The sequence below is a fragment of the Castor canadensis genome, chromosome 11 (genome assembly GCF_047511655.1).
Source record: "Castor canadensis chromosome 11, mCasCan1.hap1v2, whole genome shotgun sequence".
Taxonomy (NCBI): domain Eukaryota; kingdom Metazoa; phylum Chordata; class Mammalia; order Rodentia; family Castoridae; genus Castor; species Castor canadensis.
This window is the reverse complement of record NC_133396.1, coordinates 89,323,240-89,395,328: the sequence shown is the minus strand read 5'-3', so window position 1 is coordinate 89,395,328 and position 72,089 is coordinate 89,323,240.

Genomic DNA, 72,089 nt, shown 5'->3' with positions numbered 1-72,089 from the left:
CAGATAAAGGTTATTAATTTGTGAATCTCATAGCAGAGGAAATAGAGGGCAATCTCAAAGTCAAATAACAGGAATATGCTGACAACAGGAAAACTTCTATGGGAAACAGCAATCATGCAAGTAGGATCAAAGCCACATTTGTATGGGCTTGATTTTTTTCATTGTAAATATTTCATTGAGGAACTCAGAATGCAATAGTGATAAGAGAAGAGGCTAAAATGGGATTTAGGAATAGCATAATAATTAGGTTAATTATTCTCTTTGGTGATTTACCAAAACTAATTGATTGAGGTCACCCTGACCGAAAATTTTAAATCACTTGTTCTATTAGGGATAAATAATATTATTATGGTTTAGTAAATTAAAGCTCCATGGGATCTTCTCGTTTTATTATTTTATCCCTGCTTCTTCAGAGGGAGGTCAATTTCACTACTCAAAAGCAAAAGACAGGTAAGCCCTCGTCAAGCCATTCATACAAGCCCTATTAAAGGAACGAATGATTGTGCTACCTTTGTAGAGTCATTATACTGTGACTCTCTAACACTTGTCACTGACCAACAGTGCCTCTGATACTGATTATGCTAGAGGTGATGTTTTTAGTAAACAGACAGGCTTTTCATTTGCTGAGTTATTTTTACTCTTTTTAGTCTTTCTTTATTGCACTCCTGTGTTGGGCAAACAGTTTAATAATGTTCTTGTATAAAAGTTAAGTTTACAGAATTGTTAATTATCAGAAAAGTATCTGATATGATACAAGCTTGTGCTAAGAGAAACAATTTCTTGTTACTTATGTTAACAGTATTTCATGTATAAAATAATAGATTTGCTCAGTTGTTAATAAATAGGAGGTTATATATTAATTACGGAGTTAAGGAACATTTACTGTTGAGCTTGAATATATTCTCAATTGATGACTGCTTCTAGGCTAATCATGGAGCTATATATGTAATTATTTACATATTAATAATTATATAATCTATCATATTATACATGTAATTATACATATAACTTTACTCTTTATTTAAGGTTGGATCCATATCTAAAGAGCTGTCCTTCTTTGGATTATCAGTTAAATTTACATTTTAAATTATTGGTTCTTATGGTAAATTTAAAGTAGAACTAAAATTCTGTTCTAAGTAACCAGCTATCATCAGACTCAGTAGGCTTTTTACATCTCCCTAAAAATCATCTCATTATTTTGCTACAGAAGGTAAGTTTGTCCTTAAAACTGTTCTTAGGTAGCTCATCTGATTTCAGAGTATTTAACTAAATTCTCTCTGTTAGGTTTATTATAATTTATTCATTATGTAAAAGGTAGAAGTTTAAATCTTTGCTTCTTTATTCTTTAAATTTTTCTTTCATCTTTCCCTTATGGTACGATCTCTATTGCTCCATTAGGGGTATATTTTTATTATCTACACTAAATGATTTAATTTACATGTAAATATAATTTTGTTAATTCTTTATGGGCTAGTTTTTGTTCAAAGTGTTCATTTATGTGAAATCTTCCAGGTGTAGGCCAACCAGATGCTTTGTAGTTAAAATACACTTTGATTAATGCAAGCACACTTTACAGTATGTGTACCTTGTTGCAACTTATCTCCTCTTAATTTTAATTCTTATTCATTATTTATAAATATATATGTGGGAGTAAAATATTGAGGAGGGTGGCTGGCTGTCAGTGTGTCCATGCTTCATTGCTCAGTTCAATTAAGTTGTCTATATTTAACCTACTACTAAATCCTCCTTATCCTCTTAGGTTTCCTAAGATTTTCTGTAGAATTATCTTGAAAAGTAAATGTAGCCCATTGCTTCCCATATCATAGTCTACACCTTGACATAACATTTTTATGGTTTATGTTTGTGCTTACTATAGCTCTTTTGTAGGGTTTGCTGATGATGGTGGTATATAGGCTGAATTGGCAAGAGATGGCGAAGTAAATCCAGATTTATCAACTATGGAACAGGCTCCTTTAAAGAAATATGAAGCACCCCCAAGTCCTTTGAGTTTTAAGTTATTTCTAGCAGTACTCTGGTGAATATTTTTGTTAAGAAAATATGTTTATAAGGGGATTGGACTTTGAGCACATGATAAAAGCTAGAGCACACAAGAGAGGTGTGAGGATAGGTAAGACACCTAAAAAATTAGCTAGCATTTGTTGCCCTTAACACAGAGAAACTAAAGAAGATACCTTAAAAGCAACTGAGGCCAATAGGAAAAGGGAACCAGGAACTAGAGAAAAGGTTAGATCAAAAAGAATTAACCTAGAAGGTAACATACACACACAGGAAATTAATGTGAGTCAACTCCCTGTATAGCTATCCTTATCTCAACCAGCAAAAACACTTGCTCCTTCCTATTATTGCTTATACTCTCTCTACAACAAAATTAGAGATAAGGGCAAAATAGTTTCTGCTGGGTATTGAGGGGGTGGGAGGGAGAGGGAGGGGGCAGAGTGGGTGATAAGGGAGGGGGTGGGGGCAGAGGGGAGAAATGACCCAAGCCTTGTATGCACATATGAATAATAAAACAATAAAAATAAATAAATAAATAAATAAATAAGAAAGTATGTTTATGGCTAAGTGTAGTAGGGTATCTAATTCCAGTTTGGGTTTTAGCTGTTGTGTTTTCAGATTAGGTAAGACTACTTTCGTTATTTATTTTTACTTTATCTTAAATTTTAACAACTTAGCTAAAGTTTACTCTGACTTTTTTTTACCTTAAACCCACTTTACATCAAACTTTATTAATTTGGGTTAGTTCGTATGTCCATGGTGGCTGGCATGAAACTTACCAATCTTTATATCAGTATAATTTAATCAGACTTTCCTATATTGCTTAATTTTTGTCATTGCTATATTACATGTGGGTGTGGTTAAGCAAGGCATTTTGAGCTACAATGTGTGCTTGATGTGTGCTCCTTTTGGTCTTTTAGATTTAGAGGGCTTATTCACTGTATTAATATTTGCATGTATAATCACTTATAATTAATAAAAAGTCTAGGACCAAACCTATAATTGTTTATGGGACTGTCTGACCCATCTAGGCATTTTCATTGCCTTGCTTTAGATATAAGCTGTATTAACATTTGGTGTAAGTTAATTACTAATAGGTAATCAAGAAAATCTGGTTGAACTCTCTAAACAAGGGGGCCTAATCAAACTACCTTACTAGTGTGTCAATAATTTGATAACCTAATAGGAGTGGAAAATACCTTTAATTTATATACCATAAATTTTTTGCTAGAAAACTATTTTAAATTTGTTTTGAGAGATTGGCTAAAAATGCTTCTATTTGTAGTTCTTATTAATAGATTATGACTCTTACTTAAATTATGTATATTATATGTTTCTTGTTCTGGGGATTTGGCAAGAGTAAACATGTACATACATATATACATATATATATATATATATATACATATATATATATACACACACACACACACATATATATATAGTTCTTCTGGTAAGCAGAAGATTTATAGTAAAGGGCAGGGGAGTTTGATAAGAAAATCTATAATTGATACGCATATATGTGTTAAATTTATTTATGTCTTCCGTGCATGAAAAATTAGCACCTCACAAATTTTCAGTATAATTTAGATTATCATCTCGAAACAAATTGACAGCACTACAATTTTAAATTTTTAACAGATTACTCTGATAGTTAAAATAAAATAGAGGTTAAAAGATAGAACTTTGTGCCTTATACACATAAAACTTCAAGGCAAAGGGTGTTATTTACTTCAGTGTCTATAATTTCTTAACATAGATCTCAACAAATATTTTTTGGAAGACAGAGAAAGAGACATAGAATGAGATCTAAGTTTTCTAAGAAAAAATGCTCATTGAGAGACTAAATTCACTAGGGATCCTACCAAGAAGAATTTTTTTCATCATATAACTAGGAAAACTAAAATTATGCATAGGTTGTCTGACAGGAGTTCTCAAAGTGTGGTCCCTATATCAAAACCATTCATGTCAACTGGTAATTTGTTAGATGTACAAATTATGGGGCTTTACCTAAGACCCACTGAGTCAGAAACTCTAGGGAAGGGCCTAAGCAACCTTGCCTGAGTTCTGTAGGTGATCTGATGTACCCTCAGGTTTGGAAACCTTTGAAAAGGAAAACACAAAGTGGGTCCAAAGTGGGTTTACAGAACCATGGAGTGCCTCAAATAGCAAAAGCTAGGCAAGTGTATGGAACAGGCCAAAATACAAGCAGGTTTGGTCCCAGAATTCTACATTCACTCGGCGCACTTCACATGATTTAAGTATGGCTCCATAAAGGCAGCTGAGTTTCCACTTGCTCATTGCCCAACAAAGAGATCTGAAGAGAAATTTGTTAAAGAACAAAAAGGGGATTAATTAATCAATGAACTCCTTAAGGGCAGAGGTTGTTCTTATTCCTTATTAAGTGTCCATTTTCTATGAGAGTACCTGGATGAAATAGCACTGATATTCAAAACCTATTTGTTGAATGAATGGGGATATTGCACACATGAGAAGGGCTCACCTGGGCTGTCCTTCAAGATGATATGAATGGAGTGATAAAAAGAACTGGTTTGAGTTGCAGCTCCAGCCATTGCAGGTATGTGACCTCATTAAAGTATGCAATGAGGATGATAACAGTGTCTATGCCATAGATTTATTTTGAGGATTAAAAGAGAAAATATATGTAAAGGGAAATAGCAGAGTGCCTAGGATATAATTTTTGTTGCTATTACAACAGTACTGTTCAGGGGGAAGCAGTGCTTAGGACTAAGGCCCTGTATCATTCAATTTACATTATACAGACTTAAGCCTACCCCCTTGGCAACCTGCTTTCCCCAAAAAGAACCTGTCCTTCATTAAAATTCATTCTTGAGGCAAAGAATTACAATCAAAGAATAATGTAAGTTCCTATTACTTGTGTAGTTCTTGAGTTTAAGGCAGGTTTTAGACAGCTAACAAGGTCAAATGTTTTATGCTTATAGAGGTAGCTCTGCCAAAATACTGCCTCTTCTACTCTTTGTGATAGTCCTTAACTCTCATGATAGAAAGGAGAATTGTAAGGAAGGTATGACAGGAAAAAAAATCTTCCTGAAATTCTTACCTTAAAAGATTAAAGTCCATTTTAATAAGTATGTTAGAGGATTCCAAGATGGCGGCTAGAGGGAGGAAGCAGAAAGTGTGCCTCCTACAGTAAAATCTTGGAGAAATGCTGGAGACATACCTTGCAGGCAAGGCCACCAAGAAGCAGCAAAACTTTGACCCCTCCACACCTCCAGCCTGCACAGAGAATCTCCACTTCACGTTAAATGGAGAAACAAGGAGGGCCCCTGGGCCACCAGTCGCCTGCACCCAGACAGCTTGGGAAGACAGGGACAAGGTGAGCTAAGCGGTACGCAGTATTTCCGCAGACAACCCTGGGCCAGATCAGCATAGCCCCTGGACAAACCAACCCCCACTCGGGGAAAAAAGAGAAACTGAGTAATAAGCAATAAGAACAATAAAGACACATAGCAAAGAGGGTGAGGCACCCTGAGCTCCGAAGTGAGAGAGGAGAATCCTTCCCAGAACTGTAAATAAACAAGTCAGACCTGGCCAGAGAGGCTCCAGCAGGAGCAGGGGTGCGCACCCAGCAACCAGGAGTGGGAAAGCTTGTGAGAGTGGCGGAGGGAGGAAAACCCCACAGGAGAGGGGGGAAGATCCACCTCCCACTGAGCTGTAAACAAACACACCGGCAGGCAGAAGCAGCAGCACTGCCCAGTAATCAGGAGCAGGAAAGTTTGTAAAAGCAGCGGTGGGAGGAAAACTCAACAGGAGAGAGGGGAAGACCCACTTCCCACGTGAACTGTAAATAAACACACCGGCCTGAGAAAGTGGGTGCAGTGTCACCTCCCCCAGTGTGCTTGGAAAGTGGAAAGCTTGTAGTAGCAGCTTGTGCACAGAAGAACTCTGAGTAAACAAAGCCTGTGGGGCCAGGTGAGTGCTAAGCTCACTCCTGAGATCTGCATAAATAAAGCCTCCAGCAACAGCAGGCTGACAGCAGCGGGCAGGCAAGCCACAGCCTCAGATAGCCATTCACAGACCTGTCTCCAGACTCATTTTTTTCTCTCTTCCCTACCTTTGATGACGAAACAACTGAACTACACCTGCATGCTGAAAAACTTCCTGAAACTGTATTGCATTTGAAATTGGGACACTTGTGGGCTTTTTATGTCTGTGTGTGTTCTACTTTATGTCTCCCCTTTGATGAGACAACTACAGAACAACATCTGAGGCACCATTGCCAGGATTGCAGGCTGAGGGACGAACACCAAAATTATTAAGACTGAAATTTCATTGCATTTGAACTTGGAGGTTTTTATTTTTCATTTTTTATTTTATTTTATTTTATATATTTTTTTCTTTCATTTACTTATTTTTTATTTTTATTCTTCTCTTTACTGTTTTTATTTTTTAATTTCAATCCTCTCTCTGTCTCTCTAATGCCTTTTCAGCTTACTGTTGATTAGTACACTGTCTCTCCCTGTTTATATCTTTGAAACTTTTTTGTTTGTTTCTTTGTTTTGTTTTTTTCTTCTACTTGATTGTTTGTTTTTCCTTTTCCCTTTAATTTCTTTGCTTTCCATCCCCTCTCACGCTTCCATTCTAAATATCACTAGTGCTATTGTTACAAGCCAGAAAATACTTAATTGCACACAGTACAGGGACAATAACAATATCAAGGGCAATGATGGGAAGACAGAAAAAACAGGGAAACCAGTTTCCCCACAGCAAAAAAAATTAGTACAGGACCAGAGGGAAATGAAGAAAACAGATACTCAGATCCAGACTCCAACAAAATGAAGATAAACTATGCCAAAGAACCCAATGAAGCCCACAAGAAAATTTAAAAGAAGACATAGTAGAGGTACTCAATGAGAATTTTATAGAGCTGATACTGGATAGGGTCAAGCAAAATGTACAGGAGACACTCAAGAAATTCCAAGACAACAAAAATAGAGAATTTGAAAAAGCAAAAGAAAAAATAAAGGAAACCATAGAAGCACTGTATAAACACCAAAGTGAAACAGAGAACATGATAAATAAAGAGATAAGTGAACTCAGGACAAAACGACAACATTAAAGAGGAAACCACCCAGGATATGGAAAACCTCAGAAAAAAGAACGAAACAGAATTGTAAAACAAAACAGAAGGCCAATCCAGCAGAATAGAACAAACAGAAGACAGAATCTCAGAACTCAAAGATGAAATGGTAATTAAAGGAAAAACCGAAAAACTATTAATTAAACAACTCAAGACCTGTGAAAAGAAAATGCAAGAACTCACCGACTCCATCAAAAGACCAAACTTGAGAAACATGGGCATCAAAGAAGAAGAAAAGGTGCAAGCAAAGGGAATGCGCAATATATTCAGCAAAATAATAACAGAAAATTTCCCAAATCTACAGAAAGATATTCCCATACAGATGCAAGAGGCCTCCAGAACACCAAACAGACCAGATCAAAATAGAACTACCCCATGACGTATCATCATTAAAACAACAAGTACAGAAACTAGGGAGAGAATATTGAAGGCTGTAAGAAAGAAAAAACAAATAACATACAAAGGTAAACACATCAAAATCACAGCAGACTTCTCAACAGAAACATTAAAAGCAAGAAGAGTGTGGAGTGAGATCTTCCAGGCACTGAATGAAAATAACTTCAACCCTAGGATACTCTACCCAGCAAAACTATCATTCAAAATAGATGGAGCAATAAAAGTCTTCCACGATAAGCAGAAACTAAAACAATATGTGACCACAAAGCCACCACTACAAAAGATTCTTCAAGGGATTCTGCACACAGAAAGTGAAACCCAACATAACCATGAAAGGACAGGCAGCACCAAACTACAGGAAAAGAAAAAGCAAGAAAGTAGAGAGTAACCTCAACTTAGGTACACAAAATCAAACCTTCAAACAACTAAGACAACTAAATGGCGGGAATCACCACATAACTATCAGTACTAACACTTAATGTTAATGGACTTAATTCCCCCATCAAAAAGCACCATTTGACAAACTGGGTTAAAAAGGAAGATCCAACAATTTGTTGCTTACAGGAGACCCATCTCACTGACAGAAATAAGCATAGGCTTAAGATGAAAGGCTGGAAGAAGATTTACCAAGCTAATGGCCCCCGAAAACAGGCACGAGTAGCAATACTTATCTCTGACAAAGTAGACTTCAAACCTACATTGATCAAACGAGATAAAGAAGGACATTCCATACTAATAAAAGGGGATATTTCCTTTTCCTTTTATTTTCCAAAAGGAAATAATAATCATCAATCTGTATGCACCCAATGTCAACGCACCCAATTTCATCAAACATACCCTGAAAGATCTAAAAGCATATATTAACTCCAACACAGTGGTTGTGGGAGACTTTAACACCCCATTATCACTAATAGGTCATCCAAACAAAAATCAATAAAGAAATCCAATATCTAAAATATACAATAGATCAAATGGGCCTACTTGATGTCTACAGAACATTTCATCCAACTTCTATACACTATACATTCTTCTCAGCAGCCCATGGAACCTTCTCCAAAATAGATCATATCCTAGGGCACAAAGCAAGCCTCAGCAAATATAAGAAAATAGAAATTATACCGTGCATACTCTCTGATCACAATGCAACAAAACTAGAACTGAACAACAAAAGTAAAGACAAAAAACTTGCAAACAGCTGGAAACTAAACTCATTACTTAATGAACAATGGGTCCTTGATGAAATAAAAGAGGAAATTAAAAAGTTCCTGGAAGTCAATGAAAATGAAAACACAACCTACCAGAACCTATGGGACACAGCTAAGGCAGTCCTGAGAGGAAAGTTTATAGCCATGAGTGCATATATTAAAAAGTCTGAAAGATACCAAATCAATGACCTAATGATACATCTCAAACTCCAAGAAAAACAAGAACAAGCAAATCCCAAAACAAATAGAAGGAAAGAAATAATAAAAATAAGAGCTGAAATCAATGATATAGAAGGCAAAAAACCATACAAAGAATTAATGAAACAAAAAGTTGGTTCTTTGAAAAAATAAACAAGATCGATAGACCCCTGGCAAACCTGACTAAAATGAGGAGAGAAAAAACCCAAATTAGTAGAATCAGGAATGCTAAAGGGGAGATAACAACAACCACCTCGAAGACCAGGAAATCATCAGAGACTACTTCGAGAACCTATATTCAAATAAATTCGAAAATCTTAAAGAAATGGACAGATTTCTAGACAAATATGATCATCCAAAACTGAACCAAGAGGAAATTAATCACCTGAATAGATCTATAACACAAAATGAAATGAAGCAGCAATCAAGTCTCCCCAAAAAGAAAAGTCCAGGACCTGATGGATTCTCTGCTGAATTCTATCAGACCTTTAAAGAAGAACTGATACCAACCCTCCTTAAACTGTTCCATGAAATAGAAAGGGAAGGAAAACTGCCTAACACATTTTATGAAGCCAGTATTATACTTATCCCAAAACCAGGCAAAGACACCTCCAAAAAGGAGAAGTATAGAACAATCTCCTTAATGAACATTGATGTAAAAATCCTCAACAAAATAATGGCAAACCGAATTCAACAACACATCAAAAAGATTATTCACCACGACCAAGTAGGCTTCATCCCAGGGATGCAGGGGTGGTTCAACATATGAAAATCAATAAATGTAATAAACCACATTAACAGAAGCAAAGACAAAAACCACTTGATCATCTCAACAGATGCAGAAAAAGCCTTTGATAAGATCCAACATCATTTCATGATAAAAGCTCGATGAAAACTAGGAATAGAAGGAATGTACCTCAACATTATAAAAGGTATATATGACAAACCTACAGCCAGCATTATACATAATGGAGAAAAACTGAAACCATTCCCTCTAAAATCAGGAACTAGACAAGGATGCCCACTATCTCCACTCCTATTCAACATAGTACTGGAATTCCTAGCCAGAGCAATTAGTCAAGAAGAAGGAATAAAAGGAATACAAATAGGTAAAGAAACTGTCAAAATATCCCTATTTGCAGATGACATGATCCTATACCTTAAAGACCCAAAAAACTCTACTCAGAAGCTTCTAGACATCATCAATAGCTACAGCAAGGTAGCAGGATATAAAATCAACATAGAAAAATCCTTAGCATTTCTATACACTAATAATGAACAAACTGAAAAAGAATACATGAAAACAATTCCATTTACAATAGCCTCAAAAAAAATCAAATGCCTAGGTGTAAACCTAACAAAAGATGTGAACGACCTCTACAAGGAAAACTATAAACTTTTGAAGAAAGAGATTGAGGAAGACTATAGAAAGTGGAGAGATCTCCCATGCTCATGGATTGGTAGAATCAACATAGTAAAAATGTCTACACTCCCAAAAGTAATCTACATTTAATGCAATTCCCGTCAAAATTCCAATGACATTCATTAAAGATATTGAATAATTTATATGGAAACAGAAGAGACCACAAATTTATAAATTGAAAATTTATATGGAAACAGAAGAGACCACAAATAGCCAAGTAGCCAAGGCAATACTCAGTCAAAAGAAAATGCTGGAGGTATCACGATACCTGACTTCAAACTATATTATAAAACAATAACAATAAAAACAGCATGGTACTGGCACAAAAACAGACATGAAGACCAGTGGAACAGAATAGAGGACCCAGATATGAAGCCACACAACTATAACCAACTTGTCTTTGACAAAGGTGCTAAAAATATACGATGGAGAAATAGCAGCCTCTTCAACAAAAACTGCTGGGAAAACTGGTTAGCAGTCTGCAAAAAACTGAAACTGGATCCATGTATATCACCCTATACCAATATTAAGTCAAAATGGATCAATGATCTTAATATCAGAGCACAAACTCTAAAGTTGATACAGGAAAGAGTAGGAAATATTCTGGAATTAGTAGGTATAGATAAGAACTTTCTCAATGGAACCCCAGCAGCACAGCAACTAAGAGATAGCATAGATAAATGGGACTTCATAAAACTAAAAAATCTTCTGGTCATCAAAAGAAATGGTCTCTAAACTGAAGGGAACACCCACAGAGTGGGAGAAAATATTTGCCAGCTACATATCAGACAAAGGACTGATAACCAGAATATATAGGGAACTTAAAAAACTAAATTCTCCTAGAACTAATGAACCAATAAAGAAATGGGCAAGTGAACTAAACAGAACTTTCTCCAAAGAAGAAATTCAAATGGCCAGAAAACACATGAAAAAATGCTCACCATCTCTAGCAATAAAGGAAAACCACACTAAGATTCTACCTCACCCCTGTTAGAATAGCCATCATTAGCAACAGCACCACCAACAGGTGTTGGCGAGGATGCGGGGAAAAAGGAACCCTCTTACACTGTTGGTGGGAATGTAAACTAGTACAACCACTCCAAAAAAATTTGGAGGCTACTTAAAAAGCTAAACATTGATCTACCATTTGATCCAGCAATACAATTCTTGGGGATATACCCAAAAGACTGTGACACAGGTTACTCAAGAGGCACCTGCACACCCATGTTTATTGCAGCGCTATTCACAATAGCCAAGTTATGGAAACAGCTAAGTTGCCCCACTAACGAATGGATCAAGAAAATGTGGTATCTATACACAATGGAATTTTATGCAGCCATGAAGAAGAACGAAATGTTATCATTCTCTGGTAAATGGATGGAATTGGAGAACATCATTCTGAGTGAGGTTGCCCTGGCCCAAAAGACCAAAAATCATATGTTCTCCCTCATATGTGGACATTAGATCAAGGTCAAACACAAGGGGATTGGACTTTGAGCACATGAGAAAAGCGAGAGCACAGAAGGGAGGTGTGAGGATAGGTAAGACACCTAAAAAATTAGCTAGCATTTGTTGCCCTTAACAAAGAGAAACTAAAGCAGATACCTTAAAAGCAACTGAGGCCAATTGGAGAAGGGGACCAGGAACTAGAGAAAAGGTTAGATCAAAAAGAATTAACCTAGAAGGTAACACACACGCACAGGAAATCAATGTGAGTCAACTCCCTGTATAGCTATTCTTATCTCAACTAGTAAAAACCCTTGTTCCTTCCTATTATTGCTTATACTCTCTCTACAACAAAATTAGAGATAAGGGCAAAATAGTTTCTGCTGGGTATCCAAGGGGTGGGTGGGAGAGGGAGGGGTGGAGTGGGTGGTAAGGGAGGGGGTGGGGGCAGGGGGAAGAAATGACCCAAGCATTTTATGCACATATGAATAATAAAACAATAAAATTTTTTAAAAAATAAGTATGTTAGAGGAATGGTGGACTAAGATTTGAACAGCTTGATTTTGGAGCTCTTGATAAATTTTCATCTAGACCTTATGCAAATCTAGTCACGAAGCTCTAATTTTTGAAATTACTGAAATACATAATTATTCATTGAAATTAAATGTAGGTAATTAAGGAGCTCTTCCACCATTGAACTCATTTTTCTCTCCTTTAGGATACTGTCTATACAATATTAGGTATTAAACGGTTAAATACTCACTAGGCCTGAGTCTAGGTAGGAGGAATGATTATTTGTTTTGCCTAGGAAGCTTCTCAGCTTCTGTTTTCTAACTGCTGCCGGATGGTTAGGAAGTAGCTCTTTCAACCAGAATAGGATGTCTCCTTTAGCATTGTAAGCAGTCACACAGACTGACAGAAAGCAGAAACATTAAGAGAAAGTACTGATCAGGAGTGAGACAAATGAGTTTTACTGGGTTAACAAGAAACTTTAGCAGGTTGGGATTGGGGTGTGGCTTACTGATAGAACTCTTGCCTAGCATGTACAAAGCCCTGGGTCTGAACCCCAACACTGCCAAAAATAAAAACAAACACAACTACAGCATATATTTTACAGAACCTCCTGGAGGTAGCAAACCTATGCAGATGTTTTTGATGAAAGTTCTCTTTACAGGTTGACAGAATGGCTCGAGTGGTAGAGCACCTACCTAGCAAGCATGAGACCTGAGTTCAAACTCCAGTACCAGCAAAAAAGGGGGCCTCTATTTATATATTTATAATTCTAGAAGTTGTAGATGACATGATTACAAGCTTCCAGAAGGAGTTTCAGAACATTCCTGAAGTCTTCCTTTCATTCCTTCTTTCCACTGCTTCTTCCATAGGCAGCTGTAAAAGACTCCCATCCTCTGTGCTTCCTTGCACTTACTATCTAGATCGTCAAAGTTTCTCCAGGACTCTTTAGTCATGGGTAAACGTTAGTTGTAGAAGGTGAGTGTGGTAGACAAGAAGGCCTTATGCAACCAGGATCTATCTGCCCAGATCTTCTGAAAGACATCCCAGAATGACAGATACAGAACTAGAGACATTGAGGTTCTAGATATAGTACTGAGTTTAGGGTTATGGTGGGATGACTTTCTGCATAAAATCTAAAACTGTTGAAGAATCAAATTCTAAATGGAACAATTTTAACAAATCAATGCAATGCAAAGGCAGCCCTAGGACAAAGTGTGATGAATGCAAGAAAATCATTGACTCAGACTCTTTGCATGAGGCCTTGTGCCTGAATGGAGATTGTTCATTACCTTTGTCAAAGACAGAATTTCAACAAGTTTACTTATAGATCTAATTGGCTTTTCCGTGTGATTGAGGAATCAATCAGGGTTGCATCTATCCTACAAAATAGAATGAGCAGTCCCACTAAGCAATGGCAGAACAGAAGCTCTCGTAAGGTAGAAACAATGAAACAGGAGAATAGGAAATAAGCTGATTAGTTAACATCAACTTACTTCATGTCACTTTTTTTTTGTAAGGTTAAAACAGAGGAGACTTCCTTAATAAGGCTAACTCAAGTAGACTGGAATCTTCTGCTTTCAAGGAAAAAATGGTCTGGTTGAGGATCTACCTGCTTCTTCAAACTTTCATTATGATTATATGGCATTTAGTCTGTGACTCAGTTTGGGTTTGATCTGATCTGTTGGGGCCTACTGCAGGAGATCAGTCCAAAACAGTAACCTTGCATAATTTTTGTTTTACCCTTATTTCTAATAAACAAGATTGGTGCTTCTGGGGGAGTAGAAATTTCTAGATAAGGATGATGGTCAAACCTAGAATACCTCAGGTTTATGTGCAGTGTAGTGGCATCTATTGAGCAAAGGTTGAAAGGAAGTTGTGAAGAAGAAAATAAGATAGACAAAATTAAAATATAATGGATATCAAAAGAGGAATTGCCTGAAACAAAATGGACCCATAGCAAAGCAAATTGTAATATATAAAAGAAAAATACACATCTCATGAGGAAGAAAGTAGATTTGAAGTCTTTTGCCCTAGTGCACTGGTTCTTAAGCTTGGCTGCACATTAAAGTCACCTGACAAATTTTCAAAAATACTGATACCTAGCTCCCATCCTCAGAGATCCTGACTTAATTGGTCTAAGGGTAAAAGTAGCCTTTCTCTTTTTCATGCAACCTTTTCATGAAGTTGCAAATCAAGATGAGTAGGACTTGGACACCCCAGTCTATACCAGGATGCTTTTAACAAGGGTCAAAAAGAATGGATATACAGTTATAGTAGGTCTTATACCAACTCAGGCCCTGTGCCTTATTTATGCTTTCTTTCTATTTTTAATTACTTTTATGCTCCCCAAAGTTGTCAAAATATTTTGGCAGGATAACTGTTATACGAAAGATTTATATAAGAAAATAAAAGTTTATAATTTAGAACCTAATTTATGGAAATGTTGCTGCTGACCTCTAGGGGGAGCTCAAGTCTCCTTCTGCCCACCTCCCCTCTTTCCAGTCCCCTTGGAGAAGTGTTTTAAGTTTAGGACTGTACTGGTGATTCCTACTAGACACAATATGGACGTGGCCTGTTTGGGATTCCTTTCTTAAGAAACAAAGTAGGAAAAAAAGGGTAAGACCGTATATGGACTTTTGTTTGGGAGAGAAGTAGACAGTTTATACTGTTGGCTAATTAGGCACATATTAGCATAGCAACAAGTTCTTCACAGGATCTGTTGAGACTTCTTAGAGTTCTAAATTAGGCTTAGGTACTAACCTTATAACTGAGGAATATTTTTCTCTTTGCTTTATTTTGTCTTGTATCATCTTCATCATCAGCCAAGTTTTTTTTTTCCCTCACCCAGCATCCCCTCCCCCAAACCCAAGTCAAAGGCTCCAAAGAACCTCCATTGAGGGCATGATGTAGGTCATGATTTAGGAAGTATTCTAACAAAATGCACCATTTCTGCATGGGTGTTACTAAAAGAAATAGGGAAAAGTGGAAATATAAAAGAGAGAGTACTTCTCACAATTTGACCTTGAAAAGATGAAGGAAGTTAAGCCAAAAACTTCTTGTCTGAATAGTAGAAAGATATAACAGTGCCTGGTTTTACCCCATTTGTCCATCAACATTTCTGTGAAGACTGAAAGAAGTACACTATAGGAACAGAAAAGGAGGTGATCCCTTTTCTGCATATCATTATGGATAAAGTCTAACATACAACAACAAAGACAGGTTAAAAAGAGAAAAACATAACAAACTTATTTGATCATAGTTTTGCTTGACATAGTGACCTTCAAGTTGAAGACTCACAGAACCAGGGTGAACTATCCATTTCTATGCTGAGGTTCAATGAAGCATGGGCAGCCATGTCCATGATTGGACAAAAAGAATAAATCTGATAGTGATAAACTGAAGGGAAAACTCAGGAAGGCCTGTCCAGATTCTTCTTAGCCTCAGTGCACAGCATTTCTTTCTTCCAGGTATGGGGGTAGAACCTTTTCTGGAATGTGAGTTTTATGACCAACAATCAAACAAGGTAGGTCAGAGAATTTCTTTATGGTCAACTCTTACAAGAAAGGCAGGAGTCAGTCTTTGGCTGACTTTGGGGGGAAAATGATTCTGGTTTCTATATCCTGCCTTGGGGAAGAATACTAATTTCTCTAGCTTCTCTGGTGGAATGAGGATTAAGAGACAGAAGGACAGGAGAAGTTCAGAGAGAAACTTTGTTTCTGACAACTTTACTTTGGAGTATCATTTTCTTGGCTTCAACAAAACAAACTAATATGACAACATGAAATATAAAAAGTTCACCAGAGTCTGAGCAAAATTACCATTAACCATTGTCTAAATATGCTTGAACATCTATAACAAAATACCATGGACCAAGTGACTTAAAGACCTGAAATTCTCACTGTTCTGAAGACTGGGAAGCCCAAGATCAAATTGCCAGCCAATTTGGTTCCTAGGCTCTCTTCCTGACTTACAGGTGACTGCCTTCTTGTTGTGTTCTAATGTGACAAAGTTCTGATGTCTAATACACTAATTCCACCAAAAGGACCCCACCTTCATGACTTCTTTAGAACTAATTATCTCCTAAAATCCTCTTCTCAAAATATTCAAGGTCCCCAGTACATTGGTAGTTAGGACTTCAACACAAGTTCAGTCCATACCAAACAAAGAAGAGAGAGAAACAAATTGGGAAACTTCCATAGCTTGATCTAAATTCTGGCCTTGGAAACAAAAATAAACTTGGATAAAATGAAGGTAGGATTAGATTTCCACTGATCTCTTATGTATTATTCTACCTATTACTCTACCTTGGAAGCATGACTTGCAATGGCCAAAAATCAGATACTTTATCAATTAAAGTATCAATTGTATAAGACCATTTGAGGCAACCAGGTCTCTTCTCCTGCTCTATTTTTAGCTATACAATTACCTCTAAAGGGCACAGAAATATTTGAACACTTTTGAGTTCATAACTCCTAAGAGTTTCAATATGGTTTAAATATAAATTGATTCTAAAGACAAAAATGGATCACATTGAGACTGGTGGTGGTTGAGCAGGGTGGTTGAGCAAAGGGATTAAAACAGTCTTGGATATCTGTTATTCTTTACATCACTTCTCACTATTAAACTCATTGGCCATGTGGCTGGTGTGATTTGATAAGTTCAGATTTTCCTGTCACCTGGGAAGAGGCACAATCTAACACCTCTACTTTAAAAACCTCAGAAAGAAACCCCGATCTCTCAAGGGTTATTCCAGTCTATTTTAAATAATTCCTTTGCACTGATATCTGCACTTTAATTTCAATATAAGTAATTCCACAAAACACTGTATGGTAGCATTCTGATGTTAATCTAGACCCTCTTTATTAACTTGCATTCTTAGCATCATTGTGGCTTTACACATATAACATCTGCACAGAAAGGAATAAGACATATTTCAAAGCATATTATTAATAATGCTGAAACAGAACTAATTGAAGAAGAATGGACATTGCAAAGATTTTTTATACCAATTACCTAGAATTAGGCCAAACTTCACCTGTTAAGGGTACAGGACTGCCTTCATTTCAGACATCAGCTACAAATGAAGGGGTCCCCAGGCCATCCTTTGGAGGTTCCCAATACTCCTTCAGTTTTCATAATTTACTATAACAATTCACAGAACTCAGAAAAGCACATTTATTACTATTATAGTTTTATTGCAGCAAAAGGGAGAGGTGCATAGGGCAAGGTCTGGGAGGAAACTGAAAACTTCAGTTGTCCTCTCTCCAGAGTCAGGTCACATTATCTTCCTGCCACATCATGTATGGGAGTAAGCAGGAAATTATCAATCAGAGAAACTCACACATGCTTTGGTGTCCAGAGCATTACTGTAGTTTCATTATATGTGTATCATTGATGGAATCATTACCCAATATGTGAATGCAATTTCCAGCTCTGCCCTCCAGCGATCAGGGTGGTATCACTGTGGCTCAAAGCTCCAATCCTCTAATCATGTGGTTGATGGTTCTGATGTGATGGACCCTATATCCTGAGTCATTTCCCTACTATATACAATCAAATGCCACACCATGAGTCAGCCTGTTAAAACCATCAAGGACAACCATGATTAATAAAGTCACGCTCCTATCACTCAGGAAACACTAAGACAGAAGCATCGTGTGCAGAGAAGATCAACTCTTAGTCAAAGTAAATGTCTCTTCCCATAAGAAGGAAATACCAACCCTTCCATGACAGAAGCAGCCAATAAAATCAACCTGCTCCCCAGTTAACTGTCTGCTTACTTCAGGAAATGATATTATATTGGTGGCTCAAGTTTAGTCTCTGCTACTGGCAGATTGGGTATTCAACAGCATCCATGACCAGGTCAGCCTTGACCAGGAGTACATGCTACTGAACCCCATCCTAGGGCTGGTGGAGTCACTCAAGTGGTAGAGTGCCTTCCTAGCATGTGCAAGGCCCTGTACTGGCAAAATAGGTAATAAATATAAATAATAAATAATCTCCATACTGCCATCATGACCACCTTGTTCATGAGCCCATTGGCTGATGACAAGGGTGGTTGGGAAAAGAGAGTGACTAATATCCACAGAAGGACTCTTCATGGTCAGTTGATTACTAAAATCCTCCTCTGCTGAAGCAACACTTTGATGAGCATTCACACAAGACACAAATATGTTCATGTTTGTTTGCCCATTCAGGAAGATCTAGTCACATACCCAAATTCCCTTGCCAACCCTTTTCAATAATGTTCCTCTCAAGTTGCTGACCACCTAGTCACATTATTATCCACAGGCCACAAATTAGTGTAGTCGTATGTCTAGCCACATCTTCTCCCAGGCAAAGTGAACAACGAGTTCTGCTATTCAAACTTTATCCTACTGAGAGGATTTCCCTTCACCACTATCCTTCATGTGTGCCCCAAGAAGGAGCTATAATGTTGCAACAGTCAATTTCAAGCAATGCCTGCAAACTGTGCAGAATTATCTGTAAAACAGGTGACATCTTCTCTTACTCCACCAGCTTATCACAGGGACCTCCCCATGAGGCCATGTGGTAAGAGATCACAGGAGTAGAAATCATGACATTTGAGCCACTTCTTCGTTGTGCCCAGCTTTATGGCTTGGTAAGTCAGATAACACCCAGTTCTGAGGTTGCATGGTTCCTTGGTGGCTAATAGTAAACCATTTAATTTCTACTACTAAGACCCAGTATCAGGCCAAGAGCTATTTCTTAAAAGGAAAGTAATGACAGTGCTTTGGTCCAAAATCCTAAGGTCCTGGGCTACAACTTATCCATAAGGGCTGAAGGATCCAAACATGCTTTCTATCTGCCAATGACACATCAAGGATCATTGGTTCTGCTAGACCATATGGTGCTATTAGCATAACAGCTTCTACAGCAACCTAAAATTGTAACAAAGTTTCCTTTTGTTCTGAGCCTCATTCAAAAATAGTAGTTTCCATGGTGGAGGGTGCCTCTTGGTAAATGGGTGTGTGTAATGCCCAAATGAGGAATATATTACCTACAAGATCCAAAGAAGGCCACTAGCATTATGGCTCTTTATTGGTTATAGTTGATACCAAATGCATCCCTTGGGATACCTTGATATTCCCCACACTACTATACCCCTAGAAAATTCACTGATTTAGAAGGACTGGGAACTTTTGTTTTGTTTTGGTTTTTTTGGTTTTGGTGGTATTGGGGTTCAAATTCAGTGTTTCACATCTGCAAGGTAGGTGCTCTGCCATTTGCGCTACGCCTCCAGCCCAGAACTGGGAATTTTTATAGGAATTATGTCATACCCTCTGATGTACAAATGTCTTATCAATAAGTCTAGAGTATTAAAAATTCTTGCTACTAGGTTTAATCAGCATAATGTCTTCCATGTAATGGGCAAGTATAACATCTTATAGAAGGGTAAATGTCTTGTAGAAGGGTAAAGCAATCTAGACTTCTGCAAACTAAATTATGACATAGAGCTGGAGAACTGCTATAGCCCTGAAGAAGGTCAATGAAGGTATATTTCAGACTTTGTAAACTAAATGAAAACTTCTGGTGATTTTTATTAACAACTCAAGAGCTGTAATTAACACAGAAAATGTGTTAATTTTCTCAAGCAATAAAACCACATCTGGTGCAGCAGCTGCAATTTGAGTTAACATCTTCTTAAGCATACAATAATCCACTGTCCATCTCCAAAATTCATTTGTCTCTGCACAGGCCAAATAAGCAAGTCAAATAGGAATGTAGAGGAGCCACCAGACATGTATTGTCCTAGTCCTTGATGATAACTAAACTCACAAGATCTCCAGGGAATGCTGAATTCCTGAGTTAAAGACAGTTCCCATCATAATATCATTCCCTCCATAGGTCAGATAACTGAAGTGGGGATTCTGTGAGCTGCTGAATATGTTTACTCCAATTATTCATCCCAGAACTGGGGAAATAAGCACAGGATGGTTCAGGTACCCACTGTGTCCACTATTATAAGACTTGGGCTAACTCTATCAATTGCCTAATTTCCATAATCCCCTTCTCTAACAGTTGGACCATAGTAATGTTTTTGGTCCCCTAGATTCATGTCAGCTAAAAAAAAAAGAAAAACAGTGCTCAGTAGTCCCTGGAAGCTCTGGGTATTTCCTTTCCTCAGTGCACAGTTACCTTGGTAAACGCCTAGGATCTCTTTGGGCAAGACTAGGAAAAATATTTAATACTACAAATTTTTACCAGTATACTAGGTTCCTTCCTCAAGGGGACCCAGCCTTATCTTCATTCAAAGGGCCCATGATTTACAAATGGATTTAAGTCTGGGAGTTTATTGGAAAGCTATGATTCCCTGTTTCTTTGATTCAAGTTAGACTTTTGCTTATTTCACCTAAAACATTTCTGCTTATCAAAATCAAATAAGTATTTAGTAGATTTCCTGCATGTTTCACTTTTAGGAACACCATGGTCAACTAGTCAACACCATAGGTCTGCTTGAGTCAAACTATTTGTTGCTTTGACTCTAACGTCCATTACAGTAATTGCTTTGGCAATTTGCCACCATGTGGCCCCTGCCACCTTAGGATGCCATTGCTCCCACTGCATTTAGTTTTCCAATTCAATGATTAAAAGTTCCACTGGAAGGTCTGACCTACTCTAGAGATCAATCAGAGCTTACCAAGAATGCTAGGGGTCCTCTCAAAAGTTTATTTCTCACTGACAGGGTGAAATAGGCATCTTCTACACCTCCCAAGTGTGGTTGAATAGATCTTAACAAATCCAATCTAACATTCCAATCTATTTAAGTCTTTGAATCTCTTACTCTACATTAAACTAAGGCAAATCTGGCACTTTTAACCCACACACTGTGGGCTACTCCACTGACTTGTGTTTGCCTCAATCAAAACAAAAAAACTTAAACAAAAACTGTTAAATTCTAACTCCCCAAACTTAACCCTAATGCAGAATCTCTGCTTAGTTGGCCCATATCAATAAACTCAGCCTCTTCCAATTTTATGTTACTATCAACATTATCCCATACCATTACTATCCATTCCAACACATTTCTCATATTTCTATTTGTATAAATTAGAATACTCAAAAAGTTCTTTGGGAGTATAGTACATCTCTTTGCTGGTTATGCTTTTCACATCACCTTTGAAGGCCAGCTGGGATTAGTCTAGTTGTAGGTATCCAAAGAAGTGACGGTCCTGAAGGATTCAAGATGGCAACTGGGACACAGACACAGACTGTGTAAGATCCATGAATCAGGGACTTTGCTGAATGCTGGAGACACCCTTGGCTGAGGTAAAACACCAGGGAGAGCTGAAACTTCGGCACTCTGAACCCCAAGCTCATGGAAGGCTTCTCTACGCCACAATTTACTAACAGAATAGCTGGCACTGGACACCAAGCCTCACTCCATAGGCCCATGGAGCTGCTGCTCCTCAGGCCATGGTATCTCTGACCCTCCAGCCTGCTCCTCAGCCCCACCAGGCCCGCGATCCACAGGCCCACACAATCTCCCCCAGGCTCCCACCCCTCAGTCCCACCAAGCCTACACTCCGCAGGCCCCCCTGGATCTCCGCAGGGCCCACACCCCTCAGGCTTGACAGGTCACACTCCACAGGCTGGCTAGATTGCCTCAATGAAAGGCGTCTGCCTGCGGGGGCCCCTTCCACCTGCCACCCACCACAGGAGGGCTCCAAACCTGCCTAGGAGACACAAACAGACAGGTCTACATGCTAAAGGAGTAACATCAGAACTGCTAAAACTGAAATAAAACTGTTCCTGAACTGGTGATTTTCTTTTCTTTTCTTTTTTTGCCTTCCTTTAAAGGTTTGGCTATCTGGTTTGCTGTTTGATCATCCACCATCTGTCCCTGCTGTTTTCCTTGATTCTCTTTTTTTTTTTTTTCTTCTATTTCTCTTTCTCTCTCTTTTTTCTCCTTCCTCCTTGGTTTTGTTAGTTTCACTATTGTAACAGAGCTAACACTAAATTACACATAGCCCAGGGACAGAAATGGTACCAAGTGGAAATATGGGAAGATGAGAATGGGATGGAAACCATTCTATGCCTCAAGATAGATTAGTATAAGATTCCGAGGGAGATGAAGAAAATGGATACCCAGATCCAGACTCCAACAAAACAAAGACAAACTATGCCAAAGGATCCAACGAAGCCCACAAGAACACTTTGAAAGAAAAAATCCTGCAAGTAATCACTGAGAACTTCATGGAGATGTTACTAGACATGGTCAACCAAAACGTACAAGAGGCATTCAAGAAATTCCAAGAGGAAAAAAAATAAAGAATATGAGAAAATACACACAAAAAAATGAAATCTAGAAGCCACAAATAAACACCAAAATGAAACAGAAAACACCATAAATAGAGACATAAATGAATTAAGGGCAAAAATTGTCAAGATTAAAGAGGAAGTCACCCACAATATGAAAAACCTCAGAAAAAAGAAGGAAACAGAAACACAAAACAAAATAGAAAGCCATTCCAGCATAATAGAACAAACAGAAGACAGAATCTCAGAACATGAAGATGAAATTGTAATTAAAGGAAAAACTGAAGAACAATTAATCAAACAACTCAAGATCTGTGAAAGGAATATGCAAGAACTCACTGACTCCATTAAAAGACCAAACCTGAGAATGATGGGCATTGAAGAATTAGAAGAGGTGCAAGCAAAAGAAATGCAGCAACATACTAACAGAACATTTCTCAAATTCAGAAAAAACTATGCCCATCCAGGTACAGGAGGCCTCCAGAACACCAAACAGACTTGACAAAAATAGAACTACCCCACGACATATTATTATTAAAACAACAAAACACAGAGACTAGAGAAAGAATTCTGAAGGCTATAAGAGAGGAAAAACAAATAACATACAATTGTAGGTAAATGCATCAAAATCACAGCAGATTTCTCCATGGAAACCTTCAAAGCAAGAAGATCATGGAGTGAGGTATTCCAAACACTGAATGAAAATAACCTCAACCTTAGGATACTCTACCCAGCAAAACTATCATTCGAATTAGATGGAGCAATAAAAGTCTTCCACAATAAGCAGAAACTAAAACAATATATGACCACCAAGCCACTACTACAAAAGATTCTTTAAGGAATTCTGCACACATAAAATGAAAGTAAACAAAATCATGAAAGGGCAGGCAATACCAAACCACAGGAGAAGAAAAGGCAAGAAAGTAGAGTAACATTGATTCAGCTACACACACTCAAACCCTTTAACAAAAAACACAACTAAATGACAGGGATCACCATATACCTATCAATACTAACACTAACACTAAACATTAATGGACTTAATTCCCCCATCAAAAGACATTGATTGGCAAACTGGATTAAAAACGAAGATCCAACAATCTGCTGCCTACAGGAGACCCACCTCATCAACAGAAACAAGCACTGGCTGAGAGTGAAAGGCTGGAAGAAGATCTACCAAGTCAATGGCCCCCATAAACAAGCAGTAGTAACAATACTTATCTCAGATAAAGTAGACTTCAAACTTATATTGATCAAACAAGATAAAGAAGAACACTCTATACTAATATAAGGGGAAATACACCAAAAGGAAATAACAATTATCAACCTATATGCACCCAATGTCAATGCACCCAATTTCATCAAACATATTCTGAAGGACCTAAAAACATATACAAATGCCAACACAGTGATAGTGGGAGACCTTAATACCCCCCTATCACCAATACATAGGTCATCCAAAAAAAAAAGTCAACAAAGAAATCCTAGAACTAAGTCACACCATAGACCAAATGGACCTAGATGATGTCTACAGAATATTTCATCAAACTGCTGCACAATATACATTCTTCTCAACAGCACATGAAATCCTCTCCAAAATTGATCATATCTTAGGGCACAAAGCAAGCCTCAGTAAATATAAGGAAATAGAAATAATCCCATGTCATCTATCTGATCACAATGCATTAAAACTAGAAATAAACAACAAAAACAGCAGTTAAAAAATATGCAAACAATTGGAAGTTGAACAACACATTGCTCAATAATCAATAGGTCATTGATGAAATAAAAGAGGAAATTAAAAGTTTCCTGGAAGTTAATGAAAGTGAAAACATGACATACCAGAACCTATGGGACACAGCAAAGGCTGTTCTAAGAGGAAAGTTTATAGCCATGGGTGCATATATTAAAAGGTCAGAGAGATCGCAAGTCAATGATCTAATACTACAGCTCAAACTCCTAGATAAACAAGAACAAGCAATCCCCAAAGCAAGTAGAAGGAGAGAAATAATTAAAATGAGTGCTGAAATCAATGAAATAGAAACAACAACAAAAGAAACCATACAAAGAATTAATGAAACAAAAAGCTGATTCTTTGAAAAAATAAATAAGATTGACAGACCCCTGGCAAACCTGACTAAAATGAGGGAAAAAAAACCCAAATCAGAAATGCAAAAGGGGAGATAAGAACAAACACCATGGAAATCCAGGAAATCATCAGAGACTACTTTGAGAACTTATACTCTAAAAAATTTGAAAATTTTAAAGAAATGGACAGATTTCTAGATACGACCATCCAAAACTGAACCAAGAGGATATTAATCACCTGAATAGACCTATAACACAAAACAAAATTGAAGCAGCAATTAAGAGTCTCCCAAAAAAGAAAAGTCCAGGACCTGATGGATTCATTGCTGATTTCTATCAGACATTTAAAGAACTACTACCAATCCTCCTTAAACTGTTCCATGGAATAGAAAGGGAAGGAACACTGCCTCACTCATTTTATGAAGCCAATATTACTCTCACCCCAAAATCAGACAAAGACTCCTCCAAAAAGGAGAACTGTAGGCAATTTCCTTAATGAATATCCATGCAAAAATCCTCAATAAAATAATGGCAAACTGAATCCAACAACACATCAGAAAGATCATACACCATGACCAAATTGGCTTCATCCCAGGGATGCAGGGGTGGTTCAACATATGCAAATCTATAAATGTAATACACCACATTAATAGAAGCAAAGACAAAAACCACTTGATCATCTCAATAGATGCAGAAAAAAGCCTTTGACAAGATCCAACACCACTTCATAATAAAAGCTCTAAGAAAACTAGGAATAGAAGGAATGAAACTCAACATTGTGAAGGTTATATATAACAAACCTACAGCCAACATCATACTTAATGGTGAAAAACTGAAACCATTTCACCTAAAATCAGGAATGAGACAAGGGTGCCCACTATCCCCACTCCTATTCAACATAGTGCTGGAATTTCTAGCCAGAGCAATTAGGCAAGAAGAAGAAATAAAAGGAATACAAATAGGTAAAGAAACGGCCAAAAATCCCTGTTTGCAGATAATATGATTCTATACTTTAAAGACCCAAAAAACTCTACCCAAAAACTCTTAGACACCATAAACAGCTACAGTAAGGTGGCAGGATACAAAATCAACTTACAAAATTCATTAGCTTTTCTATACACTAACAACAAACAAACTGAGAAGAAATATATGGAAACAATTCCATTTAAAATAGCCTCAAAAAAATCAAATACCTAGGAGCAAACTTAACAAAAGATGTGAATGACCTCTACAAGGAGACTTACAAACCCCTGAACAGAGAGATTGAGGAGACTACAGAAGATGGAAAGATCTCCCATGCTCATGGGTTGGTAGAATCAACATAGTAAAAATGGCTATACTACTGAAAGCAATCTACATGTTTAATGCAATTCCCATCAAAATTCCAATGACTTTCATCACAGAGATTGAAAATTCTATCCTGAAGTTCATTTGGACACACAAGAGACCATGAATAACTAAGGCAATACTCAGTAAAAAAAAAAAAAAAAAAAAAAGCAATGCTGGAGGTATCACAATATCTGACTTCAAACTATATTACAAAACAATAGCAATAAAAACAGCATGGTACTGGCATAAAAACACACATGAAGACCAGTGGAACAAAATAGAGGACCTGGATATGAATCCACACAACTATACCCACCTTATTTTTGACAAAGGAGCCAAAAAAAATATGATGGAGAAAAGACAGCCTCTTCTACAAATGTTGCTGGGAAAAGTGGTTATCCATTTGCAAGAAACTGTAACTAGATCCATGTCTATCACCCTATACTAGTATCAACTCAAAATGGGTCAAGGATCTTAATATCAGACCCGAAACCCTGACGTTAGTACAGGAAGGAGCAGGAAACACCCTGGAACTAATAGGTATAGGCAAAGGCTCCCTCAGTAGAACTCCAGCAGCCCAGCAACTGAGAGAAAGTATGGACAAATGGGACTTCATAAAATTAGAAAGCTTTTGCACTGCAAAAGAAATGGTCTCTAAACTGAAGAGACCACCCACAGAGTGGGAGAAAATATTTGCCAGCCACACATCAGACAAAGGACTGATAACCAGAATATACAGGTAATGTAAGAAACTAAACTCTCCCAAAATCATGAACCAATTAAGAAATGAGCAACTGAACTAAACAGAACTTTCTCAAAAGAAGAAATTCAAATGGCCAAAAAACACATGAAAAAATGCTCACCATCTCTAGCCATAAAGGAAATACAAATCAAAACCACACTAAGATTCCACCTCACCCCTGTTAGAATAGCTATCATCAAAAACACCACCAACAACAGGTGTTGGTGAGCATGCGGGGAAAATGGAGCCCTAGTACCCTGCTGGTGGGAATGTAAGCTGGTGCAACCACTCTGGAAAAAAAATTTGGAGGCTTCTTAAAAATCTAAACATAGATCTACCATATGATCCAGCAATCCCACTCCTGGGGATATACCCAAAGGAATGTGACACAGGTTACTCCAAAGGCACCTGCCCACCCATGTTTATTGCAGCACTATTCACAATAGCCAAGTTATGGAAACAACCAAGATGCCCCACTACAGACTAACAGATCAAGAAAATGTAGTATTTATACACAATGGAATTTTACTCAGCCATGAAGAAGAATGAAATCTTATCATTCAGAAGCAAATGGATGGAACTGGAGAACATCATTCTGAGCGAGGTTAGCCAGACTCAGAAGACCAAAAACCGTATTTCTCCCTCATATGCAGTCTTTAGCTCTAGGGCAAATACAGCAATGTTGTTGGACTTGAGTCACATGACAAGGAGAGAACACATACGGGAAGTATGCGGACAGGTAAAAAACCCAAAACATGAAAGCGTTTGATGTACCCACTTCAGAGAAACTAATACAGAAACCCTAAAGTGACAGAGGTCAACATGAGAAGGGAATCAGGAACCAGTGTAAAGATCAGTTAGAGATGAATCAACCTGGTTTGTAACACATTTGTACATAAAAGCAATGCTAGGAATCTCTCTGTATAGCTGTCCTCATCTCAACTAGCAAAAACACTATGTCTTTCTTATTATTGCTTATTTCTACTCTTCAATGGACCTGGAGAAAAGCGCAGAACAGGTTCTGCCTGGAAGCAAGGGGGAAGGGGAGTAGAGGGTTTGGGTGTGGGGCAGGGGCGAGCAATGACCCAAACAATATGCACATGTGAATAAATGAATAATAAAAAATAGAAGTGAGGGTCCTAAGGTGAATCAGCATTGTCTTTCAAGGCAACTTCTTCAAAGGAAATCATTAAAATTTTCCTCAGGAAATGCACGTTCCATGCCCTCAGATGGTGGAGAAGCTGCTTGGTGGAGGACATGGGAGGCTCTTTTCACTGGCAAAGAAGACCATCAGAATTTAGGGACTAAGTGTACCTATTTCATTAAAGTCTTCTCACACATCTCCATTCTACCTATCAGGATCTTGTTTCTTCCCAGTAAATGCCCTCACTTAACAGTAGACAACCTAAAAGCCTACAGGTTTAACTTGCATTTTAATTTGGCCAGTTGCAGGAAGAGAGTTGTTTGTTTGTTTCCTGAAATTCATCCCTTCAGCTATCAAAGATAAAATTCAAGGGATGTATACAAGCTTTCAGGCCATTTATGTAGTACTTGAGCTGGAAATTGAAATTCCTGAATTCATTCTTTCTTTTTCCCACTTTAGGCAGTGGCATTAAGAGCAACTAGTCAGACACACTGTGCTCACTAGTTTACAAAAATGTCCAAATTTATCAATACATAGTCACCCAAATACTGTTTGCAAGTGTTTTCTTAGGAGTATCCAGTACAGATATTTTGTGTATCTCTATTGCCAGGTCACACCCCAGACTATCAGTATTCTCTTTACTACGGGAAATAAAGTCATTAGAGTGTTTAAATCTAATCAGATTAGAAGTACAATTCCAGAAGTCCATGATCCAATTCAGATATTTCATCTTTAGAATTCTATTCCTTTAAAACTCGACTTCCAGTACCAAAATATGTATTTAGTGAAGATCCTCCACAGAAACAGAACCAATAAGAGATATGTATGTATTATATAATATATAATTAAAAAAACAGTTATGAAGAATGACAAGTCCCAGGAACTGAGCCAAGTCCTCAACACAGTATTTATTTCCATGGCACTTCTGTTCAAAGAGAAGCAACCACTTCACATAAAGTCTATTCAAATATGTCAATTTTCATAAAATGATTAACTTTAATTCCCTCAGCCTTTGTATGGTTAATTACTGTAACCTCTGCTTAGACTTCAATAGATTTTTATTTTATAATATGAGGTAGAAGAAATGTTCCCCAGTCAGACATAATATCCTCTCCCATAAAACATTTATGTTAAAGACACAAAACCATTTTGTATAAAACTTTTTAAGAGGTCTTACAAGATGGCAGGTTCAAGACACCCACCACATTCCTGCATCTCCATGAATCTAACATAAAACCTCAAATACATGGCTACTGAGGAGTGCACCAGTAAAAGAATAGACAAAGACCAAGAGAGATTCAGAAATATTGAACTTTAGCTCTATCTATAAAGGAGACAAAGGGAAAACTTTGTTTAGTGGAGTGAACACCACACCATGCAATGAGTTCCATGGCCCACTGCTAGTCACAGGAGCAGGGAAACTCTGTGGACTATATCCCTAGGCTCATCTCCCTACATATTCTTGTGAAGAGAGCTAGCAGCACACCAGATGCCGCTTTGTGAATGGAGCACTGATCTAGCAAACAATTGTTCCAGACAAGCCAGATCTACCCAAGGCCCTGAGTCTCAACTTTGGGCTCAAAGAAAGCTGTAGAAGTGGACAAACTTTGCAGAGTGCACCCCACCCACTAACTGTGCATGGAGGCCACTCCAGCACCCACAGCTGTTGACACACATGTCTGCAGATACCAAATGCCAAAGAAAACTAATGCAGTAGGCCAGAGCCATCCAGCCCCCCAAAGGTGTCCCATCTCCTAAATTGCTGCAACTCAATGGGACCTGCCCCCCTCCTCAGCCATTGCCCTAGCTAGGAACCTTAGTCAACCACTGACTACAATATCTAGTCTGCACCTAAAGTGGAATCACAGGGAATCCAGGGCAAAGAGGGGAACCAGGAACAAAAACATCCAGAAAGCCACTAACAGAATGCTGAGGGCCAGAGATTGGAGAAAAACAGTTCTGCACTGATAGGCAGCAATTGGTATACACTTTCCTCCTCAGCAAGGAGAAAGTACTGACTTTTTTAAATCTCTTGATTATTTTATTGCAATTTTTTAATCCTCTTCCATTCCATGATTTCATTGTCTTTGGAGGAGTAATGTTGTAAAATAATTATCTTTTTCTGCAAAAAAAAAAGAAAAATCTTTTCTGTGAGATAAAGAGATCAAACTTCATTTCTTATACCATTATCCAAAACACTTCACCCCACCTTCCTTCTTCCTTTTTCCTTCCCTCACACTACCTTCTTTTTATTACTTAATTCTTAATCCCGATACTATTAATACTTTTAAACTTCTTAGTATACCCGCTAATTACCCTACTTCCTTTTTATAACTTTATTGGGAGTGTGGATAATGTTTCCAATTGTTTTTGCTTCATTCAGATGTCTGGTTTGGTTTTGAATTGGTGATTTCATCATTGCCAAGCTATGCCCCAATTCAGTGGTCAGAAACTTCATCAACTCTGCCACTACTCAGTCCTGCCTGAACATTGAGAATACTTCAACTGAAAGACTATAGATGATTAAAACATGAATCAATGACATGGCCTGAGATTCATAAATCCTAATGCAGAAACACAAGAAGAATGGAAAAAAAGACAATTTTACTCCTCCAGAAGTCAACAATTCCACAATAATGACAGTGAAGTGTCATGAACTCTAATGACAGTGAAGTGGATAAAATCTCAAAGAAATCAAAAGAATGATTATACAAATGATCAAAAAATTTAAAAGGACAGGAATAAATACCTGAATGAATTCCAAGAGAATATAAGTAAACACTGAATGAAATAAGGAAGACAATGCAGGATATGAAAGATGAATTTAATAAAGATATAGAAATCCTAAAAAAACTCAAGTTAGAATTCTGGAAATGGAAGCTGAATAAACCAGATAAAAATCTCAGGTGAATGTCTCATTAATAGACTGGATCTAGTTGAAGATAGAATATCAGGGTTTGAAGAAGACATAGATGAATTAGAGCATTCACATAAAGCATGGGAAAAGTAATAAAAAAGCAAAAACAGAACATAAAAGACCTAGAAGACATCATTAAAACACAAAACCTACAAATCATAGTTACAGAAGGAAATAGGTGCAGGCAAAATGTATATAAAACATACACAATAAAATAATGTCAGAAAATTTCCTAAATCTTGAAAAATGAATGACCACCCAGGTAGCAACAGGGTTTAGGACACCAAATAGACAAAAACAGAAAGGATCTTCTCCAAGGAATATTAAAGTGAAAACTTTAAGTGCAGAACAAGGAAAGAATATTTAAAGCTGCAAGAGCAAGATGCCAAGTCATGTATAAAGGCAAAGGCATCAGAATAACAGTAAATTTCCCAACAGAAACTCTGAAAGCAATGAAAGTATGGGATGATATATTCCAAGCCCTGAAAGAAAACAGATGCCAAATTAGATTACTAAATCCAGCAAAGGTATCCTTCATAATTGAAAAGAATTTTTTTAAATGTCCATGATAAACAAAAACTAAAGCAATTTATAACCACTAAGCAAGTACTGCAGAAGATATTTAAGGAAATCCTACACACAGAAGAGAAAGATAAGCATAACCATGAAAAAAAAACAGGAAAGAATAAATCTCACTACCTGAGCAGATAAGTAAATGAGGATTAGGAAAGAATCAAACCCTACAAAAACAATAAAATAAAGGAAATGACTACATACCTGTCAATAACAACTCTGATTGCTAATGGTCTCAATTCTCCAATCAAAAGACATAAATTGGAAGATTGAATTTAAAAAATACTTAATTATTTCTTGTCTAAAGAAATGCAGTTCACTGATAATGACAAATACACAAAGTGAAACAACAGAAGAAGATATTCTAAGCAAATGGAGCCCCAAAGAAAGCAGGAGTAGATATACACATATCTGACAAAGCAGACTTCACACCAAAATTAGTCAGAAGAGACAAAGAGGTCACTTTTTATTGATAAAGAGACCAATCCATCAAGAAGATATAAAAATTATAAACATACATGCACTGAAAAATCAGTGCACCCAATTTCATTTAAAAAACACTACTGCCCAAAAAGGCACAGACAGAATGTAACACATAATAGTGTGTGGCTTCAATACCCTATTCTTACATACACAAAATGAGCAATGTTAGATGTATCACAATATCTATAGAGCCATAGTAACAAAGACAGTAGGGTACTGGCACAAAAATAGACATGAAATAGAATAGAAAACCCTGAAGTAAGCCCACATAGCTACAACCATCTGATTTTTCACAAAGGTGCCAAAAACGTACTTTGGAGAAAAGACAGTCTCTTCAGCAGATGGTGTGGGAAAACTGGTTATCCATATGTAGAAGACTGACGCTAGATCTGTAGGTCTCACCTACAAAAATTACTGCAAAATGAATCAAAGTTCTTAATGTCATACCTGAAAGTTTGAAACTACTTCAGGAAAACACAGGAAAAACATTTTAAAATATAGTCATAGTCAATATTTTTCTATATAGGACTCCAATAGCTCACAAAATAAGAGCAAGAATTGACAAATGATATTGTATGAAATTTAAAAGCTTCTATACATCAAAAGGAGCAATTACCAGAATCCAAAGACAACCTTCAGAATGGGAGAAAAATCTTTGCCAGCTATTCAACAGATAAAGGATTAACAAAGAATATGCAAAGAGCTCTAAAAATTAAGCGCCAAAAGAACAAACAGTCCAATTAATAAATGTTCAAGTTAATTAAACAGCAAGTTCTCAAAAGAAGTACTAACAACCAATAAGTACATGAAAAAATGTTCAACATCTTAGCCATAAAGGAATTGAAAATCAATTCCATCTCACCCCAGTCAGAATGGAAGTCTTCAAGAATTAGCCAGATCAAGTGATATGGGGGAGTCCTGACAGGCCTTCTTTTACATATGAAACAGTAGGTGTCACCTGCTTGATCAAGATGTTTCAGTGGTCATATAAATGGGTAAGAGCATTTGAATAAGTGTTGCTTTATAGCTATCATTTCCACAGAGGACTATATGCTCCTATTTTCTTCTTCCTGCCTCTCAATCCATCTGTCTTCTCAAATCCTTCCACTCTCCAAAGAACAGCTGAAATATAACTACATGGCTTCCTTTGTCATCTCTATCTTTTCATTTCCATTCTATTTGGGATGTATATTCTGTTCCACTAAATTTTCTAGCTGGCTTTGTTTATTCCCACTCATTACTTTAGTCTGTGCTACGTAAATAGTCTCCTGGCAGTCCTTTCTGTCTCTAATACTGCTCCATCTACTCAACCCTCCCTATCACAAATGTCATTTTTCTAGATGGCAAACCTAATCATGAAACTTCCCTCCTCTGAACTTTCACTCCTTGCAACCTATGGGATACCTAAATATGAAAGCTATTTAGTCTGGTATAAAAGGCCCTCTTCTGTGAACAACTCTAGCTTCATCTCTCCTAGATTTTCTTCTCTTCTCCCATTCTCCATTGATATACTGAATTACTATTGCTTTAGTAATGCCCAAATGGCTATTCATACATTTGCATATAACATTTGTTTCAACTGAACTCTTCTTATATTTCAAGAGCAATCTCAAGTGTTATCTCCTACTTAAAGTCTCCTATGAACCCCATTATATTTTCTTATACTATCACAAACTGTCATAATTCTTGTATCTCTTACTAAAATATAATGTATGTTTATTCCTCTGTTAAATTATGGACTTTTAAGGGCAGTGACCTTACTTAATCTTTTCTGTATTCTTAGTGTCCAGTACATAGTAGGTTTTTTGTGTTAGTCATCTTGCTGTCACTGTGACACAATATCTGAAATAATCAACTCATAAAAGGAAAGATTCATGTTGGTTTTATCATTTCAGTGGTTTCAGGTCATAGTCAGTTGGTTCTGTTGCTTTTATATCTGTTACAAGGCAGACCATCATGGTGGCAGCCATGTGACAAAGGAAACTGATCAACTAATGCCAGCAAGAGACAGAAAAACAGAGAGCAGGGGTTAGGATCCCAATATCTCTTTCAAGAGCCTGCCCCTGGTGATCTAACTTCTTCTTACCCGCCCCATTCTCCTAAATATTTTACTACTTCTCAATACTGCCACTGGCTGGGGACAAACCCTTCATACATGGGTCTTTGGGGAATATTCAAGATCCAAAGTATAGCATTCTTGATGATTTTTTTATTGAATCAACAAAATAGAATAATAAAACCATCTTAATAGGACATAAGTCTTGTCTTCCAAAATCTAAAACTATTTGGAAGCACATGCACAAGGAAAACAATTAATGAACCTAAAAAGTATGCAGAAGCATGGAGGGAAACTATCCAGTTTTCTGTATATTTTTTTCTAGATTGGAAAATATCCAACCTACAGTAATGGGAAATACTTCTCTTAGGAAGTGACACAGGGTGAGCATTTGAAGGATGTGTGTGAATTAGTTCAATAGGTAATGTGTAAACAATATTAAAGATAACAGCTTTTGCAAAAATACAGTCTGAGGAAACAAGGCAAATAACTTCAAGTAGGATGCATAAAATATAATAATGTGTAACATATAATATTAATATTGTATTAATAATATATTACATATAATGTGCTATATATCCCATCAGAAATTATAGCCTAACTTTGTAGAGAAATAGAATAGCTTTCCACCAAGAGAGATTCCTGGTTGAGCCCTTCAAAACAGGATGAACACCTGATTGCCTGACTTCTAAAATACGTAGGGTAAACAAATCAAGCCTCAACCATTAACAGATTTTGTTATCCCTCTTCTTTTCAGATTCTGTTCAAATATATTTCTTACAGGAAGCCTTCCTTGCCACCAATCCAAGTACCTTCCTGTTCTCTGTGAATTCCTCCTGCATAGAAATGCCTGTATAGTGTCCATATGGTTCCTTTACATACTTTCTTCCCTTCTCTAGACTTCAATTTCCTTGAGAGTCACATTCATTTTTATATTTCTAGCATCCATCACAGTGCCAAACATTTGGAGAATTTTAAAAATAGTATCTATTAAAATAATGTGCTAACTGACATTTATGTTTTCCATGTGTCAGGTGAATGTTACTTATATTTGGGGGATCCAGGAACTAATTAATGAAATTAAAACCATATGCAAGATACCTTAAAAGCAACTGAGGCCAATAGGAAAAGGGGACCAGGAACTAGAGAAAAGGTGAGATCAAAAAGAATTAACATAGAAGGTAACACACACGCACAGGAAATCAATGTGAGTCAATGCCCTGTATAACTATCCTTATCTCAACCAGCAAAAACCCTTGTTCCTTCCTATTATTGCTTATACTCTCTCTACAACAAAATTAGAAATAAGGGCAAAATAGTTTCTGCTGGGTATTGAGGGGGTGGGGGGGAGAGGGAGGGGGCGGAGTGGGTGGTAAGGGAGGGGGTGGTGGCAGGGCAGAGAAATGATCCAAGCCTTGTATGCACATATGAATAATAAAAAAAGAAAAAGAAAAAAAAAACCATATGCAATCAAATAGTCATTACTGACATTCTCAGTACCACAGGATCATTAAAAAATGTTAACCCAGCTATTATTTTACAAATTCAAGGAGCAACTTTCATAGCTAATGGTCTCAATGTGGAAAAGGACAGACTTAAATTCACATATTATGTATTTCTTTACATAGCACTGAAAAGATGCATATGCAGAGACTGTTATCTGATTGCATCTACAATTTCCACTATTACCTTTAATCATAAATTAAGGTCAAGAAGCATATTATTGATCAGCTATGCTCTTAGTGAAAAACTAAGATTTGGAACAGAACTAAGATTTTGGCCCAACCTCCTTTATCAGAAGGGCAATATTCATTCTTGTTACATATTAGGTATCTTATAATTATGTATCCCAACATACCTTTGCCAGGCTACATTAAGTTTTATGAGATGATCAGTAACTAGACAAAACATATTTTCTCCAATAACAGGGATTTCAGTGAAGAACAGAAAAGCCATGAGCCCTTCTTCCTCATATAAGTGCAACACAGATGGTAAAAGCTGATTCCTACTCTGCATACCAGTAAGTTCATCCAATTTTAAACTCCAAATCTCTTTTATATTGTATGTATGATAGTAATTACTCACATTGAGGAGCCTTAATCTAATTTGTTGGATTTTGTATTATTGTATATCACTGCATAATCAATTACCTCTAAATTTAATGGCTTCAAAGAGCAAGAATTTACTAGTTTGTACTTTCTGTGGGTCAGGAATTACCTAAATGGTTCTGACTCAGGGTCTCTCCAGAAGTTGCAGTCAGGCACTCAGCCAGGGCTACAATCATCTGAAGGCTTGACTGAAACTGGAGGATCTTCTTCCAAGATTACTCACCAGTCAGACTCAGTATAGTAGAATCTAATATTCAAAGGGAAATTCTTTAATTACATCGTATGGTTGATGCAAAAGTTATAAACCCATGCAATGTGGTACTCAATCTATCTAGAGGAAATATTTAAGTCAATTACTGTTATAAAAAAAAGGTCTAAAGAGACCTAAAATGGGGCCTAAAATCTATACTTAGATTACCACTAAGCCATCAATACCAGTAGGCTAAGTTGCATATTTATACATAGAAATATCATTACATATACAGAAATACCTAGAACAACCACTAAGAAAACTACACAAAATGGCATAATCAAAAACATTTAAATGAAACTCTAGGAAAATGCATACATAACCCACAAGAAGGCAAGAAATGAAGAACAAAGAGCAGAAGGAATAAACAGAAAATGAATAATAAAATGGCAAGCTTATACAAACTAAGAGAAAGAGATTAGCAAAGTAGATTTTAAAGACATAACCCAGATGTATACTTAGTTTACAAAACACATCAAACATATGGTATTGGTTGGTTGAAAGTAAAAGAATGGAAAGAAATTTGTCACATAAATAACCAGAGAGGACTATATTAATATAAGACAAAGGAGACTCAGGCAAGGAAGACATAGCATAATGACAGCTACTATATTTAAAATCTTCAGTGGTAATGATTGATAAGAAGGCCAAATCTGTCATGAATTAAGTGAAGTCAAGTTTCTCAGGCATTGTGTGCCTTATGGATGAAACAAATATGCTTTTGACAAGGTCAGGGTTGAGTGCCAAATTTACACGACTCATGAATTTTGAAATAACAAAAAGTAAAAAAGCAGTTCTCACCTCCATGTGCCCTATTGCTTTGTTGAAATTACCCTGGCCAGTACCACCTCTCAGAGGGGGAGGTCAAACAAGAAAAAGTGTGGATCCCAGGAGCAAGGCATTGAAGTTGAAGGCCGGGCTTGCCCACATGTGTCCCACACAAGAAGGCTGCAAGAGAGACTAAAAATATGCAATGTAGCTCAAGTTGGCTTCTTTACCAGAAGAAAAGGAAATAGATGGACAAATGGATGGATGGCAGGGTGAATGGAGGCACTGCTAAAAAGGAAGAATAAAGAGATATCAGTACAACAGAAAACCTCTAGGGGAGAGGAGAAAGACAGTCTCCACGGCAGCCAACTGGCAAATGCCTCTCAACTAGGTGGAAGTCATCCATCCAGGCTTCCCTGGAGTTGAGAACATAGTATGTTCTCCAATTTTTAAATCTAAACCAAGGCTGTGCCATCAGAGTTGTAATGGCTAACCATTCAAAGGCAACCTTTCTTATGTGGGGGGATAGGGTCTGGGAAAGTCCACGCTAACTCTACCCTGAACTAAAGAATGACTACTTACTTTCAGGACAGGGACTAAGAGAGATGCTGTTATGCAGAAAGATTAAAAATGAGACCAGAGATACCATGACCACAAAAAGACAGACAGACAGAGAGAGAATAGAGATACTTTAAAATGAATACCCACTTGCTTTCATATGAAAAAGTTTAGTAAAAAAGTGTTAGTGTTGTTAAGAAGGCAATAAATCCTTTATTGCCTCTAAGAACCCCAGAACTAAACAAATATAGTTGGTTTTCCTTTCTTCCTAATAATATGATTGTTGTGAGGAATGGTAGGTGTTGAGGACATGTTCTAACATGAAAAACAATTTGCTTAACGTATATAATTTGTTATCAGAAGTGATTTGTCTATTTCTTTTGTGGTTTGTTCTGTTTCATTTTGAATTTGCTTCAGTTGAGCCAACTTGAATTGTGATGATATAAAGTGCAAAGAGATGGACTTTGACACCTCAGGAAAATTCCACCTTTCTTCCTTGTCTTTTCCCTTTGTAATCTCCTGCCTCACTGCTCTACTTTGGTGCCACTCATTCTTCACTCTGCCCTACCCTCAAGTTTCAGAATCTCCTCATGCTGAGATCCTAGCCAATCAAGGACTCCCACAACTATAGCATCTCCAGCTTTCACCAGCAGTTTGCAAAGGGTTTTGACAAATATCTTTTTTGTTACTGTGTACAGCAAGCCTGGGAAAGAGTCACTGAAAATATCATCATTGCCAATTTGCAGATGAGGAAACCAAAGACAATTTTCAGATATGGAAACTGAAACAAGACTTCCTGTGTGAATGGGAAGTGGCAAAGTTCTGACAATGACCAAGTTCTTTTTAATTCAAGTATCAGAGTTTCTCGAAGTAGGTCACTTTGAATAAGTGAAAGAGAATATATAGAATATAATTCATATTGAAACCTACTAGCTATATAACAAGTAGTAACTATGTAACAACTTGGACCTAAAAAAATGATACTTGTTACAATATTTACATAGAGAGAGAGTCTGTGTCTGTGTGTAATTTAAAGAAAACAGTCATTTGGAGAAATAGCTGGACTATGATATCATTTACTTAATAGTACTTTTTGTATTGTAGTGGATACTGTGGTATGTTGCCTAGATCCCTGCATTCAGAACTGAAGCAAACTCATTTCCCCCCAATTTTGGGGAGTATTGGTAGCAGCTGACAATACTCAACTAAGTTTTACTCTAGGAACTTCTCTCAACCTATGTCTTACCCAAAGTTCTGTCTCACTTCTAGGGTCACCCTGCATCTAGCGAGTGAGGAATAAAGGCCCAGTTCTCTTGTTGCAAGGTAGGAGGATTCTGAAGTGTTAACTAGTGTTAACCAGGGTATCTACAGGATCAATGATAGCCTTGTTGTGACTATTTCACATTTCAGCTCTTCCCTCTGCTAATCCTACTGCCTTCATTCTCCCACAGGTATTGTTCTTGAAAAAATTCCTGCACATAAATTTCTGTCTCATGCTGACTTTTCAGTGGTATCCTATCCAAGATAAGCATAAAGAGTGAGACTGGCACCATGTGCAGCCTTTAAAGAATTTGCCAAAATCAGAGAACAAAAGGGTGGAACAGGTCCTCCCTAGGGAAATTGGTATCAGTGGGAGAGGCAGGATGTGGGGAAAGGGTGTGGGAGGGTGAATATGGTACAAATACCATGTACACATGTATGTAAAAGGAAAAAGGAGACCTGTTGAAACTATTCTAGGAATGGGGGGAGGGGAAGATGAAGGAGAATGCTAGAGGGGAGTGAACTCAAGTATGATATATTTGATATACTATAAGAATTTTTGTAAATGCCACAATGTATCCCCACCCAGTGCAGCAATTGAAAAAAAAAAAAAGCAAAAAGAATTTGCCAAGTGAGGGCTACAGAGCAGAAAAGAGGTAATTACAGAGCAGTGTGGCAAATGTAAAAGAATATAGCAGGAGAAAGAACTGTAATAGTGAGTTTAAATTCAAGTCACAGGAAATAGCATATCCATTCTTTAGTTATGAACTATAGATATCTTTAGCCTTGTCCCAAAGAACTGGATTAATGATAAATTTGATATTTTACTTTTCAAAAAACTAAGAATTTTTTCTGCATATTTCCTTGATTCTTTAAAAAACAATCTAAACTTGTAATCATAAATGAAGGGTTTATTCGTTTGTCAGACTGTGGTGACTAGATAAATTAAAATTATCATGTCCCAGAATATGGGGTTAGGAGGAGGCATGCAGGGATAGGAATGAGGGAAGACATTTCCTGGTAAGAAAGAGGCTGAGGGGTCAGAGGTCCTTAACTACAAGGAGTAAGCACGCACTCAAACACCCACATAGTCAAATAATTGATTTTTGGTAGATTTATCCTAATCTCTGGAGGATATGTTTAACTGATTTTTTTTTTTTCTGAGTTTAGTAAGTTCCTGTACTTCATTGGTTGGTTGGTGATTATTTGTTATAATCCCCCACCTCCTCCAGAATAGATTGACTGATGACAGATAGATAAAATAAAAGCTGAACTTGGTCTTTAAGCCCCCTGGGGAACACCAAATAGCCTGAGAATTCTTTATCTTCAGCCCACCCATACTAGGGTTTCTCCGGCTAAAGAGCTTTCTATGAGGAAGAGGAGAGAAGAACTATCAGAGGCAGAAGTCTTCAATCATAATGAGAAGACGTGAAAGATAGTATCTGCCATGGTGTTGAGATTTCACTTTATCAGCTCTTAGCAGAATCTCAAAGGTCCCTGGGGCACTTTGTTGTCACAAAGGGATTTTCTTCTTTTAGGGATTTCCCCATGAGTCTCTGTCAAGTTATCATCTTTGTAGCTGTCGAAAGCCAACTGACTGCCCAAATGGAACTGGATTTTATTATCATTGAATACATGATGCTATAGGAATTAATGGAAAAACAAATTAAGAAATGTTTCCTAAACATTTTTGCTTTTGAGGGGAATGTTTCTCTCCTGCCCAATAGCTAAATCAATATAATTTCCAGTGCTCTGGAATGAATAAAAACTTAATCCAAACTGCTAAAATTTCTATGATCAAGCTTAAAATATTTTCACTATGAATTGATTCTATTGAGGGCATAAAAGCATGGTACATTAGAGGAGCATATGTGACTTTGAGCCCCAGGTCCACCATTCTGTCAGTATGACCTCAAACAGGTTTCCTAGGCCTGTGAGCTTCAGGTGTTTTATAAGTAAAGTAGGGATTATAATTTCTGTTCTATCATTGTTTGAAGAACAAATACTAGGGGTGGGCCCAGTGGCTCACACCTGCAATTCCAGATCAAGAAGATAGTGATTCAATACCAACCCAGCAAAAAATTAGTGAGACCCCTATCTTCAAAAAAGCTGGGCATGGTGGTTTGTGCCTATCATCCCAGGTGTGTGGGAGACAGAGTAGGAGTATCACAGTTCAGGCCAGCTCAGACAAAAAACATGAAACCATACCTGAAAAATAACTAAAGCAAACAGGGCATGAGACCCTGAGTTCAAAACTCAATTCAGCTAAAAAGAAAAAAGAACAATTCTTTTTGAGAACCATGTGATTTGTACACTTAACAAGTGGTGAACAGTTCACTCCTAATGCTCACTACAAATATCTAGTCATCTGAAAAAGAAAAAGAAAAAGATTCATTTCCTTTCTTGATGCCTAAGTCTCTTTATAAAATACTACTATTGTTGAACTCTTTGAATTCCAGGATTACATACAACTCAGACTTTCTTTTTTTCCTTCTTTTTGGTTAGTTTAGCTAAGAGTTTGTCCATCTTGTTCGTCTTTTCAAAGAACCAACTGTTTCATTGGTTCTTTGTATGTTTTTTAGTCTCCATTCCACCAATTTCTGCCCCAATCTTTACTATTTCTTTCCATCTACAGCTTTTGGAGTTGGCTTGTTCTTGTTTTTCTAAGAGTTTGAGGTGCAACATTAAGTTATTTGAGATCTCTCTGATTTTTTTCATATAGGCTAGGTGCTCAGCACTATAAACTTTCCTCTTGGCAATGCCTTTGCTGTATCCCAAATGATCTGCTAAGTTATATTTTCATTATTGTTTGATTCTAGGAATTTTTTGTTTCTTTCATGACCCACTGACTATTCAGTCTCCATGTGTTAGAATATTTTCTGTAGTTTCAATTTCTGTTGATCGCTACTTTTACTCCATGGTGATCTGATAAAATACAGGAAGTTATTTACATTTTCTTGTATTTGTTAAGACATGCTTTAAGCCCTGAAATAAGACTTATTTTGGAGAACATTCTATGGGCTTCCGAGAAGAATGTATATTCAGTCACTGGTTGAATATTCTGTAAATGTCTGTTGAGTCTATTTGATCTAGACTGTCATTTAATTCTGAAGTTTCTGTATGGATTTTTGTCTACATGACCAATCTATTGATGACAGTGGGATATTAAAGTCACCCACTATTACTGTGTTAGGGTCTATCTGTGCTTTTATGTCCAGTGGTGTTTGCTTACGAAGTTGGATGTGCTGGTGCTCAGTGTGTATATGTTTACAACTGTGAACTCTTTTTCATACATTGTTCCCTTTATCAATCAGAAGTGATCTTCTTTTCTCTTCTGACTAATTTTGTTTCAAAGCTTACTTTGTCAGATATGTGTATAGCTACTTCTGCTTACTTTGGAGCTCCATTTTCTTGGAAAATTTTTTTCTATCTTTTCACTTTAAGCTGATATTTGTCTTTGCCAGTGAGATGTGTTTCTTGTAGGCAAGAAATGGTTGCATTTTGTTTTTTAATGCTATCTATGTCTTTTAATTGGAGAATTGAAACCATTATTATTGTAAGTTACATAGCAATTCCTGTCACTTTGTTGTTTTTTTATGTTTGATTCTTTCCTAATCCTCATTGGTTTATATACTTATCTAGTGAGATATATTCTTTCTCATATTTTCATGGCTGCATTTATCTTCCTCTTTTCTCTGTAGAGGATTCTTTTAAGTACTTTCTATAATGCTGGCCTGGTGGTCATGAATTCCTTTAACTTTGTTTAGCATAGTTTTTTATTTCTCCTTCAATTATGAAAGATAGCTTTGCTGGTTACAGTAATCCAAGTTGGCATTTATTTTCTTTCAGGGCTTTCATGCTCTTCTTGATTTTAGTTTCTGTTTAGAAATTTGCTAGTATTTTATGAATGAATTTGTCTTTATATATGATTTGGCATTTCTCTCTTGCTGCTTGTAATATTCTTTCCTTGTTCTGTATGCCTAATGTTTTGGCTATAATATAAGCTGGAGAGGTTCTTTTCTGGTCTTGTCTCTTTGGTGTTCTAAAAGCCTTCCCGTACCTAATGACCATCACTTTCTCAAGATTTGGAAATTTTTTTGCTATTATTTCACTGAGTATGTTTTCTTTGCCTTTACTTGCACCTCTTCTCTTTCTTCTATGCCAATAATTCATAGGTTTGGTGTTATAATAGGGTCCCAGAGGTCTCTATCTTTTCTTTAAATTTTTTCTTTAAGTTTATGTAAATATTGTAATTCACCTACTTTGTCTTCCAACCCTGATATTGTATCTTCAACTTGATATAGTCTACTGGTTAGCATTTCCATGAAGTTTTTTATTTGACTTATTGAGCCTTTCATTTCCCAAATTTCAATTTGCTTTTTTTTGGAGGGGGCAGTACTTGGATTTGAACTTAGGGCTTCCACTTTCTAGGCAGGTGCTCTATCACTTGAACCACTTGTGCTCTGGTTAATTTGGAGCCTGAACCAAAATCCTCCTATTTTACACTTCCTACTGTTTCTGCGGTGACATATGTGCCACCATGCCCCAATTTTTTTTTTACTTTGAGATGGGATCTCCCTAACTTTTTGATTTAGGATGGCCTGGAACTGTGAACTGCCCAATCTCAGTGTCCCCCTAGCTTGGGATGATAGGCATGTCATCCCCACCCACCCAGCTATTGGTTTAGATGGGGGTCTCACAAACTTTTAGCCCAAGCAGGCCTCACACCACAATTCTTCCTATCTCAGCCTCCCATGTAGGTAAGATTAGAAGCATGAGCCACCGTTTCTTTGCCAATTTGATTTTTTTTTTCAGAATTTCTATACATTTGTTGACTCTCTCTTCCATATCCTGTATTTTCTTCCTTCTCCCTTTCTTCTTTCTTTTGTTCTTTTAAGACCAAGAGATTTAACTCAGGGTCTTGTGCTCACTAGAAAAATACTCTACCACTTAAACCATGCACCAGTTCTGTCTATTTCAATCAGTTGTTTATTTAATTCTCTTTGAATTCACTTTGGTGTTTTTATGATTTCACTTATTTCCATGGGTATAGATTTTTAATCATTGTAATTGCCCAAAGTAAGGCATCTCATTTTGACATTTTTACATATGTATAATGAACTTTCATCTTCTTCACCCCTTTATTACTTTATCTTATCCCCCTCTATCACCTTTTTTGTTACTGTTGTTTTGCAGCATGAGCCACACCCCCAGCCCTTTCATGTTTTGGTTTTATTTTTGAGATAAGGTCTCACTAACTTTTGTCCACCTGGCCTCAAACTTGCAATCACTCTGCTTCTACTTCCCAAGTAGCTGGGATTGTAAGTCTGTACCACCATGCCTGGCTTCCTTTATTATCTTTTCTGATTCCCCATCTCCCCTTTTCATTTCCTTTTCAACATCCCTAAGAGTCCCCTTTTACTTTCATGTCCTTCCTAACTATAGTCCATCTAGATTCTACATATGAAAGAAAACATGCAATAGTTCTCTTTGTGAGTCTGGCTTATTTCACTTAACATCATGATCCCCCCTTCCATCCATTTTCCAACAAACAACCTGATTTCATTCTTCTTATCTCTAAATAAAACTCCATTGTGTGTATGTGTAAGAGTGTAAGTTTCTAAACAAAGTTATTTTACTGTTTATTGCTGCACTATTCACAATAGCCCATTTATGAAATCAACTCAGACTTTGTATGATGCAATTATAACTAACACATGAACTGAGCAGAGAAACTTGTTTATTTTTATAAAGAGCTTTAACAAATACATTTTGATAGAAAATTAGGCGAATCGGAACACCACCTTTCCCATTATATGAGTAATTCACATGTAACCAAATGTTACATGTTATGTTGTTCTTTCAGTGCTTGAGATAAAAAGGATTAACAGGAACATTAAAAAAATTAAATATAAAGTCCCATTCCTCTTATCACATATGTCACTACAGTCTTAACTGGAAAATGTAGTAATGTTATTAATTCTTTGGGTTGTGAAGTTTCAACTCTTACATGAATATAAATCATTAAGTGTGGTGCCTAGAACATAATCAGAGCAAAAATCAAGACAGCTATTAGTGTTAACTATTATAGCAAAAGCATTTTCAGACACTTGCTCCCACAGCTCCTGATTTTGGCATGAATAGCTCATCTTAGTAGATTATCTACCGAGCGTGAACTATTTCCTGGCACTGTTCTGGTCACTGGGGACAGGAAGGCAAAGTCCTGGCCCTTTTTTTTGTTTCAGTTTCACTGCCTTTTCCTTCCAGAGCCCCTCTCTGATTACTAAGTGTTGGTCACACCTCTTCATCCAGCATCACCACATGGTCATCCCTTCATATCACTATGCTTTATTTGATTTTTTTTAAAAAGCTTATTACTACCTAAAACTATCCTGTTCATTTACTTGTCTGCTTTTATATTCTGCTTGTCACCCACTATCCCCTCCCCTGCAGAGTACATGGTACTTAAAGGTAGGGACTGTGTCTTCTCATTTACCACTGGGTTCCTTGTACAATATCTGGTTTGCACAGACTAGGAGCTCACAGAATTCAATCCAGCTTTAATCAAACTTTCCCTATTTGAACATAATTTAAAAATTTTATTTTCTTTGCATTGTTGGTTCTGTTGATAGGTAGAATTTATGAACAAATGCTAAAAAAAAAAAAAAAAGCTTGAGACCATTCCACTTATAGAAAAGAGGTAAACTTTTTAAATTGTCCAAAATGTAGTGCTGCTAGACCATTCACAATTCACAGCATCTCAAATGAAGTACTTATCTGTAAAGTAGAAAGGATGAACCCAGGTGTAGTGGTTCACACCTGTAATCCCAGCACTTGGAAAACTGAGGCAGGAAGATTGTGAGTTGCCCACCAGCCTGGGCTACACAGTAGGACCCTGTCTCAAAAAGACAAAACAAAATAAAATGGGAACAACAATCCTCCTTCAGAAAAACCAACTCATCGGGCTCTCGTATTGGCAAAATACAAATAAAAAGTATGAGAGTCTCTTCTTTAAAACATGCTTAAACTTATATATTTTCCAACTGAGTCCTACAAAAGTGACCTTCTGACATGCAGAACAGTGGGCATTATTTCCTTTTTCTATTTTGCAGAAGAGGATACTGATAGTAGAGTTCTTGTATTTCCTCCTCACAAAAGAAGTAAGAAAAGAAGTCATGGGAAAGAGTGGGGAAAACCAGCATATTTGCAAGATATTATTGTTTATCACACCACTTTTATATCTCCTGTGATCCGCTCAAGGGTGTCAGGTAGTGACTCACCACAGACTGACTACAGGTGAGTGAAGACAATAGGATGAGGTCAGTTCCTCTGACTTCCAATCCCACACTTTTCATTACTTCCATGTTGCTTCCAAGAAAAGACCAAGGTCAAGATTATATCTGATCAAAAGACAATTTTAAATGACTTGATCATTTTTAAACAATGGAGAATTATCAACTCTTTCTTTTATCCCAGGAGAAAATTATGGGGAGAGACATGAGGATTAGCAATGAGTAAGAATTTAATAATAGGTCATGTTTTCTCCACTGATAAAATTATAAAGAAGATCTTTGGAAAGTGGTTTAAAGATGTGACCAAGCCAAATCTTCTATCATCTACAAGAATTTAATGAGCGTCTACTTGAAGACAGATCTACATTAATTTAAATTTCCTGGTCTATGTGATCCTTCTTCATTATAAAATTACACAAACAGGATATCTTTTTATAGATTTTTAAGAATTTATAAGTGGATAATGTAGAAAGTATCCCACAGACTCCCCTCAAACCTCTTCCACAGAGATATTCGTGAATTTTGTAGAGAATTTCTGCACAATTTGTGTATGCATATATCAACTTTTACCTAATGTGATTGTTCTCTACACAGTGTTCTCTAGCCACTTTTTTTCTACATGTGACAGACAATGGTCCTGGTCAACAATATAGAACAGTCTTCTCCTTTTCAATAGCTACATAATGGATATGTGATTTTTTTTTCTTTTTTAAGAATGTAATATAGTAATATATTCAGAAGAAAGATATATTATTCTACCAATATCTTTTCATTCTTCGGTTCAACTAGAACAGTCGTTTTTATTGTTTTATTATTTATATGTGCATACAAGGTTTGGGTCATTTCTCCCTCCTGCCCCCATCCCCTCCCTTACCACCCACTCCACCTCCTCCCTCTCCCCCCCAACCCCTCAATACCCAGCAGAAACTATTTTGCCCTTATCTCTAATTTTGTTGAAGAGAGAGTATAAGCAATAATAGGAAGGAACAAGGGTTTTTGCTAGTTGTGATAAGGATAGCTACACAGGGAGTTGACTCACATTAATTTCCTGTGAGTGTGTGTTACCCTCTAGGTTAATTCTTTTTGATCTAACCTTTAGAACAGTTTTATTTGTTCCTACTTTATAGGTCTTTAAACAGACATTTTTTTCTTCCCCAAATGCTTTGGTCACTGACCCGTAATTCTGTGTCTAAGGAACATTGACATGACATATTCATTTCTAGAACAAAAAGTCTCCAAGTAAAGGTTATGATAGCTTCTACTTCTACATCACTTGTGGAAAATAGACTTTATTTTATGAGATTCAAAATAAATATCCCAAGGCCAGAGAAGTGTCCACAATCTCACATCATGGCAACATTGAGAGTTCCTATAAACCAGGTGTGCATGTTTTGTGATAGTTTAAAAATATCTGAGGCTGTGTACTTTACAAAGAAAAATTTATTTACCTCATAATTCTGAAAATTGTGACTAGAAAATTCAAATGGCATGGCATTTGATATGGATCCCCTTGACTGTATCATAATATGGTAGAGAAGTGAGACACCACAGGCTAAAGGGTGTATCTGAGCAATGAAGCCTCACTTTATAACTTTCTCCCTAACTAATTAATTCTGTGAAACCAGTCTTAATCCATTCATGAGAACAGATTCACCTTGAGGTAACTGCCTCATAAACATTCCACCACTTTAACACTGCCACACTGGGAACCAAGTTTCCTGCACATGAACCTTTTTGTGGGAGGGCAGAAGGCGGGGGGACACACATACTGTATGCAAACCATAGCACCAGGTAAAAGAGAGATTTCATCCTGAAGGCAGTCAGAATGGGTAGGGTGTCAATGCATTTTTTTAATGGAGGGAGACCGTGATCAGATAGATAAGAAAGGAAAATCTCACTTGCTAAAAAAGAATGGTTTAGAAAGTGGGCATTTGCGTCTAAGAAGATAGAATTGTTCATGAACAGAAAGTCCTTCAGTGTTCAGTATCTTTAGGGAAAAGTGACTCTTGGCCTTGATATAACCATTGCTGACAGAAGCATAAATTCAATACTGTAGAACTTTCTTCTACAGTGTTCCTTGTCCTCAAAAAATTGCCAAAGAAACAAATATCCCTATCTATTAGGATGGCTTAATTACTTGGCTGTTGATGAAGGCCTCAGTCCCTCTCCACACAAACCTCTTCTCTTTAGGGCTGCTCAAAGATCATCAAAACTTGGAAGTTAGGGTCAGACACAGTGACTCATGCCTATAATCCTAGCTACTAGGGAGTCAGAGATTAGAAGAACCATAGTTCAAGGCCAGGCTGAGCAAAATATTCACCAGACCCCCAGACCCCATCTCAACCAATAGCTGACACACGCATGACATCCCATCTACTGGGAATGTGTAAAGAGGGGGATCATGGTCCTGGCTGGCCTGGAAAAACAGCCAGACCCTATCCCAAAAAATAACTAAAGCAAAAAGTACTAGAGGCAAGGCTCAAGCGGTAGAGCACTTGCCAAGCAAGTGCAAGGCCCTGAGTTCATATCCTATTCCACCAAAAACTAAATAAATAAAACATAGAAGTTAATACCTAAAGGCAAGCAATCCAGGGGCGAGGCCAGGTGCTTCCTAACCTAATGTCAGATGCAACACATTGTCCCTTCTACCATATTAGAAGCAGAAGTAGAATTAATTCACTCAGTCCATCCCACACGCAAGGGGAGAGGAGTTTAGTGCTATCTCTTGAAGAGGCATGTGTCAAAGAATTTTGGACATATTCTAAAAACACTATGGGCATCAGGTTTCAAGTCAAGATTGATGTACATGAGATCCAGAGGCTGAAGGATCATAAAATACAATTCTCCCAGAGTTCAGAATTGCAAAAGGAAGTTTTTCAGACTTTCCCATACCACAGAATTGGCAGGGTACTTGTAAGTTTATCTAGATATCCAAGAGTCAGAGAGACCAGATGATATTTTATTTATTCTACCAAATTCTACATGTTATCAAACATGCTAGCGATAACATGAGACATACAATTTTCAAGGATAGTCACAATTTTGGAAAAATTCTTTTCCTGTCATAAATTATGCAAACATCCCAAGTATTTCAATACTTTCATGTATCCCTATTTTTAATCCCAACCAAGAAAATTTAGCACCTAAAATTACATTCAGGGAGTGTAATTTGAGCAAAATTAAACATGCAAAATTGGAGAAGGAAAGCCTTCATAAAAGCCCTGAAACACCTGAATCTTTTCTGTCTGGGAATTTAAGAAAGGCAGGTTTGGCTCATAAACTCATTTGAGTGAATGTAGACTGGGAAATTACATTGTTTAACCAGTTTATGGAACCAGTTGTACTTGTACGGAACAAGCAAGAAGCAATTCTACTTGTTGTAATCACTGTGCCCCTTTTAAAACCTCTACATTAATTCATTTACTCTCTCCTGGGTGAAATCTCAGGCAGATTTTCCAACCACTCTCGGGTAAGAGAAAATGTTCTTCTGCGCTAAGATGAATGTGTTTTTCCATGTTAACATTTCCCTTCTGAAAACTAAGTCTCAATGGCATCTTATATTTGTAAGTAGAAGGGTTGTTTTTTTCCTGTTTTTAGTGCTATATGAAAATAATGAAACATCTTATAAACATAGCACCTTAGACTTAATAAAATTTAGTAATCTCTTTTGTCCAGATATTAAAAGACCTAATCAAGTAGACTAATTGAAATTCTATTCTCATCAGGTTGAAAATTTCTCTGAGCTGTCCTACTTCAAGCTTGGAAGCCTAAAATGAGAAAAGATGGGTGGAATAAAATTCAGGTCTAGCTCTTGTTCCACCTCCTTCACTCCCTGGCTAATGGGGGTTGGAGCAGGATGGATGAAAAGAGATAAGGGAAGTAAAGGGTATTATACCTTGGTAGAAGCACCCTCTCTGTGACGGGTGTTATAAATGTCAATTGTTTCCTTCCTCAAGTGGTTTTGTGACTTTTTCAAAGATGACCTCCATTGTTGGGAATCTCTTGCCTATAGTTCCTTTGACGTAGGCTGTGCCTCCTCCAGATGCCCACTTACAACTTCCCCTTTAGCCACTGGTTCGTGTGGTTCACCCCCTACTAGGCTTACTCTTCTCATCTGGAATATCATTTAAAACAACTTACAGGAAATTCAAGCATCCTTGCTAGAACCTGTGATGAATTCTACAGAGCCTTCCCTCACTCTGCTCCATCAAAAGAGTTCAAGCCACTGACTCTCACCTTTACACTATGCAGGTGTGAGGCAGATGAAAATCCCTGCATCCCTCCAGCTTCATAGAACATATGAAACCTTCTCCAAATGTTTTTCTTTTTTTTTCTGAAACAGCCTCCCTGAGTCTGAGAACACTACTTATTAATTGCTTCTTAAAAGATCAGTTTTACATAATCTCACTTCAGTTTCCAGTTTTATCAACAACTTTAAACCAAACACACTTATTCATAAAGATGTGGATTTTAAGGTTCTATTTAATAAATCACTTTATTCCCTACCTTTCTACCCCAAATACTAAGAAATGGCTTATAATAAAAGTTATAACAATAAGTTGTGATATAGTGGCAATCTGTGCCAAATTCTGAAAGTTATATACTACCCATATATTGAGAGGTACAAAGTATTTGGGTGGTAGTATGCCTGTCAAGAATGCATAACCTAAATCTAACTGTGAGGAAATAGCAATCAACCCCAGGTCAAGAACACCATATAAAACAACTGGTTTATATTTTTCCAATATGTCAATCACACGAGTGACAATAAAAGAATCAGGAACTATTTCAAATTTAAGGAGATGACAGAACATAACTAAATGCAATGCAAGAATCTTGATTGAATCTTGGATTGGGGAAAATTTTTTTTCTGTTAAGGATAATTGGAAATATTGAAACATTAACTCTACACTAGATAGTGATCATAGATCCATGTTAAATTTTCTGTATTTGATAATCATACTCTGGTCATATAAAGAATATGATTTTCTCTTAGGAAATATTAAAATATTTAGACAAAAAGGGACATGATATATAATACAACTTTTTTATTTTTTTAGCAGTACTGGTGTTCGAGCTAAGGGTCTCACACTTGTTAGGCAGGCACCCTACTACTTGATCCATGCTCTCAAGCCCTTTCTTTCTTTCTTTTTTTTTTTTGCCTTAGTTATTTTTCTATTTTTTTTATTATTCATTTATTCACATGTGCATACATTGTTTGGGTCATTTCTTCTCCCTGCCCCTCATCCCCATCACCTCCCTCCCACAACCCTCGCTTCCAGGCAGAACCTGTTCTGCACTTTTCTCCAGTTCCATTGAGGAGTAGAAATAAACAAGATTAAGAAAGACAAAGTATTTATGCTAGTTGAGTTAAGGATAGCTATACAGAGAGATTCCTGGCATTGCTTTCATGTACAAATGTGTTACAACCCAGGTTAATTCATCTCTAACTGATCTTTACACTGGTCCCTGATCCCGTTCTTGTGTTGACTTCTGTCACTTTAAGGTTTCTGTATTAGTTCCTCTGGAGTGCGGACATTAAATGCTATCATGTTTTGGGTTTTCTATCTAACCCCGTACCTCCCATATATGTTCTCCCCTTGTCATGTAACCCAAGTCCTACAACATTGCTGTATTTGCCCTAGATCTAAAGTTCACATATGAGGGAGAACATGCGATTTTTGGTCTTCTGAGTCTGGCTGACCTCGCTCAGAATGATGTTCTCCAGTTCCATCCATTTACCTGCAAATGATAAGATTTCATTCTTCGTGGCAGTAAAATTCCATTGTGTATAAATACCACATTTTCTTTATCCATTCATCAATAGTGGGGCATCTTGGTTGTATCCATAACTTGGCTATTGTGAATAATGCTGCAATAAACATGGGTGGGCAGGTGCCTTTGGAGTAACCTGTGTCACATTCTTTTGGGTATATCCCCAAGAGTGGGATTGCTGGATCATATGGTAGATCTATGTTTAGATTTTTAAGAAGCCTCCAAATTTTTTTTCCAGAGTGGTTGCACCAGGTTGCATTCCCACCAGCAGTGTATGAGGGCTCCTTTTTCCCCACCTCTCCAACACCTGTTGTTGGTGTTTTTGGTGATAGCTATTCTAACAGGGGTGAGGTGGAATCTTAGTGTGGTTTTGATTTATATTTCCTTTATGGCTAGAGATGGTGAGCATTTTTTCATGTGTTTTTTGGTCATTTGAATTTCTTCTTTTGAGAAAGTTCTGTTTAGATCAGTTGTCCATTTCTTTATTGGTTCATTGATTTTTGGGAGACTGATATATAGCTGGCAAATATATTCTCCCACTCTGTGGGTGTTCTCTTCAGTTTAGAGATCATTTCTTTTGTTGTATAGAAGCTTTTTAATTTCATGTAGTCCCATTTGTCCACTCTTTCTCTTAGTTGCTGGGCTGCTGGAGTTCTATTGAGGGAGCCCTTGCCTATACCTATTAGTTCCAGAGTGTTTCCTGCTTCTTACTGTACTAACTTCAGTTTCAGGTCTGATATTAAGGTTCTTGATCCATTTTGAGTTGATACTAGTACAGCGTGATAGACATGGATCTAGTTTCAGTTTCTTGCAGATGGATAACCACTTTTCCCAGCAAAATTTGTTGAAGAGGCTGTCTTTTCTCCATCATATATTTTTGGCCCCTTTGTCAAAAATAAGGTGGGTATAGTTGTGTGGATTCATATCCAGGTCCTCTATTCTGTTCCACTGGTCTTCATGTCTGTTTTTGTTCCAGTACCATGCTGTTTTATTGCTATTGCTTTGTAATATAGTTTGAAGTTGGGTATTGTGATACCTCCAACATTGCTCTTTTTGCTGAGTATTGCCTTGGCTATTCATGGTCTTTTGTGTTTCCAAAAACTTTAGGGTAGATTTTTCAATCTCTGTGAGGAAAGTCTTTGGGATTTTGATGGGATTGCATTAGACATGTATATTGCTTTTGGAAGTATAGCCATTTTTACTATGTTGATTCTACCAATCCATGAGCATGGGAAATCTTTCCATCTTCTGAAGTCTTTCTCGATCTTTTCTTCAAGGTTTTGTTGCTCTCCTTGTAGAGGTCATTCACACCTTTTGTTAAATTTAATCCTAGGTATTTGATTTTTTTGAGGCTTTTGTAAATGGAATTGTTTCCATAGAGTCCTTTTCAGTTTGTTCTCTGTAGATGTATAGAAAAGCTAATGATTTTTGTAAGTTGATTTTGCATCCTGCCACCTTGCTATACCTGTTTATGGTGTCTAAGACTTTTTGGGTAGATTTTTTTTTGAGTCTTTAAGGTGTAGGATCATATCATATGAAAATAGGGATATTTTGACAGTTTCTTTACCTATTTGTATTCCTTTTATTCCTTCTTCTTACCTAAGTGTTTGGGCTAGAAATTCCAGTACTATGTTGAATAGGAGTGGGGATGGTGGGCACCATTGTCTCATTCCTGATTTTAGGGGAAATGGTTTCAGTTTTTCTCCATTAAGTATGATGTTGACTATAGGTTTGTCATATGTAGCCTTTACAATGTTGAGGTACATTCCTTCTATTCCTAGTTTTCTTAGAGCTTTTATCATGAAGTGGTGTTAGGTCTTGTTGAAGGCTTTTTCTGCATCTATTGAGATGATCAAGTGGTTTTTGTCTTTGCTTCTATTAATGTGGTGTATTACATTTATAGATTTGCATATGTTGAACCACCCCTGCATCCCTGGGATGAAGCCAACTTGGTCATGGTGTATGATCTTTTAATGTGTTGTTGGTTTTGGTTTGCCATTATTTTATTGAGGATTTTTACATCAATATTCATTAATGAAATTGGCCTGTAGTTCCCGTTTTTGGAGGTGTCTTTATCTGGTTTTGGGATGAGTGTTATATTGGCTTCATAATATGAGTTAGGCAGTTTTCCTTCCCTTTCTATTTCATGGAACAGTTTAAATAGGGTTGGTATTAGTTCTTCTTTAAATGTCTGATAGAATTCAGCAATGAATCCATCAGGTCCTGGAATTTTCTTTTTTTGGGAGACTCTTAATTGCTGCTTCAATTTCGTTTTGCATTATAGATCAATTCAGGTAGTTAATATCCTCTTGGTTCAGTTTTGGATGATCATATGTATCTAAAAATCTGTCCATTTCTTCAAGATTTTCAAATTTATTAGCGTATAGGCTCTCAAAGTAGTCTCTGATGATTTCCTGGATTTCCGTGGTGTTTGTTATTTCCCCTTTTGCATTTCTGATTTTACTGATTTGGGTTTTTTTCTCTCCTTGTTTTAGTCAGGCTTGCCAGGGGTCTGTCAATGTTATTTATTTTTTCAAAGAACCAGCTTTTTGTTTCATTAATTCTTTGTATGGTTTTTTTTGTTTGTTTGTTTCTATTTCATTGATTTCAGCACTCATTTTACTTATTTCTCTCCTTCTGCTTGCTTTCGGGTTTGCTTATTCTTGTTTTTCTAGGAGTTTAAGCTGTAGTATTATATCATTGATTTGCGATCTTTCTGACCTTTTAATATATGCACTCATGGCTATAAACTTTCCTCTTAGGACAGCCTTTGCTGTGTCCAATAGGTTCAGTATGTTGTGTTTTCATTTTCATTAACTTCTAGGTACCTTTTATTTTCCTCTTTGATTTCATCAATGACCCATTGATCATTGAGCAATGCGTTGTTCAGCTTCCAATTGTTTGCATGTTTTTTACTGCTGTTTTTGTTGTTAATTTCTAGTTTTAATGCATTGTGGTCAGACAGAATGCATGGGATTATTTCTATTTTCTTATATTTGCTGAGGCTTGCTTTGTGCCCTATGATATGATCAATTTTGGAAAAGGTTCCATGAGCTGCTGGAAAGAATGTATATTTTGCAGCAGTTTGATAAAATATTTGTAGATATCAGCTAGGTCCATTTGGTCTATGGTATGATTTAGTTCTATGATTTCTTTATTGGTTTTTTGTTTGGATGACCTATCTATTGGTGATGGAGGGTATTATTAAGGTCTCCCAGTCTCTATGTGTTGGAGTTTATATATGTTTTTAGGTCCTTCAGAGTATGTTTGATGAAATTGGATTGTTGACGTTGGCTTGTATAGGTTGATAATTGTCATTTCCTTTTGGTCTATTTCCCCTTTTATTAGTATGGAATGTCCTTCTTTATCTCATTTGATCAATGTAAGTTTGAAGTCTACTTTTTCTGAGATAAGTATTGCTACCCCTGCTTTTTTATGGGGGCCATTGGCTTGGTAGATCTTCTTCTAGCCTTTCACTCTCAGCCAGTGTTTGTTTCTGTTGATGAAGTCTCCTGTAGGCAGCAGATTGTTGGCTCTTCCTTTTTAACCCAGTTTGCCAATCAGTGTCTTTTGATGGAGGAATTAAGTCCATTAACATTCATTGTTAGTATTGATAGTTATTTGGTAATCCCTGTCATTTAGTTTTCTTTGTTGTTTAAGGGTTTGAGTGTGTGTAGCTGAATCAATATTACTCTCTACTTTTTTGCCTTTTCTTCTCCTGTGGTTTGGTATTGCCTGCCCTTTCATGGTTTTGTTTGCTTTCACTTCCTGTGTGCAGAATTCCTTGGAGAATCTCTTGTATTTGTGGCTTGGTGGTCATATATTGTTTTAGTTTCTGCTTATTGTGGAAGGCTTTATTGCTCCATCTAATTTGAATGATAGTTTTGCTGGGTAGAGTATCCTAGGGTTGAAGTTATTTCCATTTAGTGCCCAGAAGACCTCACTCCATGGTCTTCTTGCATTGAATGTTTCCATGGAGAAATCTGCTGTGATATTGATGGGTTTACCTTTGTATGTTATTTTTTTTTTCTCTCTTACAGCCTTCAGTATTCTTTCTCTAGTCTCTGTGATTGTTGTTTTAATAACAATATGTCATGGGATAGTTTTATTTTGGTCAAGTCTGTTTGGTGTTCTGGAGGCTTCCTATACCTGGAAAGGCATAGTTTTCTTTAGATTTGGGTAATTTTCTGTAAGTATTTTGTTGAATGTATTATGCATTCCTTTTGCTTCAATGCCCATGATTCTCAGGTTTGATCTTTTGATGGAGTTGGTGAGTTCTTGCATATGTCTTTCACAGGTCTTGAGTTTTTTGACTAATAGTGCTTCAGTTTTTCCTTTAATTAATTTCATCTTCAAGTTCTGAGATTCTGTCTTCTGTTTGTTCTACTCTATTGGAATGGCCTTCCATTGTGTTTTGTATTTCTGTTTCATTATTTTTTCTGAGGTTTTCCATATCGTGGGTGAATTCCTCTTTAATGTTGTCAATTTTCAACCCTAATTCTTTTATCTCTCTATTTATGGTGTTCTCTGTTTCATTTTGGTGTTTATTTAGGGTTCCTATGGGTTCATTTATTTGTTTTTGTGTTTTCTCATATTCTTTATTTTTGTCCTCTTGGAATTTCTTGAGTGCCTCTTGTACGTTTTGGTTGATCATGTCTAGTAACATCTCCATGAAATTCTCAGTGATTACTTGCAGGATTTCTTCTTTCAGAGTGTTCTTGCAGGCTTCATTGGATTCTTTGACATAGTTTATCTTTGTTTTGTTGGAGTCTGGATCTGGGTATCCGTTTTCTTCATTTCCCTCTGAATCCTGTACTAATTTATTTGGGGCGGAAAAGTGGTTTCCATCCCTTTTTCATCTTCCCATATTTCCACTTGGTACTGTTTCTGTCCCTGGACTATGTGTAATTTAGTGTTAGCTGATTTACAATAGTGAAACTAACAAAACCAAGGAAGAAGGAGGAAAAAAAGAAATAGAAGAAAAAGAAGAAAAAGAGGGCTCCAAAGAAAACAGCAGGGAGAGATGGTGGATGATCAAACAGCAAACCAGACAGCCAAACCTTTAAAGGAAGGCAAAAAAAAAAATCATCAGTTCAGGAACAGTGGAATTTCAGTCTTAGTAGTTCTGGTGTTGCTCCTTTAGCATCTAGACCTGTCTGTCTGTGTCTCCTAGGCAGGTTTGGAGCCCTCCTGTGGTGGGTGGCTGGTGGGCAGGGCCCCACAGGCCTGAGGGCAGAGGACTGTTGTTGAGGCAATCTAGCCAGCCTGTGGAGCACTGGCCTGGCAGCCCTAATGGGCATGCTCCCTGTGGAGATTGTTTGGGCCTTGGAGCATGGGCCCAGCAGAGTTCATGCAGGCCTGTGGATTGCATGCTTGGTGGGCCTTAGGGGTAGAAACTTGGTGGAGATAGTGCAGGCCTGTGGAGCATGGGCCTGGCAGGGCTGAGGAGCAGGCTGGATGATCAGAGATCCCACGACCTGTGGAGCAGTGGCTCCGTGGGTCTATGGGTCAGAGCTTGGTGTGCAGCACCGGCTATTCTGTTAGTAAATTGTGGCGTAGAGAAGCCTTCCATGAGCTAGAGGTTCAGAGTGCCAAAGTTTCAGCTCTCCCTGGTGCTTTACTTCAGCCAAGTGTGTCTCCAGCATCTCAGCAAAGTCCCTGGCTCATGTTGCTCATACAGTCTGCGGCTGTGACCCAGTCACCATCTTGGATTTTCCTCCCTTTGTTATTTTTCTAATAGGGTCTTATACTTTTTGTCTGGGGCCAGCCTCAGACTTCAGTTCTCCTCCCTATACCTCCCACATAGCTGGGATTATACACAAAAATATCATACCAAGCTTGCTAGGTGAGATGGGGATCTCACTAACTTTTTGCCTAGGCTGGTCTCAAATTACATTTCTCCTAATCTCTGCCTCCCAAGTAACTGTAATTATAGGCATGCACCACCACATCTGGCTAAAACTTACTTTCAAATGGTACACACACACACATATGCATGGTACTGGAGCTGGAGAAAGAGCAGAAGAGGGAGAGTGGAAGGGAGAGAGACAGAGAGCACAAAGAGGACAAAATAATAGTACTTGGGTAATAGGAGCAGAGTATATAACCTCTTCTATAAGATTGAAATTATTTTGAAATAAAAGTTGAAAATTATTTCCTGCGTTCTTTACAAACCTCAAAAGTATGCATGATAATGCACATTTTACAGAAAAATTAATAAAGCTCATAGATAAAGGCAGAAGAGCTTGCTCTCCAGTAAATTTAGCCCTTAACTGTTTATCAACAAAGTCCACACTCTTTTTATCAAACTACATTGTCTCCCAACAGCATAGGACTAATGGAAAATAAAGACCAGTGAGAAAAAGAAAAGGGAAATGTAGGAACCATTTGGGTTAGAAAAAAGTGCAGTGGATCACCTTGAAATGTGACCCTTAACAGCTAGGATGAAAATTCAAAAAGAGTAGATTTAACTCAATATCAGAAAATCAAACATAAAGAAGCTTCTTTGAAAGAACTTTGTTTTATTTTGGTACTAAATTCTAAACTACTTAAGTGACATTTTGTGTAGGACATTCTAAATGATGCAATGGGCAAAGTCCACAGGCACTGGGACTGCATTGAAGAAAATGTCTATGTTTAGGCCCAGAAATTGGGAATAATAGTTTATTGTTATTGAATAAAATTATGAGTATAGTTTTTTGCTATATTTCACCAAGACATGATAGCTACCAGACTTCAGATGACAATTCTTATGCTCCCTTTTATTTTCTCTTACCTCCTTTTTGGGTGAGAGAGGGTAGGAGAAGGGGCATCCTGATTTCTTTTGCCTCACATAATATTTGTTAAAGTTATTCATGCTGTTACAAATAGCATTCATTCATGTTTCATTGTTATATATATGAATATTGTTTGAGACTATTAAAAATAAATAATGCTGTTGTGAGCAATCTTGCCCATATTTCTTGGTGCACATGAATTCAAATTTGCATGAAATATATTTCAAGGAGAAGAACTAGTGTGCCGTAGGGTAAAATCATTCAATTTTAGAAGATAATGATGCAGTATTTTCTAGTACAGCTGTATACTCTGATTGACAGCATATATTTCTTATTGTGTCCCATCCTTACCAAAGCTTAGAATTATCAATATATTTAACTTTATTCATTCTAGTGAGTATGACATGGTATTGAATTATGGCTTTAATTTGAATTCACTTAATGACTAACTGTTTGATCACCTGTTCCATGTTACTGGACTGTGAATGCTCCTTTAGTTAAGTGCTTTGTTCAAGCTTCTTCTGCATTTTGACTTAGGTTGTCTTTTTGATCATATTAGTTTAATCATATTAGTTCTTTGTCTGTTCTGTCAGTTATATGTGTTGCAAAGATCTTTTGCTTTTCCATGCATTTCTAACAAACAGAAATTCTTAATTCGAATGTAGTCAAATTTATTAATGGACCCCTTTCTTCTCTCTCCCTCCACCCCAACCCTCTCTATGTGTGTATAAGCAAGAGTGTATGATTGTGTCCACATGAGAATTTTTCCCTTCATCAGGTCCTGAAAATAGTTCCATATTTTATCCTCTAGAACCTTTATTATTTTGGCTCTCACATTTAAATCTACACTCTACCTAAATCTGTATGCACTGGGGATAGTAGTCAATTTTCATTTTTCTATATGGATGAATAGCAGTTTTTTGAGAAGGCAATCCTTTTACCCCACCACATGGCAGTACCACCTTTTTGTGTAAATCAAACATATGTAGGGGCATGAGTTTATTTATGGATACTCTAGTCTGTTCTATGTGTCTATCCTCACACATTTCTAATTAATTCTGCCTTAAAATAAGTCTTGATATCTCCTAGAGAAAGTCATCCCTTCTCATTCTTCGTAAGTTTATTTTTTATTTCTAAATGTTTTATAAAATACTATTATTTTATGTTAACCTGTATCGGTTACCTTTTTCTGTTTAACAAACTGCTCTAAATTTAGTGACTTAAAACAATATCCATCATTTTTTATCTCAAGGTTTCTGTGGATTAGCAAGTCAGAAAAAACATGGTAAGGATAGCTTGTTCCTGCTTCATGATGTCGGTGCCTTGGCTGCGGGAAACAATGGTAGATAATCAAAGAATTATCTGAAGTCCTATTCATTCACAGGTCTGGTCACTCAGGCTACAGTCAACTTGGAGCCTTGCTGGGACTGAGGGTTGAGACACTAATATTGTGGCCTCTCCACACAACCTGAGTTCCAAAAGTCAGCATCCTGACAGAGCTAGGAACAAGCTGATTTAATGTGGACAACCTAGCCTCAGAAGTCACACACCATTACTCTCTCTCTGCAAGCTAGTGGTTGATGTAATTATCAAGGTCCACTTAGGTACAAAGAGAAGGACCACAGATCCCACCACTTAATCGAGAAGTGTCAGGGCCACAGGGTAGAACTCACAGGGTGGGAAATGTGTTGGTGTGATCATCTTTGCAAAATACAGTCTGCCGTAGCTCTTACATCCAGAAACCTAACTAAACTCACTTACTTTTTCTAATAATTTACCTGTATATTCCTTTAGATTTTCTGTGTACGCAATCATAGTTTTTGTAAAGGACAACTCTATTTCCTCATGCTCTTCACTTATGCACTTTATCTTATTCCACTGACTACAAGCTCCTTTAAAATACAGAACAGGTTCTGCCTAGAACACAGTAAGTAAATGTAAAAACTATATAATAAAAGGAGAAAAACAAAGTGCTGAATAGAAATGGTAATGAGAGCATCTTCACTTCATTCTTGATTTCAAAGAACTTTACACTATTAAGAATGATCACTTGCTCCAGTTTTTTAAAATATGTATTCTTTATCAGATGGAGGAATATCCCCTTCTAGTCAGAGTTTACTGAGAGTTATTTTTTGAATCATGAATAGATATTGAATGTTATGAAACATTTTCCTACATCTGTAGAGATAATCGTAGTTTTTTTCTTTTTCACATGACTGGTTTTCAAATTAATCATCTTATATTTCTAAAATAAATGTAACTTGGTGGTAATGTAGTATCCTTTTTAATATATTGCTGAATTTCATTTGCTAAATGTCTTAGAATTTATTGCACATATAGGAATTTAGCTTGTGATTTTCTTTCTTTTAATGTTCTTAAGAACATTTTGCTCTGAAGGTTATGTTAGCCTCATCAAGTGAGTTAAGATGTTCTTCTTTATTCTCTCAAAGAGGTTGTATAAACCTGGCATTATTTCTTTTTCAAACAGTTGAAAGGATTTAGCACAGAAGCCATTTGGCCTGAAATTCTCTTAATGGAAAGATTTTTATTGATGGACTCCATTTCTTGCTCTAGAATTGATCTGAATAATTCAGACTTTCCATTTCTTTCAGTATAAAGTTTTGTCCTTCTATTTTGCTGATAATTTATCCTTTCCATATATATTTTAATTTATCAATTAAAAAATCATTCATACATCATTTCAAGTGAAGTTAGCCAGGTTCAAGGTCAAAAGCCACATGTTGGGTCTCATATGTGGACTATAGACCGAATACAAATACAGCAATCCTATGAAAAACAGGTCACGCTAGGGGCAGGTCACATACGAGAGTACAAGGATGTTAAGAAAGTGAATATGGTAGATACATTCTCTATATAAGAATGAATATAGAATTTTTAAATGATTAAAACCACCATAAGAAAGGGACTAAGATAGAAAGAAGAAAAATGGAAGAAACAAAAAGGGCTATAATACATATAAACATGGAAGTACCACAAGGAAATTCCCTGTGTAGCTATCTTAAACAACACAAAAAATGTCATTTTTTTTCTTCTTCTTTTCTTATATAAAATCAGAGAAGAGGCATGCAGAACAGGTCCTGCCTGGGAGGATTGGTACCAGTGGGAAGGGGGAGGAGGTGAGGAAATGGTGAAGGAGGGTGAATATAATACAAATACTGTGTACACATGTATGTTGATGAACAAATGAGACCTATTGAAACTGTTCCAGAAATGGGGGGAATGAGGATAAAGGAGAATGATAGAGGGAGTGATTTCAAGTATGATATGTTTGATATATTGTAAGAACTTTTGTGAATGCCACAATGTACTCCCACCCAGTGCAACTATTAAAAAAATAGTTTAAAAAAAGAATTCCCCCCAAAATAAGAAGTTGTTCATCGTATCCTCATATGAACTTTTAATGGCTGTAAGCTCTGTACTACTGTCACCTTTTTCTTCCTGTTTTTAATATTTTGTTACCTCTGTCTTCATCAATCTCACCAAAATTTATTAATTATAGTAGCCTTTGCACAAAAACATCTTTAACTTTATTGATCATTTCTATTGTTCATTTTCTGTTTCATTGGTTTCTATTTTTTTCCTTCTCTTTACTTCCTTTTTACTTTTTCTATCTTATTTATTTTTTACTTTTATTATTGTTGTGCTGGGGTACATTGTGACATTTACCAAAGTTCTTACAATATATGATAGCTGAATTCACCCCCACCCCATCATTCTCCTTTATCTCCCCACACCTGTTCCTTTAGTTGTAATTTTCCATTGTTTTTCTAAGATCCTGAGATGGACACTAAGTTTATTTTGAGACTTTCTTCTTTTCTAATGCATGAATTTAAGTCAAAAACTTTCATCCAACCACTGTACTAGCAGCAGGCTTTGAGATGTAGTATTTTCATTATCATTCATTTCAAAATATTTGCTAATTTCCACTGTGATTTTTTTAACCTGACCCCAGGAAACTCAGAAGAGTACTTCTTAATTTAAAAACATTTGGAGATTTTTCTAGCTAACATTTTGTAATTGAATTTTGGCTTTAATTCTGCTATGATTACAGAACACATATTTCAATCCTTGAGTTTTGTTTTATGACCCAGAAAAAGTCAATTATTGAAAATTTTTATGTGTGTTTGTAAAGAATGTGTAGTGTTTTAGGTCAATTATCTTACTTTTTTTATTTTTATAATCTTGCTGTTGTTTTCTGTCATCTTTGGTTTACTTACTCCTTTATTTATTTTGACAGCACTGGTGTTTGAACTTAGGGCCTCATACTTGCTAGGCAGACACTCTATCACTTGAGTTGTGCCCCCAGCCCTTTTTGCTTTAGTTATTTTTTTGGATTGGATCTCACACTTTTTGCTGGGGCTGGCCTCAGACTATAATCCTCTTACCTATATCTCCCCAGTAGCTGGAATGACAGAGATGAACAACCATACCTGGCTTGTATGTTGAGATAGGGTCTACCAACTTTTTGATTGGGCTGACTTCAAACTGCACTTCTTTTAATCTTTGCTTCCCAAGAGCTGCAATTGTAGGCATGAGCAACATGCCAGGATCCTATTTTATTTCTTAAACTTTTCTTTGGTCTCCTTATAACAGCAGCCATTGACAGAACTGAGACATGTATGTAAAAAATCTCCAAAGAGGCCATACATGGTGGCACATACTTATAATCCCAACACTTGTGAAGGCAAAAGCAGCAACATCAAGAGTTCCAGGCCAGCCTGATGTACATCACAAGTTCCCAGTTAAAGTGCCAACAGGAAAATGCAATTTAAAAATTATTCTAATATCCATACAAAAGAATATATAGGCATTTGTAGTATTTTGAAGAGTTATCCTTAAAAATAAGAAATATAAAGAGAAATTAGCCCTATCAGAACAAATTGAAAACATTATAATTGAGAATAGTGATAAACATCACTGGGATAGATAAATGGGTCAAAAATACACACCCACACAAAGTTTATAAAGGAAGGATCAAAAATCACCAGGAAGGAAGTAGATCAAAACATAGCAGCTGAACAATGAGTTAGATATTTGTAAACACCTCAAAAATTTCCAGTCCTTGTTTCGGACAAGTAAAAAATATCACCAATTATTGAAAAAATCATTATAAAATGTATCAACACTTTTGATGTTAAGACATAAATTTAAATCTCTAAATTGTGTCAATTTCTCATTTTTTAAAGCAATGGAACACTCAACCTCTTCCTTCCTTTTCTTCCTCCCTACATAATTCAGTCCTGAAGCCTCTGAGTAGCTCACTACAGAGCAGAGCAAGACAGAGCACTTCCAAAGTCAGGGTGTTGGGAATGAGAACGGAAAAATTTAAATTTTCAAATTTTTCAAATTTAAGCCCCATCAACTGAAAAACTGTAATGGGGTTATCCAACTCTAGCAAGGGTAAAGAAGCAAGAATTTCTTATATGTAGTTATAGTCTTTCAGGAAGCAGTTTGACTACATGTATCAAGACACAATAATATTGTGCCTATGACACAATAACTCCACACATGGAAAGCCATTTTAAGGAAGGATTATGAAATATCAAAGAAAACTGCCTTATACATAAAGATGTTCATAGTAGCTTTTCATAGCATTAACATCTTAGAAAGCAACATAAGCATCCAATAATGGGTAAGCAGGTACAGAAATTATAGGTTATCTACTAAATGAACATAAAAAACAAAATGCTTATGTTTTTATATTAAAGTACAAAAGCAGAATGAAAATAGAATACAATACAGTTATAGCAATGTGCAAAATAAAACAAAAAAGACTGAAAAGCAAGAGAAAATGAGATAATTACTTATTAGAACAGTATTTTCAGGGACTTTTTTTGTATGGCAAGTGGTTAATAAACAACGGCTGTATCAAACATGTTGTAATGTGGCCAATTTGTTCAGAACAGTAACTGATTACTTATCGTACTTACTGGCATGAAATAGGCTAGGAGCTACTCCTTATAAAAAGCATTTTGGCATATGGCATGCACCTGACATCCCAAGCTATGCAGGAGGTTGAGAGCTGGAGGATTGTAGCTCCAAAAAAAAAAAAAGTTTGTGAGACTTCTATCTCAATAGAAAAAATCTGGGTGTGCTTGTGTGCGCCTGTCATCCCAGCCACAGTGAGACGCTTAAAATAGGACCACTGTCCAGGCTGACCTGGGCAAAAAGCAAGAAACTAACTAGAGCAAAAAAGGCTCAAGCCACTTGACTTGCAAGCTCAAAGACCTGAGTTCAAACCCAAGTACTGACAAAAAAAGTTTCAAAAAGAAACATGACTCTTAACCACAAGATATGTGAGTCTTGACCACAATAAAGAAGGAACATTTTACTAAGATATCTCAGAGTTGCAATTTAGGTCTGTACTTCCTCAAAAATGTATTTCCTCATCACCTATAGCCCAGATGTTTTTTCCCAAAATAAGTATATAATTGTTGATGCACAAACTGTTCCCCATTGCTCCAATGACATTTGTTTCATATATACAGATCAGCTCTTGTCCATGGGTTTGTTAGGGGAGTTAACACTGACACTTCCAAAATTAAAAGTATAAAAAATATGTAATGAAACCCATTATCTTGTACAATTCACATACACAAATAAAAATTAAACTCAATTTGGAGAAATATATAGAAATCCTCAAATACCAAGCCACTTTGTTTATCAGGAGTGTTTACAACTAACTGTTCAAAAACAATCCAGCATACTCAAAAATAGTTATTACTATCGATATTAATCAATAATTAATGTTTATATGAATAATGCCTTCACATAATTTTCATTTCATATCCTGTTAATACTATATGTTATTAGTGACACTAGTGCTATATTTTGCGACAGTTTTATTAATCATTAATGTTAATACAAATTTAATATTAATATGGCTTCACTTATTTTTTTTTCACTTCATTTAGTCTTCACAACATAAGGTTCATGCTATTACTGAATTTTAAAAACGAGACGACTATGACTAAAAAGGCTACATAAAGCTGGGTGTGATGGCACTTACCTGTAATCCTAACTACTCAGGAGGTGGAGGCAAGAGGATCACAAGCTTGAAGTCAGCCCAGACAAAGTTAGAAAGACCCTATCTCAAAACAAAACAGAGCTGGGGACATGGCTCAAGTGGCAGGGTACTTGCTTAGAATGGATGAGGCCCTTGGTGCAATCCCCATAATTTATAGACAGTCCAAGTTCTGCAAAAGGTCAAGGCATTTTCAATACATAGAAGAGACAGGTCTTGTGAACGCTCCAGCCTTGCCCCGTGCTTCTGCCCACTTCCTCTGTGCAAAGCCGAAGGTCCTGGAACACAGTGGTAGAATACAAAGTAGGCCCTCATTTAAACTAACAATCATAAATTCTAATTTGGGATATTGTTCCAAAATTATGAATTTAAAATCTGGTATCCAAGCATAGTTAAACAGAATTTCAAAGGAAAAGAAATATATTTTGATGGGAAATAATGTGTTTCAATTTAATTAAAATCTCAAGTTGAAATATATTCTTACTCCAACTTAGCAAAGTTTAGTTCTTTAGCTTCAGATACCAATTAAAAGTAATGATCTTTGTTTCTTCTTTTTAAAACACAGAAAGTAATTATTTAGTCTGAGAAACATTGTGCCTTTCAAACTCATTTCAGTATTTCCAGCTTTCTGATCTAGTCTCAATAACAATTACGGCAAACTTCTGTTTTTAAAAGCAGCATTGTATTTTGGTTTTCTTGGAAACCACCACTGGGAAGGTTTCATACACACTGATATCACCAGATGCATCTCTTAGAGGAACTAAATAAGTCTTATTAAGACCTTCCTCCTCATCATAAAGGTTTGGAAACACTCAGACTCAAAAATGAAACTAGGCACTTCAGAAAGGAAATTTAACTTCTTCCCCTTCAAAGAAGGTACATGAAAGTTCATCTAAGTAAAATTAAGAAGTGAAATCTGAAAAGAGCAACGGTAGGTAGATTTTTGTTCTTCAACTCAAAATTGACATCTCCCACAACATAAGGTCAAGATGCTATTTCTATTCATTACTTACTTATTCCCTACGAGTTTTAAGAGAAAGTGCATAAGCTTGCAGTCAGAAGATGTGAATTTCTTTCTTTTCTTACCATTTGACAATCTATGTAAAATAGAGGAAAGAACAGTTTCCTTCCCAATTTAATACCTTTGACCCACAGATGTAAGAACATAGGTGAAGATACTTTGCAAAGAACAAAGCCCAAGAGTGGTGGCTCTCAAATACTTTTGAACTCCAGGGGACATTGACTAATACAAGGAGACATTTTGGGGAGTCACAACTAGGGGTGCAGTTGCCTCTTCGCATCTAGCAGGTCTAGGCCAGGGATGGTACTAAATATCCTACCGTATACAGAGCAACACCCCCCTCAACACAAACATGCACACACACAACAATGAATTATCTAGCCCAAGTGACAAGGTTGAACAACCTTGCTCCAAACAAATTCAAACTACTCTTAGTTTCCCAACCAATGTGTTAGACATGGAGAAATCTCCTAGGTGTGCTAGAATGACTATGGTCTTGACATAGAGGTCCACTGTCCTCAGAACCAGTTCTCCTTATTTACTGAGCGTGAAGAAGCAAAGCAGTTCTTCCCTTTCTTCCCTAGCCCGGCCCCAGGAGTGGGTTTTTGCACAGGGCTGAGGAAATGACTAAGAAACCATGTGAGGTTCCAGCTTACTAACACTAGCCTTCCCTAACTGCTTTCTTGAGAAAACAGTTGTCAAAAACATGCTTTCCAACTGGATTGAATGTATGGCACTAAGTTCTTCTTGAACAACCACCTGCTTGCAATTGAGAGGAATACAGAAAACATACCTACACATCTCCTGTTGATAAGTGAAATCCCTGCCATCACCACTGAAAAGTTTAGAATTTAGTGGATGGCATAACACAAACAACCACTAAAGAATCTCAGATAAGTTTTTACTTTCATAATTACATGTGATGTCATGGAGTGGGTAGGATGAATATATACATCAGAAGGGATGGAAAAGCCTTCATGGTACAAGAGGTAACAAAAGAAGGATAGCTAAGGTAAGTGTGGTTAACTTTATGTGTTTGGACTGGGCTCCCCAACATTTGGTCAATTATTCTGTGTATGTGGAAACGTCACTGGATAAGATAAACATTTGAATTATTAGAAAAACCAGATTACCTTCCCTAATATTAATGCATCCCATTCAATCAGCTGAAGGCACGACTAACATGAAAAGGCTGACGCTTCCATGATTAAGAAGAAATTTCTTGCCAGGTGCTGGTGGCTCACGCCTGTAATCCTAGCCACCTGGGAGGCTGAAATTGGGAGAATCACAGTTCCCATTCCCCTTCTCAGTGGAAAAAAGCTAAGCATGGTGGTACATGCCTGTCATCCCAACAATGGTGAAAAACCTAAAATAGGAGGATTCTAGTCCAGACCCTATCTCCAAAATAACCAGAGCAAAAAGGGCTGGAGGCATGGCTCATGTGGTAGAGCTTTTACCAAGCAAGCATGAAGCCCTGAGTTCAAATGCCAGAACCACCAAAAAAAAAGAAGGTGGGGGATTCTGTCACAGAAAGAGGAAATTTCTGTTTTCCTGCCTTTGGGCTAAATGTTTGTGTCCCTCCCTAAAATTCATATGTTAAAGCTCGAACCCCCAAATTGACATTTTGGAGGTAGGGCCTTTGGAGGTAATTAGGTTTAGATACAGTCATGTGGATGGAGCCCCCATGATTTATGGGGATAAAAGTGAAGCCTAGAATTCTCATCTCTCTACCATGTGAGGACACAGCTAGAAGGTAGATATCTGCAAGCCAGGAAGTGATCTCCCCCACCAGAATCAAACCATGCTGGAATTCTAATCTTAAATTTTCAGATGCAGAAACTGTGCAAAATAAATTTCAGTTGTTTAAGCCACCCAGACTATGGTTCTTAAGGCAGCCTGGGGTGATTAAGACTCAAACTAAATTAGAGGTTTGTCTTATGTCTCAAGTCTCCTGGCCACTGGACTCAAACTAAAATATCAACTCTCCTGGTTCTCTAGCCTTCAGATTCCATGGCATGATCTGGCCATAGCAATATGTAAAATACTAACATTGGATACTTCTAATCAGCCATACAAGACACAAGAACATAATAGCTACACATGTGGTACTTATCAAACATCTTTCTCAAATTAATGACTATAAGGATATTGGTCAATTGATCTTAAAGTCTGAGATCATGGATTTGAATTCCCATCTCAAGTACTGAAGGATATCCTTATCTCCAATGGTTATATGGTTGAGACTGATGAAAATCAAACACAGAATCTCATATTGCAACTGGCTTAAGTACAACACAATTTGAACTCCCAGGTCTATAGAGTATCTACTGTTAAAATGAGGACAACTGGAAATAGAACCCTAATAGTTTACATGGGGAAATGTGAAAGGTCATAAAGAGACTAGAGACACTATGCCACTAAAATAATGAGTCTTCTTTACCAATAGAAAAAAGGATCTCTATCTTAGTCTGAGGGGATGAACTCTTGAATTTCCTAGGAAATTGTAATACCCTATGCCAAGGTAGTTGCCTTACAAGACAATGATGAGCCCCAGGACCAACTTCCAACTCCTCCTTGATTCTAGACCTACTCCTGAACTCATCCCAGCAGACCCCTAAAGATGAAAACAAAATGTGACCTAAAAGGAGGTGTACTATACTCCAGAGAAACTATTTGAATTTTCTAATTTATGCAGACAGAAATTCAGGGATCATACGTGGGAATGGATACTAAGATTGTGGAATAGTAATGGGAAAAATATGTAGTTAAATTGGGCTGAATTTGTCAATATGAGCTCACTGACAAAGATTTCTGCATTTTATGTTGCGTTTAGAGACTCACAAAAGTCATTTAACAGTTGATTAGTTTGTTGACATGGACAAAAGATGGCCTTCTGTGAATGAATTACAAATTCCAGACTTGTCTTGGTTTAAGATATACTAAGGGATTCAAAGGCTAAAGACATTGGAACATTAAAGTGCATCTATCATTTACAATCTAAATACCCATCCTGGAATGGTTCAAAGACACACATTTTACCATGACAGTAAAAAATAAGTTTATGACAGGAATTCCAATATCCTTAAAGATCTCATTTATGTAGGTCATACACCACAATGCTAACTTCAGTCCTTGAATTTAGAAAGCTAAATGCAATGACACCAACTAGATTTGGAGGTGACAGGAGCCAATTGGTGGCACACAACAACTAAAGGTCAAATGAATCTGATTACATGGAGCAGAGTTGAAGCAGCAATCAGAATGGTCTGACTTAGTCAGATCTATAGTACTGGCTAGCTGATCATGGTGTTTCTAGAAATAAAATAAATAGGAAACCTACCAAATTCTTACTTGATCTATATAAGGAGAACAGTTCTAGGTCTAATAAGCAAATGTCTAATTTGAATCATCAAAGGAGACAGTCATGGCTTCTCTATCATTTCTAGACTTCAGTTAGTTAGCAGACCAGAACCATTTAATGGAAGACCAGGTTTCTTTGAGGAATGACCCCATAGACTGCCTAAAATTTATATTGTCAATATTTCTCCCAACCTTCTCTAAAGTAACCTATAGTCTTTTGCCAAGGTAACTACCTACTGGGGAAAAAGGAAATGACCAGATCTTTTCGGATTATTGGACACTGGGTCTGAACTAGCTCTAATTTTCCAGGTGATCTTAAAGTCATTTTTGTCTATCAGTCACAGAGAGTGGGTGATCAATGGAGGTCAGGGTATCAATGAAGTTTTAGCTCAGGTCCTTTTCACAATGGGCACAGCAGTCCCCAAAGCCATCCTGTAATTATTTCCCTGACTCTGAAATGCATAATTATAATAGACATACTGAGCAGCTTGTAGATTCTTCACATTATGTGGAATGAGGACTATTATAGTGGGAGAGTCTGGAAATGTCATATTTTTGGAGTATTACAGAGACTAGAACCAGTATTAAAGATGTGAAAACCCAGAGATGATGATTCCCACTGCATCCCCATTTGATTCACTTATTTGACCTGTGCAGAGACAGATGGGTCTTGGAGAACAATTGTGGGTTACTGTAAAGCTCAAGCAGATGGTGATTGCAGCTGCTGCAATAGATTTGGGTTTACTGCTTAAGCATATTAGCAAATCACCTGGCAGCTGGTACATAGCCATAGAGTGAGCACATGCCTTTTTCTCTACACCTGTCAGTTAGGACTCCAGCAACAGTTCTCTTTCAGCTGGCAAGATCAGCTTTACACCTTCACTTACCTACCTCAGGGATACAGAAACTCTCTAGCCCTATTTTATAATTTAGTTCACAGGGATGATGATTATCTTTCCTTCCACAAGATATCACACTGGTCCATTACATTCATGAAATTATGCTGATTAGACGTAATAGATTAGAAGTAGACTTTTTGTTTTGTTTTAGCAGTACTGTTTTGAACTCAGGACCTCATTCTTGCTAGGCAGAAGCTCTACTACTGGAGCCATGTCTCCAGCCCTTTCTTTGCTGTCATTATTTTTCAGGTAGGGTCTCACGCTTTTTGTCCAGGCCAGCATCAGACTGTGATCCATCTTCTTACCCGCAGCTAGTCTGTGATGACTAATCTTGATTTTCTTTTTTTTATGGAGAAGCACCAAGGAAATTAGCAAAGCACACTTTTTGGTGTGTCTGTGAGGCATTTCCAGGGAGGATTAACTAAAGAGGAATGACCCATCCTAAATGTGGGCAGCACCATCCAGTGGGCTGGGGGCCTAAATGGAATAAAAGGGAAGAAAGGGAAAGCTCACAGTTCAGGCCTTCTTTCTCTGTCTTTCTCCTGGCTATCATGAGAAGCATGCTCCTGCTGTCATGCTATTCTGCCTCACCTCAAACCCAAAGCCACGGATCTAGCTGAACTTAGACCGAAACCTCTAAAATTGTGAGCCAATATAAATCTTTCCTCCTTTTAAATTGTTTCTCTCAGGTATCTGTCATGGCAACAAAAAAAAAAGGTAACAAATGTAAGTAGCTACTATTCTAGCCTTATTTGTAAGACATTTTCAGAAAGTAGGAAAAAAATCCAACAAAAAATCAGAGACTTTTACTCAGTGAAATTTCTAAGGACACAAGTAATGAAGAATAAGCTATCATATATTATTCTTCTATATGAAGAAGAAGAAGGAGCAAGAGTAGGGAGGAAGGAGGAGGGGGAGGGACGGGAGAGGAGGGAGAGTCAGGCATAGTGGTTCATGCCTCTAATCCCAGCACTTTAGAGGCCGAAGCTGTAGGATAACGAATTTGAGACCAGGGTGGGCAACATAGTAAGCTCTAGGCCAGCCT